General features: G+C 38.1%; 8 protein-coding genes across 19 annotated transcripts in view; 2 read left to right on the top strand and 6 right to left on the bottom strand.

Moving 5' to 3' along the window:
• Positions 1-3,821, top strand: part of LOC110441424 (NCK-interacting protein with SH3 domain-like) — a gene marked incomplete at its 5' end in the record, with an annotated part of 9,865 nt that extends 6,044 nt beyond the window's left edge. The window contains one exon of the mRNA XM_021484555.1: positions 550-3,821. Coding sequence (XP_021340230.1) covers positions 550-729 — 180 coding nt within the window. The remainder of the gene's footprint in view (positions 1-549) is intronic.
• Positions 3,822-8,458: 4,637 nt separating this feature from the next.
• LOC110441417 lies at positions 8,459-28,511 on the bottom strand. 3 transcript variants are annotated; one of them, XM_021484539.1, is made up of 2 exons: positions 11,210-12,769; positions 8,459-9,572 (listed from the first exon to the last, which is right to left on the bottom strand). In XM_021484539.1, exons 1-2 carry the CDS (start codon positions 12,721-12,723, stop codon positions 9,506-9,508), a joined length of 1,581 nt encoding a protein of 526 aa, XP_021340214.1. In that variant the 5' UTR covers positions 12,724-12,769; the 3' UTR covers positions 8,459-9,505. The 3 variants fall into 3 exon arrangements, 2 of the variants coding, with proteins under 2 accessions (XP_021340214.1, XP_021340215.1); XM_021484540.1 differs by having other exon boundaries at positions 9,488-9,572; positions 11,194-12,769; XR_002461867.1 differs by lacking the exon at positions 11,210-12,769 and adding an exon at positions 28,386-28,511 and having other exon boundaries at positions 9,516-9,572.
• Positions 18,271-22,734, bottom strand: LOC110441418. Its single transcript, XM_021484541.1, has 2 exons — positions 21,037-22,734; positions 18,271-19,524 (listed from the first exon to the last, which is right to left on the bottom strand). Exon 1 carries the CDS (start codon positions 22,589-22,591, stop codon positions 21,038-21,040), a length of 1,554 nt encoding a protein of 517 aa, XP_021340216.1. The 5' UTR covers positions 22,592-22,734; the 3' UTR covers positions 18,271-19,524; position 21,037.
• A 10,836-nt stretch (positions 28,512-39,347) lies between the features above and the next one.
• Positions 39,348-40,034, bottom strand: LOC110441423 (E3 ubiquitin-protein ligase Midline-1-like). Its single transcript, XM_021484554.1, has one exon. It carries the CDS (start codon positions 40,032-40,034, stop codon positions 39,348-39,350), a length of 687 nt encoding a protein of 228 aa, XP_021340229.1.
• Positions 40,035-57,441: 17,407 nt separating this feature from the next.
• Positions 57,442-61,133, bottom strand: LOC110441419. 2 transcript variants are annotated; one of them, XM_021484542.1, is made up of 2 exons: positions 59,219-61,133; positions 57,442-58,675 (listed from the first exon to the last, which is right to left on the bottom strand). In XM_021484542.1, exon 1 carries the CDS (start codon positions 60,321-60,323, stop codon positions 59,253-59,255), a length of 1,071 nt encoding a protein of 356 aa, XP_021340217.1. In that variant the 5' UTR covers positions 60,324-61,133; the 3' UTR covers positions 57,442-58,675; positions 59,219-59,252. The 2 variants fall into 2 exon arrangements, with proteins under 2 accessions (XP_021340217.1, XP_021340218.1); XM_021484543.1 differs by having other exon boundaries at positions 59,233-61,133.
• Positions 61,134-62,473: 1,340 nt separating this feature from the next.
• On the bottom strand, positions 62,474-65,800 carry LOC110441420. The gene is made up of 2 exons (XM_021484544.1): positions 64,225-65,800; positions 62,474-63,793 (listed from the first exon to the last, which is right to left on the bottom strand). The coding sequence occupies exon 1, from the start codon at positions 65,702-65,704 to the stop codon at positions 64,226-64,228; it is 1,479 nt and encodes a 492-aa protein (XP_021340219.1). The 5' UTR covers positions 65,705-65,800; the 3' UTR covers positions 62,474-63,793; position 64,225.
• Positions 65,801-65,883: 83 nt separating this feature from the next.
• On the top strand, positions 65,884-67,158 carry LOC110441421 (putative nuclease HARBI1). 2 transcript variants are annotated; one of them, XR_002461868.1, is made up of 2 exons: positions 65,884-66,048; positions 66,760-66,845. XR_002461868.1 is itself a non-coding variant. In XM_021484545.1 (2 exons), exons 1-2 carry the CDS (start codon positions 66,073-66,075, stop codon positions 67,137-67,139), a joined length of 978 nt encoding a protein of 325 aa, XP_021340220.1. In that variant the 5' UTR covers positions 66,059-66,072; the 3' UTR covers positions 67,140-67,158. The 2 variants fall into 2 exon arrangements, 1 of the variants encoding a protein (XP_021340220.1); XM_021484545.1 differs by lacking the exon at positions 65,884-66,048 and adding an exon at positions 66,059-66,670 and having other exon boundaries at positions 66,760-67,158.
• Positions 67,159-67,894: 736 nt separating this feature from the next.
• Positions 67,895-71,250, bottom strand: LOC110441422. Of its 8 annotated transcripts, XM_021484549.1 has the most exons (5): positions 71,113-71,248; positions 70,146-70,249; positions 69,687-69,758; positions 69,076-69,638; positions 67,895-68,527 (listed from the first exon to the last, which is right to left on the bottom strand). In XM_021484549.1, exons 4-5 carry the CDS (start codon positions 69,393-69,395, stop codon positions 67,909-67,911), a joined length of 939 nt encoding a protein of 312 aa, XP_021340224.1. In that variant the 5' UTR covers positions 69,396-69,638; positions 69,687-69,758; positions 70,146-70,249; positions 71,113-71,248; the 3' UTR covers positions 67,895-67,908. The 8 variants fall into 8 exon arrangements, with proteins under 8 accessions (XP_021340224.1, XP_021340222.1, XP_021340221.1 ...); XM_021484547.1 differs by having other exon boundaries at positions 69,076-69,758; positions 71,095-71,148; XM_021484546.1 differs by lacking the exon at positions 71,113-71,248 and adding an exon at positions 70,551-70,643 and having other exon boundaries at positions 69,076-69,758.
• Between the last annotated feature and the right edge of the window lie 839 nt (positions 71,251-72,089).

Raw genomic sequence — 72,089 nt, 5'->3', positions numbered from 1 at the left:
AACCAGATAAAGCTAAAAAAACATTTTTTAGTTTTAGTCCTCTGGATACCCAGAAAAACATTACGATTTGCTAATAAAGTATAATTGCCAGTCAGGCAACAACAGTTGCAGACGTTAAATGAGATTGGATTCATTGGAAAGATCTGTTAATTTATATGATAAACAATGTACTCTGTTTACCGTAAACCTCTGGGTCCTCATATATTTGATCAGTTTGCAGAATTCTAGATTGTCATTTTCATTATTGAAACCAATTATTTTGGCTATTTGAGACAAAAATTTGGATTACACAGGGTGTACCATAGATATAAGGGCATTATTTAATAAAGTTAACATCTTATTAAGTCCTATTGAACCGTGTAGAGAAAACCAACCAGTTTTTGTTTGATGGCTCACCTTTAATTTGTTGATAATTCAGTCATTATCATGCAATCAGCAATGTCTTAAATATGAGATATATTCAAGTGCCAAACTGAAGCTTTATGTTAGCCCAAAGGTGTGGGATATATTTGGTGGTTGATTGAAGTTATGTTGTTTTTCTGTCCCCAGGTGCGGTCATCCATGTTGACTTTAGTGGAGTTGGTGGTGACAAATTCTGAGTATAGAGACCATAAGCACCGCCAGGGGGAGCTGCTGAAGTGTCTAGTCCACATAGAGGCAGAGGAGGCGGACACAGACATGGACAAGGGCGTGGCTAAACAAGTCATTCAGTTGTTAGAGGACATGTGATTTGCTGAACTTGTTGTTTGTGAGGAGGTGGAACCTCGTCTGGGTGCAACAACAAACATATAAGGCCTCTTTTTCATGGCATAACAGGTCCTGTGATTGTAAGAATGTAAAGGTCCTGTGATTGGTTGAACATACAGGATCTGTGATTGGTGGAATGTTTTGATCCTATGAGTAGTGGATTATACTTTAAATCACTTATTTTTTGAGTAATTAATTTTTCACGTTCATTTGTGAGAACTCATTTGTAAGCTTAAATATTCCACAATTATTAATTCCATGGAAATTTATCGTCAGTATTGAAATTGCTTCCTTTTTATTTGCAAATTCAAGTACTTGTAAATAAAAGCTAAGGGCATAGTTCAGGAAACAAAAGTACACACAAAAAAAGGTAATTTATAGAAATAGCCATCAGGATGTATGAAATTTAACCATCTATCATTGTCCACACTAGTTGGGAGTATAAGTTACTTTGATTGCACCCCATATTGCCTTTTGGATTGAGACTTGGGACTTTGTCAATGCCATAGTATCAGAAAGTTACTAGTGTAGGGAAAGCTGATTTCTTTTCACCCTAAATTACTGTTATAATGAAGAAAATATTGATAGCATTTTAACTATAAACCATCCTGATGATACATTTCTCACCATAAAGCACTATAGTAAGTTTTATTTTACAAGATCAGTCTTTTATACCTAAATACTTCTGTCCCGATACTTGTATCCTTTTTCAAAAGTATCACATCTACAAAATTACGAATGTTAAAAATATCAGCAGAAAAGAATTAGCTTTGAAAGGTTCAAAAAGGTACATGTAGTTATGGCATCTGGTTTTGGCCATATCCATAATGTATGCCGGGAATTTTTTTCGCTGCAGTTTATTTTTTGCCTTTTTCTTTTAGGCCCACATTATGAGGGTGAATTTATCATTACAGCAAACATTTGTGAACAATATGATATACATAGTAATTAAATGTGAAGGGGAATTTAATATTGGGTAAAAATGGATTTTACTGTTGAAGGGTGAAAATTTGATTGGGATGAAAATTTACCTAAGTGCTTTATAATGACATATTAATGACATATGATAAAATGGTAATGTGTTTATAGAAATATGGAAATAATGGTCGTATCTGACACTTAGAACTATCTGATTCTTTGGGGTTGATGTACATTTCTATCTCAACTAGCTGGAGGCTAAACAAGGTAATGCCATGGCTCAGCATTTATCGTCTCTTTGGATGACGTTATCATTTTGCTGTAAATGTTTCATTAGAAAGGATTTCTAAGCATTGGTGAACATTATTTGATGTGACACATCCCAAGTGGTAAACTATTTCCATTGGGTATACCTTTTCTTTTTTAATTTCATACTGAAAAAGGTGAGCAATAATGTCTTCCTTAACCATGGTGTTCTTATATATGTTACTGCGAGTCATCTGCTACTATCATTTCACCTACTAGTATCAGCCTTTTCCAATAATCTCCTCCACAACAGGCTGGCAACAGGTGTGTAAACAGTTAATGTTTAATTAATATTAAGTCCAGCTGCTGCTTAGCCATTTAATTTAGTGAGTAGTGGAAAATGTCATTAAAAATTCATTTGAATTTTAAATTTAGAAATTAGTGAAGATCAGACGATTTTAATGCCATTTCATCACAAACATTATTTCTTGCTTGGTATGCTCGAAAGTCATTGTTGTTAGTCAAGAAAATTAATTAACCAAGCAATATCTGTCATGGATTGTCGACACAACCCAGGTCTTCATCGTGTAATTGTTCATTATGTATGATGTTATTACTCAAGAGGTATGAAGGATGTATTTATAGGTGATGCGATTGAATAGGGGCATGACAAGTGTATTTTAAGGTGTTGATTATTAGTCAGGGTTATGACTGATGTAGTTACAGGTTATTTGATTGGTTGAAGGTATGACAAGTCTTGTTACAGAATATGTGATTGGTTGGAGGTATGATAGGACTTGCTACAGGAGATATGATTGGTTGCAGGTAGAAGAAGTCATGTAACAGGAGATGTGATTGGTTAAGGTATGACAAGTCTTGTTACAGGAGTTGTTTGATTGGACGTATGATAGGTCTAGTTACAGGAGATGTGATTGGTTGGACGTATGATATGTCTAGTTACAGGAGATGTGATTGGTTGAAAGTATTATGGTCTAGTTACAGGAGGTATGATTAATCAAGGGTATGACAGATAGTTTCAAGAGATATTATTGGTTTGCAGGTATATCACATGTGACACACTTGTAATAGTATCATATTCCTAATAAATATAATATTTCAACTTTCTAAAAATCTAACACTTTTCCTTGCTATCAACATGTAAGATATTAGCAAGATATTTGGAATTTATAATTAAGAATCAAATGGTATAGAAAGTTTTTAAAGGGAGTTTTTACAAGTTCAGACTAGTATTTATATATCTTATGTCGCTTTGTTTGTTAGTACCTGATTCATAAAGTAATATACAACTGTTTTATCTTTTACAAAATTGTATCATGTATAAATGAATACCTTCAATCCAAAGGTACAATTATATGAATTTTTACCGCTTTTTTTCTGTCAAATTGACTTTAAAGAAAAGCATTTGTTTCAGAAATAAAAGTTTGTACATGTACTAGATATTGATTATCTATGATATAGGAAAGGATTGTAATCAATGTTTTTTTTTATTTCACTCCAGTATGATGTCAATCAGACTGCATATACCGACCCGTCAGACTGTGTATTTATGTCATATTTCAGTCAGATTGTGTATTTATGTCATATTTTACACCCAGGATGATATAATGGACTTTTATGATAACCCACATGATGCATTTCCTTAGATATGTTTCAGAGAACAACAATAACACCTATATCAAACTCTACAAAGAAAGATAACTCTTCTATTACAAGAAAATAAATCTTGGATAGGAATTTTTTAGTTTACATATATTTCAGAAATTCAATTGGTATGAATTTATTCTTTATTTTAGTGTTAAGAGCAATTATCAAATAAACACAAAATATTTATACAGAGAATTGTTTATGTATTCATGGTATCATTCAGAACAAAATAAAAATTAATTTCAAGCACACATGCTCATTTTTGTTTTCTTTCAATGCATATCCAATTATAATTAATTGTCTTAAGTATCAGATCTGACACAAATGTGTTTTGACAATAAGTATTATACTTACACCATTTGACTAAAATATTTTGGCATTCAATAAGAAACCATGTACAAAATTGGATCTTGAAATACTTAAGCAGTGAGGTAGCTAATGAAACTAGTGACATTACAAGGTTTTACCTATCCATCTAAGGATGATGCTATCTTTATGACCCTGAAGAAAGTTTTTACCAGAGTGTTATTACATCCATCCGTAGACACCATGGTATTAAAAACTAAATTAATCTACCGTAAATTTGCGCGTATAGTGCACACTTTTTTAGGTAAATACTGTCATGTCAAAAAGGGAGTGCGCACTATACGCAGGAACAAGTCATTCTTGGGTTATCGTTCTCGAGTTTCTGGTCCGCCATATTGGATTACCTCCCTTCAAATAGTTTTATTTGGAGTCGTCGGTCATATATGATAAGATTGAAGATTAAAAAATAACAAATAATGAAATTCTTTGGCGGCACAATTTTTACCTTCTCTTAAATGATTAAAATCGGTTATTTTATAAGATTTTCTCTTATCCACGATCATTAAGTACCACATGTATTATGGAGACTGGCATTTAAATTCCCAGCCAAAAGAGAAGCTATACAATATGTCATGAAATTGTACATAAATGTGGCTTTATGTACAGTGATATAGCCAGTCATATAGTTCTACAATGTGATTATACAGGAGAGTTAAGAGATAATTTATGGTGTGATATTATAAATATAAAAGACATAATGTTTAGTGTGTACTTACATTCCATGTCTGATTATGATATGTTTCATATCCTCATTGGAGAAAATGTAGAGCATGAGTTGAAGTTAGAGGACTTTCGCATAAAATCTGTAACTTGTATATTCAGAATGTGCAAACTTTACTACAAATGATGTCTTAACCTAATCTTTATAATGTGTCAATTGTAACATTTTTCCTTTTTCTGTATTTCGTATGATGGTCATCTCTCTTAAGTAACTTAAGTAAGTTAAGGAGCGTAGTGACTCAAAGGGGAGATAACTCCAGCGTAACCCTTACTTTACAATACAATTTATCTTTTGAATTTTGTCATATGACATGTACGTTACTTTGTCAATCTTCAATGAATGCATATATGTATTGTTCTGTTTGTGAATCTTCGATTCGGAGGAAATAAAGAGAATAATAATGACTGCTGATTTGGCACAGGTAACATTTTTACAGGTAAGTTTTCCGGAGGGCATAACCAATGTCTGACCCTGGACAATAGGCTAGGTAGGATCGCCATGCTTCAACGAAAATTATTGACACTTCTCAACACCACAGTTGATACAAATTACAATGCAGTAATTAGCTAACACTCTATCAGTGATTACCGATTAACAATAACTCTACTGCAATTTAATTGAAATTATTTGCAGTCGCGATCGAGGGACCGTGTTGTTTTCACTCGTCAACACCTGGCGTGAAGCCCTACTACACTGTTAGAACTACAGACTGATTTGACCATAAAGGGATTAAAAAAAATAAGTGTGGACATTCAACACATCCCTTTCAAATCTACTTGAAGGGAAAAAATAAAAGCAGAATACACTATTTTTATGATGCTTCATAATATTGAAATAACCGGCGAGGTTATCGATGACGTCAACATGAAAGTGGGCCGGGAAAAAACATGCACACAAGGCTTAGCGATTTGGCAAAAAAACCCACCCAGAACTAACATGGAACGGAGCCTATAATTAAAACACTCCATATTCGTAACTATGAGAAAAACACTGAGATGTCGAAACATAAGTTGATAGATGGTTCTCTGACCCCAAAAACGTACCTACACACTATACCCGCAAATTTACGGTCATTACATTTTGACATGTTCAATATTGCATCCACAACCAAAACTAAGATTTTCCTTCATTAGTCCAATTAGCCTCCAACCGTGAAATATTTTGAAAGATGATGGTTGTTGGGACTCGATGCAACTTCTTATTATGGGCCCCAAGTCTGAAGCTATTTCATCGATCAAATCTTTGTGAACCTTTTGTTTTGGAATATATATTTAGAATTTTCTTTCATTGGTAGTATACAATTATCAAGTGTCTGTCTTATATTGGTAACGGATTTTTTTTTATAGCTTTGGAATGGAGTGTTTGATAAGGGCATGCATGAGAAAATCTTGTCCGATGTGTTTTAGAGTTTGAAGATTTTTTATTAGACTGAAACTGTGTTGTGTGTAATTTCAATCATTGGGAGATGTGCATTGCTATGCCTGTCAGAAAGACTGCACCAGCCAAGGTCTAGTAGCATGTTACCAACACTCCTTAGGGACGGAATCTGCGGAGTTGCGACGTCAGTGGGGGTCAGTCCAGCTGTAATAACTTTTTCTGTTTAGATTGGTCATTAATAATAACCTAATGATAACACTATATATTTCTCATCAGATACACAATAGGTCTTTTGATTTATAACACCAACATAATTTCTTTACGCCAAGTGTTTTCAGTATTGTATCGACAGGTTAAATAAGCATCCAATTTTTGGGTTTCAAGTTGCATGAAAAAGGAATGAATATTGAAAGTGACATAATGAACTTGTCAGGGGAAATAACTCTTTGACAGAGGAAATAACTCTTAAGTCAGAAAAAAATCATTTTGGTTGCGTCATTTGCTATATAGAAGGGACCTTTAATAAACACCTTTAAGATCATTTTGTCGTATGAGTCAAATGTAGTGCACAGTTTATTGATATTCATGTCCGAGTAAATTCACGGTTCAAAACCTATTTATATTGGTTAATGAAGTTTCATGTTTGTTGCCATTTCATTTGCTTGATACTTTTAAATTTGACCACGTTTATCATCCATTCAAACAAAGTTTTATGTTTCAATAGCAATTATGGATTTTTCAATAACATAAATTCCAGATATTCAAATGTTTTCTAGTTTATGACCCCAACATTAAAATTCTGCCGCTTATCATCTTTTTAATGATATTTCTTGTTTTAAGCATTTGTCTTGGAAGATATTACCTCTTTTCTGAAATAAAAATATAACAAGATATAGAAAAAGGTTTTTAATTCATGGCCAAAATGACACCACAATTTTTTAACAGACCAATACAACAAGGACCCTTGGCATAAGATAGATATCCAAATATGTAATCACTTAATAGTCAATGATTCTATAAAAAACATATCATATGCAGTCATCAACAGCTTTTATCATGTTACAAAAAAATAAAGTATGAATGCCAAAACAAGGTATAGACTTTAGCAACATCACCATCAGGTGGTGTTTGGTTAGGAAAAATACCAATTCTCTCCCACTCTACATATATCTCATTCTCGACCTAACCATAGGGGAATGATGGCACACAGACTTGAGCAGTGAGAATATGACAACAGGGAAGCAAGACAACACAAAAAGAGTGAGAACATAAAAGGTGAAAACATTGTGGGATAGAGAACAGTGGTGTAGGAATGAACGCAATGTGGTAATGGAGGGAGTACAGGTTAGTGAGGGAGAAAGTACAGGGTGTTGGGGGAGTGAGTACAAGTTGGTGTGGGGAGTGATCACAGAGTGTGAGGGAGTAAGTACAGGTTAGTGTGGGGAGTGATCACAGAGTGTGAGGGAGTAAGTACAGGGCGTTGGGGGAGTGAGTACATGGTGATTGGAAAGAGAGTACAGGGTTGTGAGGGAGTGAGTACAGGATGGTGAGGGAGAGAGTACAGGGTTATGAGGGAGTGAGTAAAGGATGGTGGGGGAGTTAGTACAGGGTGGTGGGGGAGTGATCACAGAGTGTGAGGGAGTAAGTACAGGGCATTGGGGGAGCGAGTACATGGTGGTTGGGAAGAGAGTACAGGGTGGTTGGGAAAAGAGTACAGGGTTGTGAGGGAGTGAGTACAGGATGGTGAGGAAGTGAGTACATGGTGGTGAGGGAGCGAGTACAGGATGGTAAGGGAGTGATCACAGAGTGTGAGGGAGTAAGTACAGGGTGTTTGGGGAGTGAGTAAAGGGTATTTGGGGGAGTGAGTACAGGGTGGTTGGGGGAGTGAGTACAGGGTGGTTGGGGGAGTGAGTACAGGGTGGTTGGGAAGAGAGTACAGGATTGTGAGGGAGTGAGTACAGGATGGTAAGGGGGTGATCACAGAGTGTGAGGGAGTAAGTACAGGGCATTGGGGGAGTGAGTAAAGGGTGTTTGGGGGAGTGAGTACCCTTTCAAATTCAACCCTTTTTGGCCCCACCCTTCAGCCCCTGGGGGTCAGTCAGGGTTCATATGTGCATACTATCAAACTGCTACCTAATACTGATAATGCTAACCTAAATTGAATTACTTCCAATGGAAATTAAACAAATGTTGGTTTATTTGATTCTACCATATCTGGTTCTTGAGAAGAAGATTTTTGACATTTTAGTCAATTTGACCCTTTTTGGCCCCACCCCTCAGGCCCCTGGGGGCTGGGGACCAAACCGGCCACTATTTTTGTTGACCTTTGGCCATGGAAGGCTTCTGCAAAATTTCATTGAAATTGGTTCAGGGGTTTTGGAGAAGAAGTCGATAATGTAAATTGTTTACGGACGCCGCCGGACAAAAGGCGATCGCAATAGGTCACTTGAGACTTTGTCTCAGGTGACCTATAAATCTAACACAATAATGAACCAATGATTATTGTTATGACTTGTCCTGGGAATTGCTACTGAAAACTCATTCTAAACTTAAGGTAAACACGAATCACATATACCACCTGGTACATTAGTAAAACATTATAAACACTGAAGCCTACAAGTATTTTTTCCATTATTTCAACATATCAAATTTAGTCAGGTTTTACTTCACATTATATATCATCACTCTTGATGTTGGCCTTGTCCAACACCACCAAATATTGCTTTACTCTTCCTCACACACATGGGTATCTAGCCACCTTTGAAATACTCAAATTACTTCCCCAATCATCTGTCAAATTATCGCTACAAAGAGCGTACTAACAAGGGGATGGAACTCCAATACACAAAAATGCTAATACTCTGATTTAAGGTAGTCCTTCTTGGCACAAAATGATGTATTGATCTCCCAGCCAAATACTGTCATGATGTCATCGTACTTTCCTACATGCCCAAAGATCTAATCTTGGCCTTTCCCACATGACTGAACATCGGACTATTTCCCTTTCCCACAGACTAAAACAACTGACCTCTCTTTCCCACAAACCCAAAAACTTGGTCGTCCTTTTCAACATACTCAATTGTAACTCAATTTAAGTCTGTCCTTTTTCACATTCAAATATATGTAGATTACTAAAATATGATAATAACTGGTATCAAAACAACAAGTAACCAGTTTGTTCTCTCACTACCCTCTCCTCACACCCAAATATCGATACGCTCTAAATAGCCTCCAATGCATCTAAATATCTCCACACTCGATTATATATATAATTATCTGGCTGCGCTTTGACTATTTCCGTCACACCAAAAAGTGTGATTGTCTTTCTACAAACCAAAATGTCTGATCGACCTTCCACAAACAGCTGTACCCAAACATCTAGATGATCCCCTAAGCACACTAGTACATGTACTTATATACTACCATCAGTATCATGATTACAAGTAACAGGTACCCTGTCTGGTGTCAGTCCTCTATCATCTGTCCTCTGAACAGGGGACAAAGATTGCCATCAGTGTCATCACACAAAACTCTACAAAGAAACATGAGAAAATTTAACAATTTGCATTGTCAATGATCGGTTATAGGGAGTTATTCATGTGATATTCTGAGCTAAATTAATGTTTAGATTAATGTCAAAAAAGGAAAATTGTGTGTTTCAGGTACCTCGACGAATCCTAGTTTTTACCTCTGACCCCAACAGCTTATCTCACTTGAACACTCTCCATATGCATCCAGTGTTCGGACAACTTGTCCACCAGATGCAAGCAAATTGATTGACAAACAACAACTGTATTTGATATACATGTATACATATATATGGGTCAAAGAAGTAATATAGACGGTAAAATCCCATATAACACTGGATCCTAATGGAGGTATGTCCGTAGGATACGAATTACTTAAAATATTATATGAGGCAAAGAAGTAATTCCAACATATATATATATATGTACCCCCTCTACTTCATAGACAGATATCTTAAATATTAAAGTATATATTATCTTAAAATATAGCTCAAAAACAAAATAAAATAAAATAAAAATGAAAATAAATTCCGACAGACACCTTTTTCTTTCTTCACTCTTGTTACCCGACACCTACATTTTTTTTCTTTTTACCTAATCAAAACACAATTTTAACTAGGTTGACTATGGACACTTGTATAGAAAATGGGTCAAAGTCACAACTCCATTTTCAATAATGCGTGAACATCTGTTGGGTCATTCTGAGTCATTGGATTGGTGGTTGATCGCTGGTGACCAGGTAGCTGCGATAACATAGCTTCCTGACGACGAGAGATTTTTTTATATATTGCGTCGTCAGAAAAGGAGGCCGGGTATTAATATTAGTACTAGCGACCAGGTAACTCAATTGGTTAGAGCGTGATATCCGTCTATAGTTCAGAGCTCCCTGGTTTTGGATTTCTGGTCTGGCCTTCATGTTTTCGCTATCCTGATACTGTGACATACTTCTCAATAGTTGGACTACACTATCAAATATTGTCATCAGATTCAGAAATATGCACAAAAATGTTGTCTAAGGTCACTGTCACCTACTTTTCCAAACCTCAGCTTAGTCAGCTACATTATTAAGATCTGTAACCGGATCAGCAATTAACATAGAACTGTTGTTTTTGACCAGAATAGGTCAATTTGACCTACTTTTTAAAATTGACCTACATTGTTAAAAATTGTCATTGGGGTCAAATATCAATTTACTAAATTGTGTCACTATCACCTGCTTTCAAGATCAACCCTACATTACTAAAAATTCTTGTCAGGTTCTGAAGTTGGTCTAGTAAAGTTGTTTTTCTGAATTAAAGATCACTGCGACCCTTTTTTCCAAAATTTGACCCTATGTTATCTAAATAATCTAATTATATCAAACCTTAATATATCTTAGTGAATAATGCATATATTTCCACATGGTTTACTTTTTCATGGGCTTCATTTCCATTGAGTAAATAAAAATGCTTTTTATTTAGCTCCCTTGTCTGAAAACTGACTCAAGTTTTACTTTCAATTGGGATCAATTTAAACCTTACACCCGTGACCAGGTCGCTCAATTGGCTTAAATGTCTGTCTAGTATAGACTTTATAGGTCCTGGGTTCGAATTCCAGTTTGGCCTTTGAATTTTTACCTTTCCTTACCTTTTAGTAAGAATACCTGAAGATCTGTACTTTTCCTTTCTCGTCTCCAATCCAAACCTCATTTCCCTGTATAGTCATGGCCCATGGTGTAGTGTTCATGGTGAGCAGGACTTTCAATGGCTCGCAAGATGGACTTAGTAACTGCACAGTTTTGCTATAACATTCAGCAACCAAAATATTGTCTCTGGTATCAAATACCACACCATAGAGACTATACCCTGCCAGGGAGTCCCCAGTCAACACCCTGGGTCCTGTATAGATTAACACAGGCGATAGGTCTTCGTCGAGAACAACTAGTTCTCTGCGTCTGTCACTTACACGGTTAATGACCGCTACTCGGGTGCCCGTGTTGTTCACACAGACATCCTCAGGTACAACAAAGAGGCTTCCTCCATATCCATCAGCCTGACAACGAGCCGCCTCTTCCCCCCACCGGTCGTACCGGACCAACACACGGGTACTGTCATCTGTTACTTCATAGTCATCTTCGTCGCATAGTGTTACATATATGTCCCCAGATGGATCTGTACATATACGGTTTGGTGTGAGAGGACAAGTGCTGAGCTTCTCTGTAATCTCACCATTTGGAAGAGCGATCTCCTTGATACATTTCTGTAGTGTACAACAGAACAGAAGCTTATTATCTGCACTTACAGTAAATCCATCCGACCTAGTTCCCAGGTTTATAGCTTGTTTAATTTCTCCAGACCTGTTGGAAAGTTTAACACTGTTTTTATCCTGGCATTTTAGCCAGCAAACTTTTGATTTAGGACAAAACATATTATCTACACCAACATGTTTTGAAAGTTTAAATGATGTAACTGGCGTTACTTTGATTTTTGATTTCCTTTCGATCAAACCAAAAAAGTCAGATGACTTGTCCCTTTTATTCTCATTGTTATTGGCATGATCAGATGCCCCTTTAATACTCCCAAACATTCGTTCAAGTTCTCCGTCCCTGACAGCCCCGGGGAGGAACACCAGGGCATGTATGTCCAGCCTGGGGATGCGTCTGCTGCTTTGTGGGACCTCCACATTTCTGCCTGTTACGATCATGTCTACATAATCGTTCATGTTTTTAAGCTGAACCACCTTCCTCTGGAATGTGGCAATCTGGGAAAACTGTTGCTTCAGAGCTTGTTCTGTTTTGTCGATGGCTTCCATGTTCTTACCAAGCTCCATTTGATGTTTATAATGCACTTCGTTTTTCACAGTGTCGACTTCACTTTTCATAATATTTTGACGTTTCACCATTTGATTTTCCACGAGATGTGCTCCCTGTTGCAGATTCTCTCTGATTTTGGCGAGATTGTCCAGATCAGACTTGATTTCCTCAAACACATGTAAATTGTTTGACTGTGCCTGCTCCAACTCTTGTCGGATTGACTGTGCGGCAGATCTCAATGAAGCGAGTCTGTGTTCAGCATGATCTTCCTCCACACAAATAGCACACACAAATGGATACTTGTCACAGTGAGTACATACCATTATGACAGTCTCATCTTTGTGGTAAACGCACTCCATTTTCATTAGACTTCTAAACAGCACGTGCCTGGTTCGTTTTCCGGTGTCACACAAATTACCGTGCCAAGGAAATACAGTGACGCGAATGCGCGCCGCCGTGTGCGCATGGGCGTAGTTGAAGTTTACTCGCGGGCACCGTTTGTTTGCGATTTTAAGTCTTGGAGGGAAACCGAGAGGTCATAATAACGTATTTTAACTTTGGTCGAAGCCATATATGTAGGTCTGCCAGAAACTTAAATAGGTCACAACACTAACGCCACAGTACCCAAATCGGGACACTTCAGGAAAAAGTCACAAGAAATGTGCATGCTGTGCAAAGAAGGATTTTAAAATTGAAAATATTGATTTAAAGATGCTTATATACCAATAAACAGTTATATGAACTTTATTTACTGCCACTTACGGTTACAATCACAGTTTTAGTTTGTAAATAATGACGAAAATGTAACGTTCTAAATTGATGCGCCATATATATGCGACGTTATTGATTTTCATTTTTTTAATGTTACTTTTCACAATCCTACTATTTCACAGTGGTAGTTTGGAAAAGAAATTCATTCAGAACGACTCTTGGCTCTTAAATATTCCAAAGATATGCCATGTTCTGCTAAATACTTTTTTCATCTCCAAATATAAGCCAAAACTGGTAGGGGTGTCCCGATTTGGGTACAGCTTCACCTGTTTCGCGATTACGCAACCATGACTATATTTCCGGTTCTATTTATAGAACCACGTGCCGGAAATATTAACTTGTTATCAAAATGAAAAGATAATGATATCTATATAGGAAAAGGGAACACAAATCACTGGGATCGGTACTATGGTATGAAATACATCATTATTTCACTTAAAAGTGTCCCGATTTGGGTACTGTTAACATTATCCTTAATAGCTATAGTAGGCCTACCGGTGGTGGTGGGTTAATCAAGTCACCCGAGTCCGGGATTTTACCATTTTCTAAAAGTAAAATTGCCAAAATCCGTGACCGACTGGATTAACCCACTAGCTATAGGATTTTTAGTAGGCCTATAGTCTATTCTTGCAACCTGAATTCTGTGATAACACCAACTACGAAAAGTCCATGCTATGAAATAGTCAGTTTGTTTTATTTATCACAGGGACCTGAGAATTTGTTACAGTTATATTTGGACCTAAACTAAGGTGTTCAGAGTAATTTTACATGTTTAAGGTATTTTGATCGACTTTCGGTAAAAATGACACGCCAATGATTATACGATCATTAGGTGTGTCATTTTTACCGAAAGTCGATCTACATATCCTTAAAACATGTCAAATTACTCTGAACACCTTAGTTTAGGTCAAAATGTGCTCTGTAACAAATTCTCAGGTCCCTGTGTTATTTACGACATAGGCCTAAATATTAATTATTCAGTCGATTTGACAAAACAAAAGAAATGCAAACTAACTAGGTAACTAAAGGGGGGGGGGGGGGGGGGGCAACTTACTCCGGGGCCGGGGTATCGAAAGTAATTTTGAAAACGGCATAGTGCGACAACGGCTTCTTTTTGGTACACATCGCAGCTAGTTTCACTTTCATTTTGATGGCGATTTACACCTAAATATTAATATAAATTTCGATTTTGTTTCCACTACTTAGACTATTTGATACTAGCTATCGGCAAGCAATGAACTTCACCACGTGATATGATACTCAGACGTTTAACTTATCAGCACGTAACCTAAACAATCAACTAAGCCTTACGTGACACACTGTAGATAAGTCGCTCTGTCACCGTCGTGTTTTCACTCTGTCACCGTCGTGTTCTCACGCTGTCACCGTCGCGTTCTCACTCTGTCACCGTCGTGTTCTCACCCTGTCACCGTCGCGTCGTGTTCTCACTCTGCCACCGTCTTATTCTCACTCTTTCACCGTCTTGTCATGTTCTCACTCTGTCATCGTCGCGTCGTGTTTTCACTCTGTCACCGTCGTGTTCTCACGCTGTCACCGTCGCGTTCTCACCCGTCGTGCTCTCACTCTGTCACCGTCGTGTCTGACTCTTGTCACCGTCGTGTTCTCACTCTTGTTACTGTGATGCTCTCACTCCGCCGTTGTCGTGGTCTTACTCCCTTATCGTTGTACTCTCACTCTGTCACCGTTGTACTCTCACTCTGTCGACGTCGTGTCTTACTCTTGTCACCATTGTGTTCTCACTCTTGTCACTGTGATGTTCTCACTCCGCCATTGTCATAGTCTTACTCAGTCGTCGTCGTGTTCTCGCTCTGTCACCGGCTAGTTCTTATCCTGCCACTGTGGTGTTCTCACTCTTGTCACTGTGATGTTCTCACTCTGTCACTGTGGTGTTCTCACTCCGCCGTGGTCGTGGTCTTACTCCGTCATCGTCTTGCTCTCACTCTGTCATCGTCGTGTCTCACTCTGTCACCGTCGTGTCTCACTCTTGTCACCATCGTGTTCTCACTCTTGTCACTGTGGTGTTTTCACCCCGCCATTGTCGTGGTCTTACTCCGTCATCGTCATGTTCTCGCTCTGTCACCGTCGTGTTCTCACCCTGTCACCGTCGCGTTGTGTTCTCACTTTGTCGCTGTGGTGTTCTCACTCTGTCAATGTGGTGTTCCCACTCAGCTATTGTCGTGGTCTTACTCCGTCACCGTCGTGTTCTCATCCTGTCACTGTGGTGTTCTCACTCTGTCACCGTCGTGTTCTCACTCTGTCACCGTAGTGTTCTCACCCTGTCATCGTCGTGTTCTCACTATGTCACCGTCGTGTTCTAATCCTATAACCGTCGTGTTTTCATCCTGTAACTGTCGTGTTCTCACTCTGTCAATCTAGTGTCCTCACTCTGTCACTGTCGTGTTCACTCTTTTGTTGTCGTGTTATTACCCTGTCACCGTCGTGATCTCCCCCTGTCACTGTGGTGTTCTCATCCTGTCACTGTGGTAATCTCATCCTATCATCGTCGTATTCTCACCCTTTCACTGTGGTGTTCTCATCCTGTCAATGTGGTGTTCTCACTCTGTCATTGTGGTGTTCTCATTATGTCACTGCGGTGTTCTCACCCTATCACCGTCGTGTTCTCAACCTGTCACTATGGTGTTCTCACCCTGTCACCGTCGTATTCTCACCCTGTCACTATGGTGTTCTCACTCTGTCACTGTGGCGTTCTCATCATGTCACCGCGATGTTCTCACCCTATCACCGTGGTGTTCTCAACCTGTCACTATGGTGTTCTCTCCCTGTCACCGTCGTGTTCTCACTCTGTCACCGTCGTGTTCTCACCCTGTCACTGTTGTGTTCTCATCCCGTCACTGGTGTTCTAATCCCTGTCACCATCGTGTTCTCACTCTGTCACTGTGGCGTTCTCATCATGTCACTGCGATGTTCTCACCCTATCACCGTTGTGTTCTCAACCTGTCACTATGGTGTTCTCACCCTGTCACCGTCGTATTCTCACCCTGTCATTATGGTGTTCTCACCCTGTCACCGTCGTGTTCTCACCCTGTCATCGTCGTGTTCTCACCCTGTCACTGTGGTGGTCTCACCCTGTTATCGTCGTGCTCTCACTCTGTCACCGTCGTGTTCTCACCCTGTCACTGTTGTGTTCTCACCCTGTCACCGTCGTGTTCTCACCCTGTCACTGTTGTGTTCTCAACCTGTCACTATAGTGTTCTCACCCTGTCACCGTCGTGTTCTCAGTCTGTCACCGTCGTGTTCTCACCCTGTCACCGTCGTGTTCTCAGTCTGTCACTGTCGTGTTCTCACCCTGTCACTATGGTGTTCTCACTCTGTCACTGTGGTGCTCTCACTCTGTCACTGTAGTAATCACATCCTGTCACTGTGGTGTTCTCATCCTGTCACTGTGGTGGTTTCACCCTGTCACCGTCGTGTTCTCACTCTGTCACCGTGGTGTTCTCATCCTGTCACTGTGGTGGGCTCACCCTGTCACCGTCCTGTTCTCACCCTGTCACTGTGGTGTTCTCACCCTGTCATTGTGGTGGTCTCATCATGTCACCGTCGTTTTCTCACTCTGTCACTGTTGTGTTCTCACTCTGTCACTGTGGTGTTCTCACCCTGTCACTGTGGTGTGGTCATCCTGTCACTGTGGTGGTCTCACTCTGTCACCGTCGTGTTCTAATCCTATAACCGTCGTGTTTTCATCCTGTAACTGTCGTGTTCTCACTCTGTCAATCTAGTGTCCTCACTCTGTCACTGTCGTATTCACTCTTTTGTTGTTGTGTTATTACCCTGTCACCGTCGTGATCTCACCCTGTCACTGTGGTGTTCTCATCCTGTCACTGTGGTAATCTCATCCTATCACCGTCGTATTCTCACCCTTTCACTGTGGTGGTCTCATCCTGTCAATGTGGTGTTCTCACTCTGTCACTGTGGTGTTCTCACCCTGTCACCATCGTGTTCTCAACCTGTCACTATGGTGTTCTCACCCTGTCACCGTCGTGTTCTCACCCTGTCATTATGGTGTTCTCACCCTGTCACCGTCGTGCTCTCACCCTGTAACCGTCGTGTGGTCACCCAGTCACTGTGGTGGTCTCACCCTGTTACCGTCATGCTCTCACCCTGTCACCGTCGTGTTCTCACCCTGTCACTGTTGTGTTCTCATCCTGTCACTGGTGTTCTAATCCCTGTCACCATCGTGTTCTCACTCTGTCACTGTGGTGTTCTCATCATATCACTGCGATGTTCTCACCGTATCACCGTTGTGTTCTCAACCTGTCACTATGGTGTTCTCACCCTGTCACCGTCGTGTTCTCACCCTGTCATTATGGTGTTCTCACTCTGTCACCGTCGTGCTCTCACTCTGTCACTGTTGTGTTCTCACTCTGTCATCTGGTGTTCTCACCCTATCACTGTGGTGTGGTCATCCTGTCACCGTGGTGTTCTCACCATGTCACCGTCGTGTTCTCACTCTGTCACCGTCGTGTTCTCACCATGTCACCGTCGTGCTCTCACTCTGTCACTGATGTGTTCTCGCCCTGTCACTGTGGTGTTCTCACCATGTCACCGTCGTGCTCTCACTCTGTCACTGTTGTGTTCTCACTCTGTCACTCTGGTGTTCTCACCCTGTCACTGTGGTGTGGTCATCCTGTCACTGTGGTGGTCTCACCCTGTCACCGTCGTGTTCTCACTCTGTCACCGTCGTGCTCTCACTCCGTCACTGTGGTGATCTCATCCTGTCACTGTGGTGTTCACACCCTGTCATTGTGGTGTTCACACCTGTCACCGTCGTGTTCACACCCTGTCATCGTCGTGTTCACACCTTGTCACCGTCGTGTTCACACCTTGTCACCGTCGTGTTCACACCTTGTCACCGTCGTGTTCACACCCTGTCATCGTCGTGTTCTCACCCTGTCACCGTTGTGTTCTGACTATGTCCCTGCTGTTTTCGCTTTGGCGCTGTGTTCTTTTCGCCTGTAGATTGTATCATCTTTTGTCACACATTGTGTTTACACTAAATTATCACGATAAATGCCCACAACGCGTACTGCTTAAAATGGAAACACTGAAATGTTCACATGAAAAAAAGACTACTTTTAGATATTGAAAGCATTTTATTTGGAATATACATTATAAAATGGATCAGACCTATATTTTACCAGCATTATAATACCCTAATACTTTTTAGCAGTGACTACACAATAGCTGAAGCAGTTCATCTTATCACTGAGGAAGGAAGGTAAGTTAATTCACATTCTAGATTAAACTAAAAATCAAATTTGGTAACCTTGCTATGAATAATTCATTTATCCCAATATCTTGACAGGTTGTTTAAAAAAAACAAATGTGCAGGTTATGTAGACATTGATACTGTCTGTTCATTATATTATCTTCCTTTGTGGCCAAATGTTGATCAAATTGACAATATTTATTGCAAAAGTCAGATGTAAGGCTATTGTTTGCAATGAGCCTATTTAATGAAACCAGTTAAACTTTCATTCAAAATACTATGTCATACTACACTGCCTCGTTATACAATGCCATATAGATATCTCAATTGTGTTAAGAACATACAATAAGCCTCATTCAAGGTTTCCAGATCATGTCATTATTTAGCAGAGTTTGTCTTTCATATGTGCAGGATTTTCTTATCTGATTTTTTAGAATTGTTAATGAATTCTGGTAAAAATCGATCGATAAATCAACTATTAAATGGCTAGCCATCGTTATTCAGGGCCATGTGAACTTCTGCGGGCTCTCATTCAGAACTTAAAAAGTTCGTCAGTTCCATATCAGTGCTTAATTATGTACTAAAAAAATCAGCCAAAATATTCTAAATCTCCCACATTTCACACACTGTATATGTTGACATTCTCAAAACAGTCTTAATTTTGCGGTCATCCTCGACTGCATATTATATTCAATAACCCTCCCCAACACTCCCCATATACATGTTGCTGGCCCGGAGGGTAGCGTGCAGAGGGTCGTGGTGAGGAAGAAGCCGGAAACCCCACGTGATCGGGCAGGTTACCCTTTTACTTTTCACGTCGGATGAGCGAATCGAACACTTGCCATCTCGATAAACCAAGTGATCTGTCCACTGGATATATGATCTCATGTTGTCTTCTTCTGCATACCATTTCTCACACACTAAATAATCTGGATACCCTCCGCGGGCACCCAATTACTATATTTTTTTGTATCTGGCCTCTCTTTTCCAATTCACCAAATATCTCTTATCTCCTTTCCATACACCTAAGCACCTGTATGACCATATTTCAATTTTATATTTGGTATGGCTTTTTCCGATCGCTGTCGTCAGTCCATAATAATCAATAATGGGACGGAGATTCCCATGGAAGTCATCGAGGAATTATCTACAAAGAAACGTGAATTTTCATTTGCATTGTTGTTAATGGCAAGATGTTAATATTTTATTATGTCTTCTAATTGGTTTTGGATATGTCTTAATTCCGTACATTGTTTTGACTTAATGTTAACTACTATTATCAGATTAGCCTATGATGTTGATCAGTGACATAAATCAGTTTCTCACTGACGATAATATATTGATGACGTAAGTGTGCAGCTTTGTACATTTCTCGAAAAACTGTTGCTGTAGTTAATATGTTAAAATATGGTAGCAAATATTGGTTTACTTTGTTGGAAATGTTTTATAGTGGAGCTGTTTTATATAGTTAATAGCACAAATCTTAACCTGACCAATGACGTCATCATCAATGGGATTCCGTTAATATAGCTTAAAAATAGAAATAGTTGATAGTTGTGATTTATTTTTCTATTTTCAAATATCTCATCATCTGTCTGGTAGATCCGAATGAACTATTTCTCTTATGGTGTATTCTTTTTCCTTATATCTTCGATTGTGACATTGACAGAGTGGTGAACCATATTTTTATTTCAAATCAATTTTATTGTATTCAAAAAACACAATTGGATTAGGCACAGGCATTGCCTACAAAAGCCCTTTCCAGAGAAAATACTCACATTTCATATATACATCTATATAGAGAGAGAGTATTATAGAGAAGATGAAGTATATGTTCAAATGAATAGGAGAATACTAGAACCATTTAATACATGTTCACAGAAAATAATAACTAGAATATCATAGATTTTAGCATTTCAATTACTATAGTCTATTTACTTCAATTATTAATAGCCTAGTGTTTGGTTGGAGGCACTTCAAAGACACTGTCACTATACACAGTGCCATCCTTCCACATTACACCAGAGTTATTGTTATAAGATAGCAAATACAAACACATTGTAAGATAATTTTTAGTATAGTTTAAGTTAAAATCTTCTAGATTTTTCAATAAACTCCAGAACACATGAGAGAATACATTTATTTGATTCACTGCTAACGTTCATATCACCCTTAGCTAAAGTAACAGTATTAAGATGATGTTATCAATTTCGTTAAAATTAGATAACGCATTGAATAAAACTTGTCTTTCATCTATATATTTGGGGCAATTGAGGAAGAAGTGATTTGCATCTTCAATAATATAACCACAGTCACAAATAGGGTTATCTGTAAGATGATCATTATATAAATCTGATTTTAATTGGCTGACTTTATTTAGTATTTGACATCATGTTATATTCAACTTCCTGGAGCTACCGTATTTAAAATATCTGTACAGTTAGATGGTTGCAAAACGTGTGTGCTTTCCTTAAGTAATTCCAGTTTTAACTGGCTCAAGTGAGTTTTGGAAAAATACAGTCTGGCCTATTCCATAGAGACATCATTCTAGGAAAAAAGCTATTTTTAAGGTGAACCATATCAAAGATATATTTACATCGTCAATTATGACTATACAATTTGGTAATATATTTTCGATCAAGCTGTAGCGTTTACATACCTTAGTAAGAATACCTGAAGATCTGTACTTTTCCCTCGCCATCCCCGACCCAAACCTCATCCCGGTGCATGGACAAGGACCATGGTGAAGTTTCCATGGTCAACAGGACCTGAAGTGGCTCGCCGGTTGGACTCAGTAACTGCACAGTTTTGCTGTAACATTCAGCTACCCAAATATTGTCTCTTGTGTCAAATACAACACCATAGAGAATATACCCTGCTAGGGCGTCCCCGGTCAACACGCTGGGTCCTGTATAAATCAATATAGGAGATAGGTACTTGTCAAGTACAACTAGTTCACTGCGTCTTTCATTTACGTGGTTAATAACCGCTATTTGGGTGCCACTTCTGTTCACACAGACTTTACATGGTACAACAAAGATGTTTCTACCATTACCATCAACCTGACACTGGGTTTTGTTGCGCCCCTGACTGTCGTACCGGACCAACACACGGGTACTGTCGTCTGTTACGTCATAATCATGCTCGTCGTACATTGTCACATATATGTCCCCAGACGGACCTGTACATATATAGCTAGGTGTCAGTGGACTAGTGCTGAACGTCTCTGTAATATCGCCATTAGGCCGCTCCATCTCCTTGATACATTGCTGACTTGTACAACAGAATAGTAGCCTGTTATCTGAAGTGACAGTAAATCCTTCAGTCTTAGTTCCTAGATTGATAGCTGCTTTAATATTTCCGGATCTGTTGCAAAGTTTGACACTGTTTTTACCCTCAAATTTAAACAAGCCAGTTCCTGATCCAGGACAAAACATAGCATCTATACCATCATGTTTAGAGTGATTAAAAGATGCAATTGGTGTTACTTTGATGAATGCTTCTCTTTTAATTGAGCCAACAAAGTCAGACATGTTGGTTTTATCGTCATTCCTCTCTGCCCTATCATCACCTGTGACCGTAGTAGCGTCATTGTTACCGTTATCAAATGCCCCTTTAATATCTGCATACAATCGTTTCAGTTCTCCCTCCCTGATACCCCCGGGAATGCATGTTCGGACTTGTATGTCCGGTCTGGGGACGCGGTTGGTATCCGGCACCTCCACATCCCTTCCCAACTTAATAACGTCTACGTAGTCGTTCATCTTTTGTAGCTGAGCTACCTTCGTCTTGAACGTGCCTATTTGGGACAACTGTTGTTTCAGAGTTTCCTCCGTTCTGTCAATGGACTCCGCGTTCTTACCGACTTCCGTTTTGTGTTTCTGTATTACTTCCGTGTTGACTTCGTCGATTTTGCTTCTGATAATATCAGCACGTTTCGCTATCTCATCATCTATGTTAGAAGCATCCTGTTTCAGATCCTCTCTGATTTCGGTGAGACCATCTAGATCCGATTTGATCTCTTTAAACACCTGACCATTCTCGGTTTCTACCTGTTCCAGATTCTGCCGGATAGACTGAGCGGCGTTCCTCAATGTCTGTAGTTTGTGCTCTGCATGCTCCTCTTCAATGCAAACTCCACAGACAAAGGGGATCCTGTCACATGATTTGCACACCATGAAGACTTTCTCACCTGTATGTGTGGCACACTCCATGGTATTAAAGCTGTTTATTACGTTTATCGTTTACAGTATTCCATGTATACGCGCCAGGCTGTATTGAATTACGTCGCTAACCACGCTATTGATAGGTTGCTATAAATATATGTCCTCAGCTCAAAATGATGTTTTTGTTGAGATATGTTCCTATCGGTATACTTTTGTTACGTCATCAGTCACGTTATTGATAAGAAATAACTGATAAGAAAGTAAGTGTTATTTACTAGAACAGTGGTTTTGGTTTTATAAACACACTTCAAGTATGTGTAGCCTATATTTCACACACAGTTTATATATGATTTGCATGAATCACTGTTCTCACCTGTATGTGTCGACACTCCATGGTATCGAAGTTGTTTACTCAAAATAAGCCTACGCTTATCGTTTAAAATACGCGTGTATACGCGTCAGGCTGTATTTTATTACACCGCTTACCATGCTATTGATAGGTTGCTATAAATAGAGTTTTAACACAATTAAAACTTGTTTTTGCTATATCCAATGTATTCCTTTTACAATAGTCAATGGACGTTTAAAATTGTAAACCACTGTATAATTAGTCAAGTTCCACAGAACATTGAATCTTTTGTTATGTATGGTTTTACACATGAAGTTAGTTTTACAAAAAACCCATATAACAAGACTCCATTAGTTTGAAGTTGAACACTAAATTGACCACACATGGAAAATCCTTGTTAGAGTTTGAGCATGTTTTATTTGCAATATCGTACAAAATGCATTGGATGCAAGTTACACCAACTCAAGAATCCCATTCATTTAATATTTTCTATTTCATACAAATGATCACGGTGAAGATATATTCATTGCTTGGAAATAATCGGTAGAAAGAAGTACAGGAAAAAAAGGAAATTTTGAATTCATATATATATTGAAGATTGAAATATTATACATTGTAGTTATTGCTGAGCAATACAAATCCAACCGGTTAGTGTCTTAGTCAAATGATGACATGGTTTTATTCTTGATAAGGAGGTATTAGCAACACTGACCTTAAATTTGACCTTCGAGTCTGAAATCTCAATCATAAATACGTATTTCTATTAAGGAAGCAGTGTATGAAGTTTAACTCTTAACGGCTTATTTAAGCTATATGTACATGAAAAAACTAATATTTTACTCACCGTAATAATGACTTCGACACTGACATTCATATCTAGAAAACAATACAAAGCAAGCATGTGTGGTGTTGAGTAGTGAAGGAAGTTTGAGTGTTACAGTCCATCAGGAACCTGAGTGATTGTGTGGAAATCTATATTATGTTTAAAGTACTATTGGCAATGACCTTTATAAGATTTAGATCTGAAAAGCAATCCCATGCATGCACTTTCCATCAGAAATAAATGTATGTCCTTCGAGTGATATGGACCAATGAGATATCGAGTCATTCGTAATCTTTACCTTTGAACTTGGAACTTACAAAACCTTTACCAATCAAGCCCATTTAGTAGAGAAGAACTGTATCATGTTCAGTTGTGGGGGCACTTAGGAACTCGGGTTTCTGTGCAGAAAGTAATATTCGATATATATAATAACAACGATCTTGACCTTTGACATTCAGAACAGAAAAGCAATCCAACAAAGTGCTTTCCTCAAGGACACTATGTATGAAGTTTTAGTTTCTTCGTTTCAAGTTCTTGAAAAGAACGAAATTCTGTTTATGGTTACATTAACCATGTCATTTGACCTTCCGACCTGAAAGGCGATACCGAACAAATACAGTACGGAAGCAGCATTTGTGTTTTATGTTTTATAGGCCAATAGAAACTTGTGAAAGTTTTTTTCTAATTTTTGAAACAACAATCCCGACATTTGACCTGAAAAGTAGCAGTGAGTTAGCATTTTCTGAAAGAAATTAAGAAGTTAATCATGTTTGCGTTTAATAGGTGCATGGAAACTCGATACATTTAGAAAGAATTACCTTGACTATGATATTTGACCTGAAAAGTAATCCTAAATTCACTCTTAATAAGGAAGCACTGTATGATGGTTAAGTTTGACTTAAGGAAGCCCAGGAGTTAATATTGATAACGGTATTTTGACAACGATATCTTCATTGTTAACGGAGAGTACAGTATGCAAAAGTTAACACAGGTTAACACTGATCTTGATGATGGATGGCCATTGAAGCGGATGGCAGTGTTTACAACATATTGATATGCATGGTGTCTTAACAACCACCCGATCAGGTAGGGTTTATCAATATCAGATGTTGCTGTGCATCAGGCATATTGATCTGATAAAAAGAGTTATTTCCCTTGGTGGATTTTGATCTTGGCTGAAAAACTAGTTCCTATATTTCAACCTGATGATGTGACCCTTGATCTTGACCAAGCACCAAAGTGACATTGCATAACTGGAACCAAAGGGAAGCCTGTGTATAAACTTCGAGAAAGGCTGCCTGGTGGCAAAATTGGTTTTCCTATTCACAAACAAATGTGATGTTGCTAAACTATAGGACCCTAGGGAAGAATGTGTACTGCATTTAAAAAAAGACACGTGTTCAATACTTTCTGAGAATTAGCAGCAACAAACTTTGACACCGTAATCAATGATTGGAGCCTTGCAGCAATAGTTTCCTTCATACCTGCAAGTTAAGTTACTGTTAAACTACTAGGACCCATGGGACCCTTTGTATAAAATATGAGAAAGATCCTGGCCTGTACTTCTTTGACCATGAAATCAAAGATGGCAGCCCGGTGGTTCTATTGTTCTACATATTAACAAACGTGATGTTGCATTACTACGATAAAAGGAAAACGTATACAAAAAAACTAGGCCCAATGGAAAACCTGTACAAAATCTGAGAAATTTCGGTGTGTATAAAATCCGAGAAGTAACTGTACAATACATTTTGAGGAATAATGTTGATTAGACCATGGTCAAGATGCGAAAAAAAGCAAACCGTCTTAAGATGGTTGGCTAAAAAAAGCAAGGGTTGACATATGATATACCCGTGTATTGTTCTTGATGCACATGCCTTAATATATCATTATCCTTTTTGTAATTCAGAAAAATCCTTTTGATCATTTTACTACCTGTTAATATCTTAGCCCTCACATATTAGAGTCCCTATGACTCATGCTATACCTTGGGATCTCCCTACATTTTGAAAACCCATAACAAGTATATCTTTTAGCTATTGGGCTTATCACTATACATGTATTGAAATTTAGAATAATTTGTTAAAATATTTAAACACATTTGACCACTGTGACCTTGAAATTAGGATCAAGGTAATTCATTTGAGCAAATTTAATAGCCTTTCGTTCCAGCATTAAACATGCCAAGCATCATTAGCAAAGGCCACTTACTAGTAGTTAATCACTAGACATTGTGTAAATGTTGATACTGGGACCTTATATATTATTAGTCCTTCACAATATAGCCATACACTAAATGTTTATATAATCCTAAATCTCCTTAGTTGAGAGATGCTCCATCCTAAATCTCTTCGAACCTGTTTTGGTTTTGTAAACTAGTTGCCTTTAAAATGCAAATATGACAGAAGGATAACGAAAACTGCACCACTGCATAAGCTTACTTGCCCTCTGGGTAGGTGACTTAAATATGTCTATTTAACAGTGTGTAGAAGTTAATCACTAATACTCTGATTTAAGGTGGTCCTTCTTCATACACAATGATGTCACACAATGATGTATTGATCTCCCAGCCAAAGATAATCATACTTTCCCACATGACCAATGATCTGATCTTTTCCTTTCCCACATGACTGAACATTGGACCATTTACCTTTCCCAAAGACTAAAATAACTAACCTCTCTTTCCCACAAACCCAAAAACTTGGTCGTCCTTTTCAACATACTCAATTCAAGTCCAATTTAAGTCTGTCCTTTTTCACATTCAAATAGATAACTTGTCCACCAGATGCAAACAAATTGATGGACAAACAACAACTGTATTTTATATATACATATATATATATGTACTCCCTCTACTTCATAGGCATATATATATCAAAACCCAATTCAATTACCAAATTATTATTTAAAATACTTAAAAGATATGTTTGGTGAATTTTGTTATTCCTTAAAATATAGCTAAAACAAATCCGACAGACCTCATTTTTTTCTTCACTCTTGTTTCCCGACACCTACATTTTTTCTTTCTTTACCTAATCAAAACACAATTAACACTATTTTAACTAGGTTGACAATGGAAATTTGTATAGAAAATGGGTCAAAGTCACAACTCCATTTCCCACTTACAATAATGCATTAATATATCACTGCGCAGTTACTGTACTTTTTGAGGGGATGACAATGTGTCACTATTTAAAACCAAAATACAACATGTGTAGTTGACATCCTGACGAAAATTGGTTTCTGGAAGCTGTCAGAGAATTATTATTCAGTCTAGAGCCAGCTGTGTGAATCTGTAAAAATTACATGGCCATGAAAAACATCATCATCAATGAAAGGACAGTTATATAAATTCAAGCTCCATACAAGAATAAATTTTGAAAAGTAAGAAATATTTCATTATATCACTTCTTTGAAAAAATAATGCATTAAGATCTGTTGGGTCATTGGATTGGTGGTTGATCGCTGGCGATCAGGTAGCTGCGATAACATAGCTTCCTGACGACGAGAGATTTATTTTATATATTGCGTCGTCAGAAGAGGAGGCCGGGTATTAATATTAGTACTAGCGAACAGGTAGCACAATTGGTTAGAGCGTGATATCCCGGGTATTAATATTAGTACTAGCTACCAGGTAACTCAATTGGTTAGAGCGTGATATCCCGGGTATTAATATTAGTACTAGCGACCATTTAGCTCAATTGGTTAGAGCGTGATATCCCGGGTATTAATATTAGTACGAGCGACCAGGTAGCTCAATTGGTTAGAGCGTGATGTCCCGGGTATTAATATTAGTACTAGCGACCAGGTAGCTCAATTGGTTAATACTGTCACTGTCACCTACTTTTCCAAACCTCAGCTTAGTCAGCTACATTATTAAGATTTGTAACCGAATCAGCAATTAACATAGAACTGTTGTTTTTGACCAGAATAGGTCAATTTAACCTACTTATTAAAATTGACCTACATTGTTAAAAATTGTCATTAGGGTCAAAACTCAGTTCACCAAATTGTGTCAAGTGCTATGACCTGCTTTCAATATTTACCCTGCAGTTTTCTGAATTAAAGATCACTGTGACCTATTTTCCAAAATTTGATCTATGTTATCGATCATCATTTATGATAATGTTAATGCTGGCCAAGCTTTAAAACTTAGGTGACAGTGACCTTATTTTGTCAAACAACAATTCAATGTTAAAATTTCTGATCCTGATTACCATTTTTGATATTAAATGTATGTCAAAATTTGAAAAAGTAGGTCATTTTAATGTTATTTTATCTGAGTTTAACTGCTGAACTCAAGGACAACTTGTTTTTGAAAAGGTCAAATTTGGAGAAATAAGGTCATGTGGCTTCATTAAATGACAATGGTATATAATGCATATTTCCATATGGTTCACTTTTGGATTGGCTTCATTTTCATTGAGTTAATAAAAAAAAGCTTTTTATTTAGATTGAACCGTTCCTTTTTCCATAGCTCCTTAATTCATTTTTTAACACTGAAAACTGACTAAGTTTCACTTTCAATTTAACTGGGGTCAATTTAAACATTACACCGGTGACCACGTAGCTCAATTGGCTTAAGTGTCTGTCTAGAGTAGACTTTATAGGTCCTTGGTTCGAATTCCAGTCTGGCCTTTGTATTTTTACCTTTCCTAACGTTAACTTACCTTTTAGTAAGAATACCTGAAGATCTGTACTTTTCCTTTCTCATCTCCAATCCAAACCTCATTTCCCTGTATAGTCATGGCCCATGGTGTAGTGTTAATGGTGAGCAGGACTTTCAATGGCTCGCAAGATGGACTCAGTAACTGCACAGTTTTGCTTTAACATTCAGCAACCAAAATATTGTCTCTCGTATCATATACCGCACCATAGAGACTATACCCTGCCAGGGAGTCCCCAGTCAACACCCTGGGTCCTGTATAGATTAACACAGGCGATAGGTCTTCGTCGAGAACAACTAGTTCTCGGCGTATGTCACTTTTACGGTTAATGACCACTACTCGGGCACACAGACGTCCTCTGGTACAACAAAGAGGCTTCCTCTATATCCATCAGCCTGACAACGAGCCGCCTCTTCCCCCCACCGGTCGAATCGGACCAACATACGGGTACTGTCGTCTGTAACTTCATAGTCATCTTCGTCGCATAGTTTTACATATATGTCCCCAGATGGATCTGTACATATACGGTTTGGTGTGAGAGGACAAGTGCTGAACTTCTCTGTAATCTCACCATTTGGTAGAGCAATCTCCTTGATACATTTATGAAGTTTACAACAGAACAGAAGCTTATTATCTGCATGCACTTACAGTAAATCCATCCTACCTAGTTCCCAGGTTAATGGCTTGTTTAATTTCTCCAGACCTGATGGAAAGTTTAACACTGTTTTTATCCTGGCATTTAGCCAGCGAACTTTTGATTTAGGACAAAACATATTATCTACACCAACATGTTTTGAAAGTTTAAATGATGTAACTGGCGTAACTTTGATTTTTGATTTCCTTTCGATCAAACCAAAAAAGTCGGATGACTTGTCCCTTTTATTCTCATTGTTATTGGCACGATCAGATGCCCCTTTAATACTCCCAAACATTATTTCAAGTTCTCCGTCCCTGACAGCCCCGGGGAGGAATACCAGGGCGTGTATGTCCAGCCTGGGGATGCGTCTGCTTCGTGGGACCTCCACATTTCTGCCTGTTACGATCATGTCTACATACTCGTTCATGTTTTTAAGCTGAACCACCTTCCTCTGGAATGTGGCAATCTGGGAAAACTGTTGCTTCAGAGCTTGTTCTGCTCTTACCAAGCTCCATTTTATGTTTATAATGCACTTCATTTTTCACAGTGTCGACTTCACTTTTCATAATATTGTGACGTTTCACCATTTGATTTTCCACGAGATGTTCTCCCTGTTGTAGATTCTCTCTGATTTTGGCGAGATTGTCCAGGTCCAGACTTGATTTCCTCAAACACATGTAAATTGTTTGACTGTGCCTGCTCCAAATGCAAATCTTGTCGGATTGACTGCGCGGCAGATCTCAATGACGCAAGTCTGCGTCTGCATGATCTTCCTCCACACAAATAGCACACACAAATGGATATTTGTCACAGTGAGTACATACCATTATGACAGTCTCATCTTTGTGGTAAACACACTCCATTTTTATTAGACTTCTAAACAGCACGTGTCTGGTTCGTTTTCCGGTGTCATACAAAATACCGTGCCCAAGAAATACAGTGACTCGACCTGTCGACTGAGCATTTATTTATCACAGGGACCTGAGAATTTGTCTTTTTACCGAAAGTCGATCTAAACAATGTAAAATTTCTCTGAACATCTTAGTTTAGGCCCAAATATACCTGTAAAAAAAATCAGGTCCCTGTGTTATTTATGACATAGGACTAAATAATAATTTGATTTACCAAAACAAAAGAAATGCAAAACTAACAGTAAGGTAGAAGTGAGGTCATACTTTTCTTTCCAAGCTACCCCCCCCCCCCCCCCCCAACAGCAACTTTCCCCCCTTTTAGTATTTATTTTAGCAACGGCTACTTTTTAGCAGACTCTACACATCGCAGCTAGTTTAATTTTCAATTTGATGGCGATTTACACCTAACAATAAAGATTTCGATTTTGTTTCCACTAGTTAGCCTATTTGATACTAGCTATCGGCAAGCAATGCACTTCACCACGTGATATAATACTTAGACATTCAACTTATCAGCACGTTACCTCAGCCACACAATAAACTAAGCCTTACGTGACACACTGTACATAGGAATTGTTTTTCGAAAATGAACATATATTTGTTCATAGTTGCACAGGTAAGATCAAACTTCGCGTGCGTGTGTACCATCACACTCTGTCACTGTCTTGTAAAATGGCTTACCAAAGCCATTTTACAAGACAGTGACAGAGTATGAACAAATATGTATTTGTTTTAAAAAAAAAAACATCTTGTGAAACTGCTACCGTCGTGTTCTCTCCATGTTACCGTCGTGTTCTCTCCCTGTTACCGTCGTGTTCTCACTCATGACACTTTCGTGTTATCACTCTGTCCCCGCCATATTTTCGCTTTGGCGCTGTGTTTTTTTTCGCCTGTAGACTGTATTACTTTTTTTGTTACACATTGTGTTGCTTTGAGTGAGCAAAGGGAGAGACTTGATATTTGGCCGGAAATGTACGATAAATGCCCACAACGCGTATTGCTCAAAGTGGAAACACTGAAATGTTCACACATATAAAAAACACTTTTAGAGTTTAAAAGCATATTATTTGGAATATATTCATTATAAAACGGATCGGACATACATTATACCAACACTATAAACCCCTATACTTGTAATAACACTTTTTACCAAGAATTCATAATAGCTGAAGCAATTATCTTATTGAGGAAGGAAGGTGAGTAATTCAAATTCTTGATTAGAATAAAAATCTAATTTGACTAACCGTCTTATGAATTTTATATGTCTTGACTGTTTCTTTTTAAAAAAACTTACAGGCTATGACGGCATCTTAACTGTCTGTTCATTACATTAGCTAATCCCCTGTAGTCAATTGTCTCTCCTTTAAAAAAACATATGTTGGGGCGGATATAAATGCGCTGTAATCCGTTTCCACAAACAAAAACAATGTACTAACCTTCCACCAAAATACTTATATTTGGTACCAAGATCTTGAATAACATATTTGCTCTAATGTAAATTGATTAAACGTTTTTATTGATTCACCTGCCCAAAGGACAAATGAGCCTATGCCGTGGCGCGGCGTCCGTCGTCCGTCCGGCGTCAATATTTTACTTTAAACAACTTCTTCTCAATAACCAAAAGGCCGAGGATAATGATATTTGACAAGTAGCATGCTGGGATGAGAGCTACCAAGTTGTTCAAACAAATGACCTTGACATATGTTCAAGGTCACAGGAGTAAAATATGTTGAAAACCTTTAAACGACTTTTTTCTCAATAACCAAAAGGCATAGGATGATAATATTTGGCGAGTAACATGTTGGGATGAAGGTCTACCATGTTTGTTCAAATGAATTGACCTAAACCCATTTTCAAGATCACAGGGGTCAAATTTGTTTTAAATCTTTAAATGACTTGTTCTCAATAACAAAAAGGCATTAATTATATTGGCCAGAGACATGCTGGAATGAAGAGCTACCAAGTTTGTTCAAACGAATGACCTTGACATATGTTCAAGGTCACAGGGGTTAAATATGTTTTAAACCTTTAAACAACTTCTGTAAAACCAAGAGGACTAGTGTAACGGGGCCGCCTGGTCACTTCACTCAATATTGGACCCGTCTAGTTCTTGCTGGACTAAGTTGTTTGCTGGTAGCGCAAAACAGCGGTCTTACACAATATTTACAGTCTGCTGGTAATGCTCGACTCGCAAAAGCCAGCTGGTAACGCTCGACATGAAACAGCACCGGTAGCGTACTTTGTAGAACTAACATAATGTATTAACTAAACTCAGGTTTGTGTACCACATAGACTAATTTTATTAAATGACATATAGTATGATATACTCAATATTTATCACACAAATATTTATATAGGCCTAGTCATCAAACAACACACTTACCTGATCCTAGGCGTCAACACTGACGTCTCCGGTAACGTAATTCCGGTAATGTAATCCACGCAAGTACAATAAAATACAGATGAAATATAGATGAAATGGCCAAAGTAACCAATAATATTTTGATAAAGCTTTTTTAATGAAAGTAAAGAAATTATGAGACTGGGTAATTAATGGTAATTGAGGTTCCACAGGCCGAAAAAGTATAAACGATGTCCGAGTAAATCCTTTGTCTAATGCTTTAAGTCTTAATCTGAGTCTAACGAAAACACAAACGCTCGCTCTTTTAGACTCTCTCTCAAGCACAACAACAACAAATCAAATCATCGTATTTTGGTCCTAGAATTAACAACCAATCGAATAACTGTAAATAAACATCGGGTTTATTTATCGAACTCGAACATTGAAACTCTAAAACCGGAAATACGTAACAACTGTCACTCGTCGTACAACAATGGCAGCCTTCATCACACTACAGAACTCTCACCAAGACTCGTCGATATGACGGTAACTAGTACTACAGCTATAATACACACAATTTTCAACGTTTATATGAACGATACAACTAAATATATCATCCAAGCGACACAGCGCACTTACTTTGTTCCAAAATAGCAATTTACAATTACCACTCAACATTCCCCGTGGTATAATACCTAAACACTCGTAAATCTGACCTATCATATCTAACTCTACTCACACTATCAATACTAAATGTAAGCATACAATATATACAAAAACGATTTGTTATTATTTCACTGACTTAAGTAAAGTGCCATAGTGTTACATAAATATGTATAACATAAAACATTATGAGAAAATATGAGTGTCAACTTCGTTGCACTAGGATATCGATATATAGCCAATAACATGCTGGGATGAAGGGCTACCAAGTTTGTTCAAATGAATGACCTTTGCTTGTAATCAAGGTCACAGGGGTCAAATATGTTTCTTCTAAATAAAAAAAGGCCTAGGATGATGATATTTTGCCAGTAGCATGTTTGGATGAAGCCCTACCAAGTTTATGTAAACAAATGACCTTTGCCCATTTTCAAGGTCACAGGGGCCAAATATATTTAAAACCTTCAAATAACTTCTTCTCAATAACCATGAGGCCTAGGGTTATGATATTTGGCATGCTGGGATGAAGGGCTACCAAGTATTTTCAAACGAATGACCTTGACATATATTAAAGGTCACAGAGGTCAAATATGTTTAAAACCTTTAAATATCTTCTCAATATTCAAAAAACCTAGGATGATGATATTTGGCCAGAAGCATGCAGGAATAAAAGGCAACCAAGTGTGTTCAAATGAATGGCCTTCGCCAATATTCAATGTCACAGGGATCAAATATTTTAAAATCTTTAAATCACTTGTTCTGAATTGCCAAAAGGTCCAGGGTAATGATATTTGGCCAGAAGCATGCTGGGATGGAAGGCTATAAACTCTGTTCAACTTAATGTCATTGTTCAACTTTCAAGGTCAAATGCGTCATATGTTTAAATCTTTAAATAGCTTCTTATGAATCAAACACTGATATTTTTCCTTTAGCTGTATTTTAGTCCACTTTTTAAGATTGTTCACAGTATTTTAGAAACAAGTGCTGTCAGCTTATATTAATAACTCTTGTTGGCTCTGATGGAAGCGTGATGGAAATGCAGAAATAAAACTGCGCTACCCGACCTCCTGTTTCCTTTTTTCATGAACTCAAGTATTCATGAGCCGTTACCAGTCCGTAACCATCCAAAAAGGAACAAAGATTCTCATCGAAGTCATCAAGCAAACTTCTACAATGAAAAATAAATTTTAATTTGCATCTTCGATATTTGGTAGAAACGAGGCATTAAAATAATTAAAATAACCTTGTGATATGGAACAATACCAAAATATATTTCTCATTGACGATAACGTATTGCTAACGCAATTGTGCAGCTGTGTACATATCCTTGAAATATTTGTTGCTTACTAAAACGTAGTAAATATCGTTGCGAATATCTAGGTTTTGTTTGTTTTTGTAAACCGATTGCTGTTTTTTTAGTTCGCAGCGCGAATCTTTACATGACCAATGAAGTCAACAGCCATAGCTTCGCACTCAGATATTCATTTGGGGAAATTAGGAATAGTTGGAGTTTATGGTTTTGTTTATCGGTCTGGGCATTCGTAGTTAATATGTGACAATGAGGAATATGTGACAATGAGAAAGAGTTGAACTTGTTCTCACCATAAACTAAATTTGATTCATCTCCTTCTATTTTTATTCTCAATTTAACACATGGAAAAGCCACATCAATAACACTATTCCGTTATCAGACTAAACATGTCCATTTAACATTGTATGTTGTTCTAGCTGTAGCGTTAACATACCTTAGTAAGAATACCGGAAGACCTGTACTTTTCCCTCGCCATCCCCGACCCAAATCACTTCCCCGATCATGGCCAAGGTCCATGGCGGTGTGTCCATAGTCAGGAGGACCTTAAGTGGCTCGCAGGATGGACTAAGTAACTGGACATTTTTTTTGTATCCTTCCATTACCAAAATATTATCCATCGCATCAAACATTGCATCATTGGGCTTATATTCTATTGAGTTGCCAGTCAGGACGCATGGCCCCCTGTACATCGATATAGGAGATAGGTCTTCGTCCAGAATAACTAGCTCTCCTCTTCTTATAGCAATGTCGTTAATAACCGCTAAACGTGTGCCACTGCTGTTTACACAGACTTTTTCCGGTATAACAAAGATGCTTTGGCTTGATTGCGCTTTGAATTCTACTCCCCTAATGCACCGGCACAGCCCGAGGTAACTGTTCTTTTGTACGTCGTAATCTTTCTTGTCGTACATCGTCAAATATATCTCCCCAGCGGGACCTGTGCATATACTGTCTGGTATCCGTGGGATGCTGATTATCTCTGTGATCTCTCCGTCTGACAGATCCACCTCATTGATACATTTCTGAGTTGTACAACAGAACAGGAACTTGTTATCTGAAGTGACAGTAAATCCTTTTGTCTGAGTTCCTAGGTTGACAGCTTCAATGATTTGTCCCAATATGTTTGAAAGTTTAACACTGTTTTTATTCTGGCATTTGAACCAGCGAAGTCCTGGCTAAGAACAAAACACGGTTTCTATGCCATCATCTTTAGGAAGTTTGAAGGATGTTACTGGTGTTACTTTGATATTTGATTCTCTTTCGATCGAACCAACAAAGTCAGACGACATCGTCGTTGTAACGCCATTGTTTGAACTATCAAATGTTTTAATACCCCCAAACATTCGTTTGAGTTCTCCGTCCCTGACAGTCCCGGGGATGAATACAAGGGCGTGCATGTCCGGCCTGGGTATGCGGCTGATATCCGGCACCTCCATGTCCCTTCCCAACTTAATCACGTCCACGTAGTCGTTCACCTTCTGCAGTTGAGCCACCTTCATCTTGAACGTGTCTATTTGGGACACCTGCTGTTTCAGAGCTTTCTCCGTTCTGTCTATGGCCTGCGTGTTCATACCGACTTCCGTTTTGTGTTTCTGTATTACTTCCGTGTTGACTTCGTCGATTTTTCTTCTGATAATATCAGCACGTTTAGCGATCTCATCATCTACGTTATAAGCATCCTGTTGCAGATCATCTCTGATTTTGGTGAGACGATCTCGATCCGATTTGATTGAACATTCTCGGTTTCTAACTGTTCCAGGTTCTGACGGATAGACCGAGCGGCGTTCCTCAATGTCTGCAATCTGTGCTCTGCATGTTCCTCTTCAATACAAACTCCACAGACAAAGGGGAACTTATCACATGATTTACACACCATGAACACTTGCTCACCTGTATGTATGGCACACTCCATTGTCTCACGGTAATATCCGTAGCTCAAAATGAAGTTTTCTGTTGAGACGTGCTTCTATCGGTATACTTTTGTTACGTCATCGGTCACCGTTATTGATTATAAATAGCATACTAGAAAAGGAACGTGGTTATAATCTTATCAACACACTACAAGTCTGTGTAGCCTGTATTTCACACTCACCTTATCTACGACTTGTATGTATCACCGTTTTTGGAAGATAGCTGAGTAGTTTGAAAATATATCCGATTGTATTTTTTTTTTGTATGTTTGTAGGCGCTTAACCGACCTTTCTGTCTCCAGGCAACCTTTAACAAAAGAATCACAAACAGAACATAACACAAAGCACCCCACCCCGACCACCACCTGATATAATTGTGTTAATCTTATATCAACCTAGTGTTACGATTGCCAAACTGAATTATTAATTCATTGCCGATGGCGTTAAAATAAGTTATAATAAAAAGATTTAATAAAATGTTAGGATGTGTAGCTAGAGCTATATTTGATTGTGTTCTATATGTAGTCTAGCATTATCAATGAATTGATGCTAGTTAAATTATTAGTGCTCGAGTATTACGGGTAAAGTACATATGTAAAAGGAAAAGAGAAGCTTGACATAATTTTTCACCAAGGAACGAAGCAGCGACCCCACACTTCTAAACCTATCATAAGTTAAAGAGAAATATGGCACTTTAATGAACAAATAAAATCAACCATTGAAAAAGCATGTGTTTGGAGAGAAAATGGAGATCATGCCTGGTTATTCCCTCATTTTCGCGTTCTTCCTGTCGTGACCTCGCGCTCTCGTATTCTATTCTTGTAACACATGGTGTTGTTTAGAGTGATCAATCGGCACACAACCTAAATAGTTTGAAGTGAAACTACTAAAATGTCCACACACGAAATATTGTTTGAACATGTTTTAATTACTAAAATCTTATAAAACATATTAAACATACATTTTACCAACTTGTTGTCTTTTTCTTGTGATAATTCGTAAGAGTATACAACAGTATCAGCGATATCAGCAAGGAGGAAAGAAAGGAAAATGAATTAATTACCACACTTGATTAAGATAGAATAGGAAATTTGAGTAACTGATCTGATAAACTATTCATAATCACGATAATTAAATACTCTAGAGTCTGTTCTTCGGATTGATGGTTTTCCTGTATCCTATTGTCAATTAGACTTGTCTTTTAACATTGTAAATGTGCAGAGAACGTTGTTCATCCAAATTTTAATTTCAGAAAAATAAGGACAGAAAAATCAAGCTTCAAAGACATTTGGGGTCATTACGAATAAATTGTGGTAAATATCCCAGGATAGTTCCAATGGTCAAAGGCTGAACATCGTTACTGGTTGTTCTGGGTATTACCACTGAACTCCACTTCAAAACCCAAAATACAACGATCTAATAGAGGTACATATATATTAGATATTAACAAAAATAATCTGTACAATATTCAAACACCCCCGATATCTGCTTACACTTCATCACACATTAAATCGGGCTACTCACCAATATTACCATCATATCTACTATCTACACATCCATCTATATCTTTCTTCGACCTCTGCCATAGACAATATCTAGTTGCAGTTCTATTAACAATACATATCGCTGTGAAACAAGCGTATACTTATTGAATTAGTGACTCTTCCGGATGTCCGGATGATAGCACGCAGGTGGTCTGTGGATGGGTGGAAACCGGAAAAAACACGAGAAAAATCCAGGTGGTCGGGCAGGTGACCTTTTATCCACGTCTGATCAGGGAATCAAACCCCGGCTGTAAGCTGTGTGCGTTATACACTGCGCAACCCTCCTATGGTCCTTGTCTACATAGGCAAATACTTTGACACCCCCGCAAGCACTCGTGCCGGTATTTCTGGATAGCTCCGCACACATCCATTTATCTGGCTGCTCCTTCGCATTTCTTTCATCGGCCTTCCATACATCTAAACCTCTGGATGACAATTATAAGTAGCATGTGCCCGATTACCAGTATCAATCTGTAACCACTATGTTAAGACAGAGATTCCCGCGGACGTCATCCAGTAAAATCTCTACAAAAAAACGCAAGTTTTCAATTAGCATCGTTGGTAATAAAATATTATATATAATATTCTGTCCTATAATCGCCTTTGAAAATATCTTAATTCGGTACATATTGTTTTAACAATGTTAACTAAAAGCCCACTATTATCAGAATGGCCTTGTGCATTATTATGGACTATAATTCTCCTTATATTTTTATTATGAGATTGACTCGGATGTAAGTCGTATCAAAGATATAATAACTTTATCAATTATGACTACATTTCATTTCACATTATCTTCTTGGTCAAGCTGTAGTGTTAACATACCTTAGTAAGAATACCTGAAGACTTGTACTCTCCCTTTGTCACATCCGACACAAACCTCATTCCCGTGCAAGGACAAGGACCATGGTTTAGTTTCCATGGTCAGCAGGACCTGCAGTGGCTCACAGAATGGACTCAGTAGCTGGATAGTTTGACTTTTCTCTTCAGCAACCAAAATATTGTCTCTTGTATCAAACGTAGCACCATTAAGAAGAAACCATGAAAGTGATTTGCCCGTCAGCACGCTGGGTCCTGTATAGACAAAGATAGGAGATAGGTCCTGGTCAAGAACAACTAGCTCCCTGCGATTGTCATTTATATAGTTAATTACCACAACTCGGGTGCCAGTGTTGTTCACACAGACTTCCCCTGGTACAACAAAAAGACGTTCGCCAAAAACATGTGTCTGACACCGAACCTTCTCTAGTCCCCTACTGTTGTATTGAACCAACACACGGGTACTGTCTTCTTCTAAGTTGTAATCATCCTCGTCAAACAGCGATACATATATGTCACCAGACGGACCTGTACATATGTAATTGGGTGCCAGTGGACTAGTGCTGAATTTCTCTGTGATATCTCCGTTTGGAAGCTCCATTTCCTTGACGCATTGCTGAGTTGTACAACAGAACAGTAACCTGTTATCGGACGTGACAGTAAATCCTTTTGTCTGAGTTCCTAGGTTGACAGCTTGAATGATTTGTCCCGATATGTTTGAAAGTTTAACACTGTTTTTATCCTGGCATTTTAACCAGCAAAGTTCTGATTCAGAACAAAACACAGTATATATACCAACATTTTTAAGAAGTTTAATGGATGTTACTGGTGTTACTTTGATATTTGATTCTCTTTCGATCGAACCAACAAAGTCAGACGACATCGTCGTTGTAACGCCATTGTTTGAACTATCAAACGTTTTAATACCCCAAACATTCGTTTGAGTTCTCCGTCCCTGACAGTCCCGGGGATGAATACAAGGGCGTGTATGTCCGGCCTGGGGATGCGGCTGATATCCGGCACCTCCAAGTTCCTTCCCAATTTAATCACGTCCACGCAGTCGTTCATCTTCTGCAGTTGAGCCACCTTCATCTTGAACGTGTTTATTTGGGACACCTGCTGTTTCAGAGCTTCCTCCGTTCTGTCTATGGCCTGCGTGTTCTTACCAACTTCCGTTTTGTGTTTCTGTATTACTTCCGTGTTGACTTCGTCGATTTTGCTTCTGATAATATCAGCACGTTTCGCGATCTCATCATCTACGTTAGAAGCATCCTGTTGCAGATCATCTCTGATTTTGGTGAGACGATCTCGATCCGATTTGATCTCTTTAAACACCTGAACATTCTCGGTTTCTACCTGTTCCAGATTCTGACGGATAGACTGAGCGGCGTTCCTTAATGTCTGAACTTTGTGCTCTGCATGTTCCTCTTCAATACAAACTCCACAGACAAAGGGGAACTTGTCACATGATTTACACACCATGAACACTTTCTCACCTGTATGTATGGCACACTTCATTGTCTCACGGTAATATCCGTAGCTCAAAATGAAGTTTTCTGTTGTTACGTGCTTCTATCGGTATACTTTTGTTACGTCATCGGTCACCGTTATTGATTATAAATAGCTGACAAGAAATGAAGTGTCACATACTAGAAAAGGAACGTGGTTATAATCTTATCAACACACTACAAGTCTGTGTAGCCTGTATTTCACACTCACTTTATCCACGACTTGAATGTATCACTGTTCTTGGAAGTTCAGGATATGGGTAGTTTGAAAATATATCGGAGTGTTGTTTTTTTGTATGTTTGTGTGTGTTTTAGCTAAGACTATTTTTTTTAACAAAAGAACCACAAACAGAACATAATACAAAGCACCCCAACCCGACCACCACCTGATATTATTGTGTTAATCTTAGATCAACCTAGTATTACGATTGCCAAACTGAATTATTAATTCGTTGCCGATGGCGTTAAAATAAGTTATAATAAAAAGATTTAATAAAAAGTTAGGATGTTTAGCTAGAACTATATTTGATTGTGTTCTATATGTAGTCTAGCATTATCAATGAATTGATGCTAGTTAAATTATTAGTGCTCGAGTATTACGGGTAAAGTCAATATCTTTAGGCATGGCGTTTTCTAAAATCATCTTCATTTTTGTTTAGCGTTATACACTTGTTGACATCACAACTAGTTTCACTTCCGATTTGATTGCAGACAGCTGGATTACAGAGTATAAGTATTTTAAAGTTGTGGGTCGATTTCGATGTATTTACTCCATTCAATAGGTTCAGTTAAAAATGTTAATTACGAAATAAACAATGTGATATAATATTCAGACATCTAACTTAAATGCATGTTGCAAATAAAGAAAATAAATACTACTTAAGACAAAACATAGTAAAGCACATAGTTTTCTTTCTAGTTTGATATGTAAGATGATGATACGTGTTCAGCTGTATATGAATACATATTTTATACAGAAGTACATATGTAAAAGGAAAAGAGAAGCTTGACATAATTTTCCACCAAGGAACGAAGCAGCGACCCCACACTTCTAAACCTATCATAAGTTAAAGAGAAATATGGCACTTTAATGAACAAATAAAATCAACCATTGAAAAAGCATGTGTTTGGAGAGAAAATGGAGATCATGCCTGGTTATTCCCTCATTTTCGCGTTCTTCATGTCGTGACCTCGCGCTCTCGTATTCTATTTTTGTAACACATGGTGTTGTTTAGAGTGATCAATGGGCACACAACCTAAATAGTTTGAAGTGAAACTACTAAAATGTCCACAGACGATATATAGTTTGAACATGTTTAAATTACTAAATCTTATAAAACATCTTAAACATACATTTTACCAACATATTGTCTTTTTCTTGTAATAATTCATAGAGAATACAACATTATCAGCGATATAAGCAAGGAGGAAAAAAAGGAAAACGAATTAATTACCACACTGGATTAAGATAGACCAGGAAATTTGAGTTACTGAACTGATAAACTATTCATAATCCCGATAATTAAATACTCTAGAGTCTGTTCTTCGGATTGATGGTTTTCCTGTATCCTATTGTCAATTAGACTTGTCTTTTAACATTGTAAATGTGCAGAGAACGTTGTTCATCCAAATTTTAATTTCAGAAAAATAAGAACAGAAAAATCAAGCTTCAAAACATGAGGGAGTCAAAGGCTGAACATCGTTACTAATTGTCCCGGGTATTACCGGGTATTACCGGGTATTACCACCGAACTCCCTTGTAAGGATGTAAAAACAGTAATCCTCAGATACACCACCATTTTCATATTCATATACAGTTATAAAACAAATTGCCGTTTTGATTGTTAAAGATATTTTCCTTTTCATCACATACTAAGCTCATCTTGCCCGAACGTGAATTTTAATAAATAGAAGGTACATGCAATTAACTGGTATTTGAATATGTTTTAATCCGGCGTTTCAAATGTGTAAGGGGACTAGTGCTGGACTTTACTGTGATCTCGCCATTTGGCAGCTTCATCTCCTTGATACATTGCTGACTTGTACAAAAGAATAGTAGCCTGTTATCTGAAGTGACAGTAAATCCATCCGACCTAGTTCCCAGGTTAATAGCTTGTTTAATTTCTTCAGACCTTTTGGAAAGTTTAACACTGTTCTTTTTATCCTGTCATTTTAGCCAGCAAACTCCTGATTTATAATCTACACCAGTCCAACATGTTTTGAAGTTTGAATGATAAAGGCTGGCTGGTGATGATATCTGACTCTGTGATCGAATCGGAGACGATCTGTCTTTTATTATCGTCTCCACATGAACACGTAACTGTGCCATTATTTGCATCATTAACAAAAACTTGGTCGAATGGTCGGCACACCTCAAGATCGAATTTATAATTTGTGTTTTGGAGGGGATCGTGATGAACACCATTAAATACTAACCAACCCAGCTGGCAGACATTCGTCGGGCCAACGTCAGCTTAGGTTGTGTTGGTCGCAGGTACGTTTGCAATGTCTAACCAACGTCGGGCCGACGTCGTAACACAACCTTTCAGATTTCTCTTAAAGCAAATTGGAGCACAACGTTAGTGCAACGTCGAACCAACGTTTCAAAAAACCTTTGAGATGGCGATTTTGATAGTTGGGTTTACAACGTTAGTGAGACGTCGAACCAACGTTTCAAAATAACCTTTTGATAATGATTTTGATAAATGGGTTACAACTTTAGTTCAACGTCGAACCAACGTTTCCAGATTACCTTTGAGATGACTATTTTGATGGTTGGGTATACAACGTTAGTACAACGTCGAACCAACGTTCAACATGACACTTCAGGTTGCTATATTTATTGATTTGTATTTCAACGTTAGTACAACGAGCAATATAACTCCTCAATGCGTACGTATTACATATAAACAATGTATGTGATGCATTGATGCATAAGTACTGTAACTGTAGGTTCGTAGGTCCGACATCTTTAGAAAGCTTGCAGCTTGATTTGATGCCTCTTCGTGTTTATAATATATATAATTTTTTTTTAGTGCGGAATTTAATCAAAAATTACCACAAGATGCACTTACTGTTGAAAATACTATAAATACATCATATATATATATAAGAGAATGATGATACCCCTTTTTATTAATTCAGTTTATTAAATCCAGACATGAGGAACCGTCTGAAGATGGAATACGTCAGCTACTGTCCTCCATTAATACTCTCTTAACTAAGCATACATATTCAAGTTTTATCATAATTAATATTCCTGTGCAACTCTGTTCTGCATGAAGGATTTGAATAAAAATATGTATCTAACCTTCGCACATAACAAAACCTTTATGTTGTAAATGACCAGTTTATGATTAATTTAGAATTAGGTTCACAAATATAACTTGCATAAAATACGCCTAGAAAAATAAATATACAAGAAAATGACTGGAATTAATTGAAACGGGGATTGGGGGATAGTTTGTTTAAAAAGTAGAAGTTTATCCAGAAAAAGAGGGACAGGGATAAGAGAGACATAAGAGTAATTTATCAGCAAATGAAAAAGAAAATCAGAGAAAAAAAATACTTGCAAAAAGAGGAGAGGAAAAAAATAGATTTACTTAGTTTTTATCCTTAATGACAATATAGATGCTTGGTATATGTCTGTATCTGCATGTATATATCTAATTATCTAAAAGAAACTATATGAAAGGCGCTGAAATCTTTGATAAAAGATGCTTCCCTGTCATATTTGTTTGCTATGTATCTTTCGATAGTGTATGCTGTTTTCAGTTTACTGATAAGAGTAGGTAGGTAAAGCTCTTGGCAAAAAACTCTTTTGACAATAATGTAGTGTTTCATACTCAGAATTATGACATTTTCTGCCCTGTTATTCAGATTTTGATTTTGTGTTATTTTCCCAAAAATAAAATCTTTTTTACATATATTAAAAGTCACATAACAAGAAGTTTGGATCCAAATTTGGAAAGCAAGAATACAATTTTGGACTTAATTACATTCCCATAGTACATGCTGAATAGTTTATTTTTCTGTGAAGCAAAAAATACACATATCAGACTGAACCAAATTAATCTTTTTCAAAAAGGTGTTGGTAACTAAAATGTGATGATTAATGTTTACAATAACTTGGTTGTTTGGAGGTGTTGGCATGCGCGAGGTTATTTACATATATATCGTATATACATTATTTGATAAAAAACGTGATATACACATTTTAAAATACGGGTGCTTAGTGATCTGTTTAACTCTTTAACAGTGTCCATCGAGTTGTACCAGAGTTATTATTATGAAATATTTCTGTTCATATACATAGTATGTGTCCCAGTAAATATGTACTATTGTGAAATACTATGCTTTTCTGTATTATGTAAAAATCAAAACGTGAAATAAAAATACCCATGATACACAATCATAAAATATAACGTTGTAATTGTGTTTGATAATTTGCTAATTCGACGAACAATTAGAGACATTCTTATTTTTGTTTAAAACCCAACTACTGTTTTTCCTCTTTATTTTCAGAACCATCGAAAAGAAACCAAAGAAACCCATGCCCAAGACAGTGAGAGTGACTAAACAGTCACTTTCGAAATACAAAAACGTGAACATAACAACGTTTCCGGGTTATTTCTATGCACTTTTAAAATTACAAAGATCATGGAGGATACGTCTAAGTAGAAGGAAATCCACTCAGGGCAGCTACATATAAAAAATGAAAATATGATACATGCTGATCTGAAATAGAACAATCGTCAAGACAAATTCAGTATTTATCATACATGAAATTATGTTTTATATATTGCAGGGAACCATGCTACCGACGGAATTGACGTAGATAGGCACTGTTAAACACATGTTCACAAATACTGACATGGCGACTTAAACGTGATACGGTTAAAGTTTGATGCTGCGATGACATTGCAGCAACAGATAAATTAACTAATTAGTTTGACCGTAATCTACGAACGTGCGACTGAAGTCAATTTTTCCGCTCATGCGGTAACTTGACGTTTATCCAACGTTGTATCGACATGTATGCTCATACGTAACTTGACGTTTATTCAACGTTTGACCGACGTGTATACTCTTACATTAACTTGACGTTTATCCAACGTTAGATCGACGTTAGGCCACGTGTAACTTTACGTTAACTTGATGTTTATCCAACGTTGGATTGACGTATACACTCATACGTTTATCCGACATTACCAAACGTCGGGCTGACGTCTATGCACAAACGTTGACGCAACAACGGATAAACGTCGGATTAACGTTGAGAGCTGACGTTTCTACAACGTTAAGCCGATGGACAAATTGGCGTCGCCCTGGCGTTGTCAACATACGTTGATTCCCCACTTCTATTGTAGTATTCTAATATTACAAGTATTAAAGATTTATTTCAGTATGTAATATCCGTGTTTTGTCACATGTATGAAGATTCTCATAAAATCTCGGGATAAATTCAAATACGTTAATTCCTTGAATTAATCCTCGCACATCTTGCTGAATTGTATTTCGCCGTGTTAATGTTTGATGTGCATATACATGCAGATCCTTGTTAAACACTAATGTATGTCTGAGTGAAAATATAATCTAACAAATATTCTATCATTGACGGTCGCCTCTGTAAGGGTAACAATTAACTAGTACCTAGAATACCCAGTGGCGGGTCTAGAGGGGTTTTGGGGGCTTCAGGAGGACCCCCCCCCCTCTTATAATTTTCTTTAAAAATCATGTATTTTCACCATTTTCCTCAAATGTCCCCCACATGGAACACCCCTTGGAAATTTGGATCCTTCAATTTGGATTTTTCATGATCGATAAACATCGATTGCTAAGTTTGCTAACATCATCCAGGTTGCATTTGATCTGTTGTATACCATTTTCGGTCTCTTCCTGCTCAAAAAAAGCTCTGACGGGTAGTCTTATCTGCTTTCTCCAATGTCCGTATTTGGTGCTCCAAATGCTCTTCTTCAATGCAAAATCCAACGTCAACCGGCTTCTTTGTTTACACACCATATTATCATGATAAAGGCTTTCTCGTGGTGAATGAACGGGGTGTTTTTTTAAAATTCCATGCAAGTATGAACGCATTGGAGTTAGCTTTATTCTGAGTGTACCATCATAGTACAAAAATATGTAAATATAAGAATTGATCTTCAGTTTGACTGCGTATACGGTAGTATGAACGCAGTTGGCAACGAACATATTCTTTATGGAGCGCTAACGCGCTCTATAGAATATGTTTATTGCCAACTCCGTTCATACTACCGTATACGCAGTCAAAATGAAGGTCAATCCTGAAATGAAATGCATTTCTGCTTGTCATGTTCATATAGTGGATTGCAGCGCAAATGTAAGTATATCTGTATGTTTGGCACCCTCTTTTGTAGCTAAGTGGTGTTGACGCTGAAGAATATCTCGGCACGAAGTCTCCGTACTACGGTGGGTGCAGATCACAGGGACCTGAGAATTTTTTACAGCTATATTTGGACCTAAACCTAAACAAAGGTGTTCAAAAAGAAGGGGTTTATATATATATATATATTCATTGGGGTGTCATTTTTACCGAAAGTCGATATAAACCCATAAAACATGTAAAATTACCCTGAACACCTTAGTTTAGGTCCAAATATAGCTGTAACAAATGATCAGGTCACAGTGTTGCATATCGATATCGCACATTAGGCTAGTGATGTTTCCTTACAGATCGGTCACATGTTTCAGTAGGTCGGTATGAATAGCATGCTGTACTATCGACCCAAACGTCTCAAAAACGATGAGTTTTACTTAGAATTAAGAAAACACTTTTCAATTCATAGTTACTACAGGCAATAAAACAGTACATGAACAAAAGGCCCAGAGGGCCTGTATCGCTCACCTGAATATGTTTAAAATAATTGGTATGAAGTAAAAATATAGCACTCATTGGTAGGTGGTGTAAGTACATATGAAATTTCAGAAAATATGGACCAAATCTTTTCATTCCGACAGAAGAAGAAGGATTTTAAAGAATAATTTGCTATGTTTCCCCTATTGGGCCCCGCCCCTCAGGCCCCTGGTTTATACAAATTGGTATCCCTTCACCCAAGGATGCTTCAGACTAAATATGGAATAAATCCTGTCATTCCTACAGAAGAAGACGGATTTTTAAGAATTTGCTATATTTCCCATATTGGGCCCCGCCCCTCAGCCCCCAAGGGGGCCAGACCCACCGTTTATACAAAATTGGTTTCCCTTAGATCAAGGATGCTCAACACCAAATATGGACCAAATCCTATCATTCCTACAGAAGTAGAAGGATTTTAAAGAATAATTTGCTATGTTCTCCTATTGGGTCAAGCCCCTCAGGCCCTTGGGGGGCCAAACCCACGGTTTATACAAATTGAGTCCACTTGGCCCAAGGATACTCCAGACTAAATTAGGATGATATCCCTTAATCCCTACGGTAGGAGAAGGATTTTGAAGGTTTTACCTATTTCCCTTATTCGGCCACGCCCATCTGCCCCAAGGGGCGCCACACCCACCATTTATACAAAATTGAGTCCCCTGGCCCAAGGATGCTCCGGACTAAATTAGGATAAAATCCCTTAATCCCTAGAGTAGAAGAAGGATTTTCAAGGATTAACCTCTATTTCCCCTTTTGGGCCCCGCCCCTCTGCCCCCAGGAGGGCCACACCCACCATATATACAAAATTGAGTCCCCTTGACCTAAGAATGCTCCAGACCAAATTTAGTAAAAATCTACTTGGCTGTTCAGGACTAGTAGTTTTTAAAGGAAAAGTTGATGGACGGGCGGACGACGGACGACGGACGCCGGACGCTGCGGTATGGCATAAGCTCACCATGGTCCTTCGGACCAGGTGAGCTAAAAAAAACTTCATTGCCACTTTATATGCCATTTTATCATTTAATAGGAATTGTAAATAATAAGTTTATGATACACAAACGTGGAGGGAGTTACCTCCCCATAACGTTATATATCTATATTTCTCCACTGAAGTGACAACAGGATCACAAGTCGTTTTCATATACCCAGGGTCGGTTCTTCTCCGAGGAAATTTGACAATTATTGAAAACAACTTAAATACGAAATATTTCATTGGAATTGCTTCTGTTAAACGACTGATAAGGTGAAGGAGGCGACCAGTAGCGTAGGTATAACCCGGTGTCTAATCTCCTTGTCATGTATGTACACTGTACATTTATTGGTCTTGTCAATTGCAGAAACCAAACTTGACCTGCTGCTTCCATGGAATCTCTACATTGTATGTCTTTTCTGTGGTGTCAGAAGTTGTCAAAGTAATGTGACCAAGTGAAGTTTATGACGTTTTCAGCGAGATGGCACTTAATTAGCCCTGTCATCTGTGAACAGTGTTAGCTGTTTCGTGGAGTTAAAACCCAGAACAAGCCAACAAAACCCCCAACGGATAACAGAGTGCCTTAAGGAAGCCCAGGATTTATATTGATAAAGGTACTTTGACAATGATATCTTAATTGTTAAAGGAGAGTACAGTATGTGAAAGTTAAAACAGGTTAACACTGATCTTGACGATGGAAGGGCCATTGAAGTGGATGGCAGTGTTTACAACAGATTGATATGGTGTCTTAACAACCACTCGGTCAGATAGGGGTTATCAATATCAGATGTTGCTGTGCATCGGGCATATTGATCTGATAAAAAGAGTTTGTTCCTGATTTTGATAATTATGTATATTTCAACCTGTTGGTCTGTGATCTGACCTTTGAATTTGACAAAGCATCAAGTTGACATTGCATAACTGGAACCCAAGGGTAGCCTGTGTACAAAATTTGAGAAAGGCTGGTGGCAATATTGTTTTTCCTATTCACAAACAAATGTGATGTTGCTTAACTATAGGACCCAGGGAAGAATGTGTACTGCATTTAAAAAAAAGACACGTGTCCAATACTTTCATAGAAATAGCAGCAACAAACTTTGACACTGAAATCAATGATTGGAGCCTTGCAGCAACATTTCCCTTCATACCTGCAAGTTAAGGTACTTTTAAACTACTGGGACCCATGGGACCTTATGTACAAAATCTGAGAAAGATCCTGGCCTGTACTTCTTTGACCATGACATCAAAGATTGCAGCCCGGTGTTTATATTGTTCTACATATCAACAAACGTGATGTTGCATTACTACGATAAAAGGAAAACGTATACAAAAAACTAGGCCCAATGGAAAACCTGTACAAAATCTGAGAAATGTCGGTGTTTATAAAACCGAGAAGTATCTGTACAACACTTTTTGAGAAATATTGTTGGTAAGACCATGGTCAAGTTTCTGAATTAAAGATCACTGCGACCCTTTTTCCAAAATTTGACCTATGCTATCTAAATAATCTAATTATATCAAACATAATATCTTAGTGAATAGTGAATATATTTCCATATGGTTCACTTTTCCATGGGCTTCATTTTTATTGAGTAAATAAAAAAGATTTTTAATTAGCTCCCTAGTTCCATTTATAACACTGAAAACTGACTCAAGTTTTACTTTCAATTGGGGTCAATTTAAACCTTACACCCGTGACCAGGTCGCTCAATTGGCTAAAGTGTCTGTCTAGAGTAGACTTTGTAGGTCCTGGGTTCGAATTCCAGTCTGGCCTTTGAATTTTTACCTTTCCTAACGTTAACTTACATTTTAGTAAGAATACCTGAAGATCAGTACTTTTCCTTTCTCGTCTCCAATCCAAACCTCATTTCCCTGTATAGTCATGGCCCATGGTGTAGTGTTCATGGTGAGCAGGACTTTCAAAGGCTCGCACGATTGACTCAGTAAATGCATATTGTCTCTCGTATCTTGGAAAGTTTAACACAGTTTTGATCCTGGCATTTTAGATTATCTACACCAACATGTTTTGAAAGTTTAAATGATGTAACTGGCGTAACTTTGATTTTTGATTTCCTTTCGATCAAACCAAAAAAGTCGGATGACTTGTCCCTTTTATTCTCATTGTTATTGGCATGATCAGATGCCCCTTTAATACTCCCAAACATTCGTTCAAGTTCTCCATCCCTGACAGCCCCGGGGAGGAACACCAGGACATGTATGTCCAGCCTGGGGATGCGTCTGCTTTGTGGGACCTCCACATTTCTACCTGTTACGATCATGTCTACATAATCGTTCATGTTTTTAAGCTGAACCACCTTCCTCTGGAATGTGGCAATTTGGGAAATTGTTGCTTCAGAGCTTGCTCCGTTTTGCCGATGGCTTCCATGTTCTTACCAAGCTCCATTTTATGTTTATAATGCACTTCACTTTTCACAGTGTCGACTTCACTTTTCATAATATTGTGACGTTTCACCATTTGATTTTCCACAAGATGTGCTCCCTGTTGCAGATTCTCTCTGATTTTGGCGAGATTGTCCAGATCAGACTTGATTTCCTCAAACACATGTAAATTGTTTGACTGTGCCTGCTCCAACTCTTGTCGGATTGACTGTGCGGCAGATCTCAATGACGCGAGTTTGTGTTCAGCATGATCTTCCTCCACACAAATAGCACACACAAATGGATACTTGTCACAGTGAGTACATACCATTATGACAGTATCATCTTTGTGGTAAACACACTCCATTTTCATTAGACTTCTAAACAGCACGTGCCTGGTTCGTATTCCGGTGTCACACAAATTACCGTGCCCAGGAAATACAGTGACGCGACCTGTGGACTGCGCGCCATCGTGTGCGCATGGGTGTAGTTGTAGTTTACTCGCGGGCACCGTTTGTTTGCGATTTTAAGTCTTGGAGGGAAACCGGGAGGTCATAATAACGTATTTTAACTTTGGTCGAAGCCATATTTGTAGGTCTGCCAGAAACTTTAACAGGTCACAACACTATAACGCCACAGTACCCAAATCGGGACACTTCAGGAAAAAGTCACAAGAAATGTGCATGCTGTGCAAAGAAGGACTTTAAGTTGAACATATTGATTTAAAGATACTTATATACCAATAAACCATTATATGAACTTTATTTACTGCCACTTACGGTTACAACCACAGTTTTAGTTTGTAAATAATGACGAAAATGTAACGTTCTAAATTGATGCGCCATATATATGCGACGTTATTGATTTTCAATTTTTGAATGTGACTCTTCACAATCCTACTATTTCACAGTGGTAGTTTGGAAAAGAAATTCATTCAGAACGACTCTTGGCTCTTAAATATTCCAAAAATATGCCATGTTCTGCTAAATACTTTTTTCATCTCCAAATGTTAGCCAAAACTGGTAGGGGTGTCCCGATTTGGGTACAGCTTCACCTGTTTCGCGATTACGTAATCATGACTATATTTCCGGTTCTATTTATAGAACCACGTGCCGGAAATATTAACTTGTTATCAAAATGAAAAGATAATGATATCTATTTAGGAAAAGTGAACAAAAATCACTGGGATCGGTACTACGGTATGAAATACATCATTATTTCACTTAAAAGTGTCCCGATTTGGGTACTGTTAACATTATTCTTAACAGCTATAGTAGGCCTACCGGTGGTGGTGGGTTAATCAAGTCACCCGAGTCCGGGATTTTACCATTTTCTAAAAGTAAAATTGCCAAAATCCGTGACTGACTGGATTAACCCACTAGCTATAGGATTTTTAGTAGTCCTATAGTCTATTCTTGCAATCTGAATTCTGTGATAACACCAACTACGAAAAGTCCATGCTATGAAATAGTCAGTTTGTTTTATTTATCACAGGGACCTGAGAATTTGTTACAGTTATAGTTGGACCTAAACTAAGGTGTTCAGAGTATTTTTACATGTTTAAGGTATTTTGATCGACTTTCGGTAAAATTGACACGCCAATGATCATACGATCAAATGTGCAGGCTATGTAGACATTGATACTGTCTGTTCATTATATTATCTTCCTTTGTGGCCAAATGTTGATCAAATTGACAATACTTATTGCAAAGGTCAGATGTAAGGCTATTGTTTTGCAATGAGCCTATTTAATGAAACCAGTTAAACTTTCATTCACACTACACTGCCTCGTTATACAATGCCATATAGATATCTCAATTGTGTTAACAACATACAATAAGCCTAATTCAAGGTTTCCAGATTATGTCATTTTTTTAGCAAAGTTTGTCTTTCATATGTGCAGGATTTTCTTATCTGATATTTTAGAATTGTTAATGAATTCTGGTAAAAATCGATCGATAAATCAACTAATAAATGGCTAGCCATCGTTATTTAGGGTCATGGGAATTGCTGCGGGCTCCCATTCAGAACTTAAAAAATTCGTCAGTTCCATATCAGTGCTTAATTATGTACTAAAAATCAGCCAAAATATTCTAAATTTCCCACATTTCACACACTGTATATGTTGACATTCTCAAAACAGTCTTAATTTTGCGGTCATCCTCGACTGCATATTAATTCGATAACCCTCCCCAACACTAGTAATGTTTCGTTACATATCGGTCACATATTTCAATAGGTCGGTATGAATAGCATGCTGTTCTATCGACCCAAACGTCTCAAAAACGATGAGTTTTACTTAGAATTAAGAAAACACTTTTTAATTTATAGTTACTACAGGCAATAAAACAGTAGGGCCTGTATCGCTCACCTGAATATGTTAAAAATAATTGGTATGAAGTAAAAATATAGCACTCCATGGTAGGTGCTGTAAGTACATATGAAATTTCAGAAAATATGGACAAAATCTTTTCATTCCTACAGAAGAAGAAGGATTTTAAAGAATAATTTGCTATGTTTCCCCTATTGGGCCCCGCCCCTCAGGCCCCTGGTTTATACAATTGGTACCCCTTCACCCAGGGATGTTTCAGACTAAATATGAAATAAATCCTGTCATTCCTACAGAAGAAGACGGATTTTTAAGAATTTGCTATATTTCCCATATTGAGCCCCGCCCCTCAGCCCCCAAGGGGGCCAGACCCACCGTTTATACAAAATTGGTTTCTCTTAGACCAAGGATGCTCAACACCAAATATGGACCAAATCCTGTCATTCCTACAGAAGTAGAAGGATTTTAAAGAATAATTTGCTATGTTCCCCTATTGGGCCCAGCCCCTCAGGCCCTTGGGGGGCCAAACCCACGGTTTATACAAAATTGAGTCCACTTGGCCCAAGGATACTCCAGACTAAATTAGGATAAAATACCTTAATCCCTACGGTAGGAGAAGGATTTTGAAGGTTTTACCTATTTCCCCTATTCGACCCCGCCCATCTGCCCCATGGGGCGCCACACCCACCATTTATACAAAATTGAGTTCCCTGGCCCGAGATGCTCCAGACTAAATTAGGATAAAATCCCTTAATCCCTAGGGTAGAAGAAGGATTTTGAAGGGTTAACCTCTATTTCCCCTATTGGGCCCCGGCCCTTTTGCCCCCAGGAGGGCCACACCCACCATATATACAAAATTGAGTCCCCTTGGCCTAAGAATGCTCCAGACCAAATTTAGTCAAAGTCTACTCGGCTGTTCAGGACTAGTAGCGTTTTAAAGGAAAAGTTGATGGACGGGCGGACGACGGACGACGGACGCTGCGGTATGGCATAAGCTCACCATGGTCCTTCGGACCAGGTGAGCTAAAAAAAATCATTGCCACTTTATATGCCATTTTATCATTTAATAGGAATTGTTAATAACAAGTTTATAATACACAAACGTGGAGGGAGCTACCTCCCCATAACGTTATATATCTATATTAAAGTCTGAAGTGACAACAGGATCACAAGTCGTTTTCATATACCCAGGGTCGGTTCTTCTCCGAGGAAATTTGACAATTATTGAAAACAACTTAAATACAAAATATTTCATTAGAATTGCTTCTGTTAAACGACTGAGATAAGGTGAAGGAGGCGACCAGTAGCGTAGGTATAACCCGGTGTCTAATCTCATTGTCCTGTATGTACACTGTACATTTATTGGTCTTGTCAATTGCAGAAACCAAACTTGACCTGCTGCTTCCATGGAATCTCTACATTGTATGTCTTTTCTGTGGTGTCAGAAGTTGTCAAAGTAATTTGACCAAGTGAAGTTTAGGACGTTTTCAGCGAGATGGCACTTCATTAGCCCTATCATCTGTGAACAGTGTTAGCTGTTTCGTGGAGGTAAAACCCTGAACAAGCCAACAAAACCCCCAACGGATAACAGAGTGACTTAAGGAAGCCCAGGATTTTTATTGATAGAAGTGCTTTGACAATGATATCTTAATTGTTAACGGAGAGTACAGTATGCGAAGGTTAAAACAGGTTAACACTGATATTGACGATGGAAGGGCCATCGAAGTGGATGGCAGTGTTTACAACAGATTGATATGGTGTCTTAACAACCACTCGGTCAGATAGGGGTTATCAATATCAGATGTTGCTGTGCATCAGGCATATTGATCTGATAAAAAGAGTTTGGTACTGATTTTGATAATTATGTATATTTCAACCTGTTGGTCTGCGATCTGACCTTTGAATTTGGCAAAGTATCAAGTTGGGATTGCATAACTGGAACCCAAGGGTAGCCTGTGTACAAAATTTGAGAAAGGCTGGTGGCAATATTGTTTTTCCTATTCACAAACAAATGTGATGTTGCTTAACTATAGGACCCAGGGAAGAATGTGTACTGCATTTAAAAAAAAGACACGTGTCCAATACTTTCAGAGAAATAGCAGCAACAAACTTTGACACTGAAATCAATGATTGGAGCCTTGCAGCAACATTTCCCTTCATACCTGCAAGTTAAGGTACTGTTAAACTACTGGGACCCATGGGACCCTATGTACAAAATCTGAGAAAGATCCTGGCCTGTACTTCTTTGACCATGACATCAAAGATGGCAGCCCGGTGTTTATATTGTTCTACATATCAACAAACGTGATGTTGCATTACTACGATAAAAGGAAAACGTATACAAAAAAATAGGCCCAATGGAAAACTTCAAAATCTGAGAAATGTCGGTGTTTATAAAACCGAGAAGTATCTGTACAACACTTTTTGAGGAATATTGTTGGTAAGACCATGGTCAAGTTTCTGAATTAAAGATCACTGCGACCCTTTTTCCAAAATTTGACCTATGTTATCTAAATAATCTAATTATATCAAACCTTAATATATCTTAGTGAATAATGCATATATTTCCATATGGTTCACTTTTCCATGGGCTTCATTTTCATTGAGTAAATAAAAAAGATTTTTAATTAGCTCCCTAGTTCCATTTATAACACAAAAAACTGGCTCAAGTTTCACTTTCAACTTTGGTCAATTTAAACCTTGCACCCGTGACCAGGTCGCTCAATTGGCTAAAGTGTCTGTCTAGAGTAGACTTTGTAGGTCCTGGGTTCGAATTCCAGTCTGGCCTTTGAATTTTTACCTTTCCTAACGTTAACTTACCTTTTAGTAAGAATACCTGAAGATCAGTACTTTTCCTTTATCGTCTCCAATCCAAACCTCATTTCCCTGTATAGTCATGGCCCATGGTGTAGTGTTCATGGTGAGCAGGACTTTCAATGGCTCGCACGATTGACTCAGTAACTGCATATTTTCTCTCGTATCAATAACCGCACAATAGAGACTATACCCTGCCAGGAAATTCCCAATCAATATCCTGGGTCCTGTACAGATTAAAACAGGAGATAGGTCTTCGTCAAGAACAACTAGTTCTCTGCGTCTGTCACTTTTAAGGTTAATGACCGCTACTCGGGTGCCCGTGTTGTTCACACAGACGTCATCTGGTACAACAACCTGGCTTCCTCCATATCCATCAGCCTGACAACGAGCCGCCTCTTCCCCCACCGGTCGTATCGGACCAACACACGGGTACTGTCATCTGTTACTTCATAGTCATTTTCGTCGCATAGTGTTACATATATGTCCCCAGATGGATCTGTACATATACGGTTTGGTGTGAGAGGACAGGTGATGAACTTTTCTGTAATCTCACCATTTGGTAGAGCGATCTCCTTGATACATTTCTGTAGTGTACAACAGAACAGAAGCTTATTATCTGCACGTACAGTAAATCCATCCGACCTAGTTCCCAGGTTAATAACTTGTTTAATTTCTCCAGACCTCTTGGACAGTTTAACACAGCTTTTATCCTGGCATTTTAGCCAGCAAACTTTAGATTTAGGACAAAACATATTATCTACATCAACATGTTTTTGAAAGTTTAAATGATGTAACTGGCCTAACTTTGATTTTTGATTTCCTTTCGATCAAACCAAAAAAGTCGGATGACTTGTCCCTTTTATTCTCATTGTTATTGGCATGATCAGATGCCCCTTAAATACTCCCAAACATTCGTTCAAGTTCTCCGTCCCTGACAGCCCCGGGGAGGAACACCAGGGCGTGTATGTCTAGCCTGGGGATGCGTCTGCTGCTTTGTGGGACCTCCACATTTCTGCCTGTTACGATTATGTCTACATAATCGTTCATGTTTTTAAGCTGAACCACCTTCCTCTGGAATGTGGCAATCTGGGAAAACTGTTGCTTCAGAGCTTGTTCTGTTTTGTCTATGGCTTCCATGTTCTTACCAAGCTCCATTTTATGTTTTTAATGCACTTCATTTTTCATTCGTCGTGTCTCACTCTGTCACTGTGGTGTTATCACCCTGTCACCGTAGTGTTTTCACTCTGTCACCATCATGTTCTCACCCTGGCATTGTCGTGTTATTACCTGTCACTGTCGTGTTCTCACTCTGTCACTGTGTTGGTCTCACACTGATATCGTCGTGTTCTCACCCTGTCACTGTCGTGTTCTCACCCTGTCACTGTCTTGTTCTCACTCTGTCACTGTCGTGTTCACTCTTTTGTTGTCGTGTTATTACCCTGTCATCGTCGTGTTCTCACCCTGTCACTGTGGTGTTCCCACCCTGTCACCTTGCTGTTCTTACTCTGTCACTATGGTGTTCTCACCCTGTCACTGTCATGTTCTCACCCTTCCACTTTGCTGTTCTCACTCTGTCACTGTTGTGTTCTCACCCTGTCAGTGTGGTGTTCTCACCATGTCACGTGATGTTTTCATTCTGTCACGTGATGTTTTCTCACCCTCACACTGTGTTGTTATCACCCTGTCACCGCCGTGTTCTCACCTTGTCACTATGGTGTTCTCACCCTGTCACCGTAGTGTTCTCACCTTGTCACCGTTGTGTTCTGACTATGTCCCTGCTGTTTTCGCTTTGACGCTGTGGTTTTTTCGCCTGTAGATTGTATCATCTTTTGTCACACGTTGTGTTGGTTTGAGTGATCAATGGGAAGATTATTGATTTTTGGCCCTTAATGTACACTTAATTATCACGATAAACGCCCACAACGCGTATTACTTAAAGGGGAAACACTGAAATGTTCAAATGGAAAGAAAAGAAAAAAACCGTTTAGATTTTAAAAGCATTTTATTTGGAATATACATTATAAAATGGATAGAACCTACATTTTATACCCTAATAATACCCTAATACTTTTTACCAGTGACTACACAATAGCTGAAGCAGTTCATCTTATCACTGATGAGGAAGGAAGGTAAGTTAATTCACATTCGAGATTAAAATAAAAATCAAATTTGAGTAACCTTACTATGAATAATTCATTAATCCCAAAGTCTTGACTGGTTGTTTAAAAAAACAAATTTGCAGGCTATGTAGACATTGATACTGTCTGTTCATTATATTATCTTTCTTTGTGGCCAAATGTTGATCAAATTGACAATATTTATTGCAAAAGTCAGATGTAAGGCTATTGTTTGCAATGAGCCTATTTAATGAAACCAGTTAAACTTTCATTCAAAGTACGATATCACACTACATTGCCTCGTTATACAATTCCATATAGATATTTACATAGAAAACATATTCCCATCTCTCAATTGTGTTAAAAACATACATTAAGCCTAATTCAATGTTTCCAGATTATGTCATTGTGCAGGATTTTCTTATCTGATATTTTAGAATCGTTAATGAATTCTGGTAAAATTCGATCGATAAATCAACTATTAAATGGCTAGCCATCGTTATTCAGGGCCATGTGAACTTCTGCGGGCTCTCATTCAGAACTTAAAAAGTTCGTCAGTTCCATATCAGTGCTTAATTATGTACTAAAAAAATCAGCAAAAATATTCTAAATCTCCCACATTTCACACACTGTATATGTTGACATTCTCAAAACAGTCTTAATTTTGCGGTCATCCTCGACTGCATATTATATTCAATAACCCTCCCCAACACTCCCCATATACATGTTGCTGGCCCGGAGGATAGCGTGCTGAGGGTCGTGGTGAGGAAGAAGCCGGAAACCCCACGTGATCGGGCAGGTTACCCTTTTACTTTTCACGTCGGTGAGCGAATCGAACACTGGCCATCTCGATAAACCAAGTGATCTGTCCACTGGATATATGATCTCATGTTGTCTTCTTCTGCATACCATTTCTCACGCACTCAATAATCTGGATACCTTCCGCGGGCACCCAATTACTATATGTTTTGTATCTGGCCTCTCTTTTCCAATTCACCAAATATCTCTCATCTCCTTTCCATACACCTAATCACCTGTATGACCATATTTCAATATTGTATTTGGTATCGCTTTTTCCGATACTGTCGTCAGTCCATAATAATCAATATTGGGACGGAGATTCCCACGGAAGTCATCGAGGAATTATCTACAAAGAAACGTGAATTTTCATTTGCATAGTTGGTAATGGCAAGATGTAAATATCTTATTATGACTTCTAATTGGTTTTGGATATGTCTTAATTACGTACATTTTGTTGACTTAATGTTAACTACTTTTATCAGATTAGCCTATGATGTTGATCAGTGACATAAATCAGTTTCTCACTGACGATAATATATTGATGACGTAAATGTGCAGTTTTGTACATTTCTCGAAAAACTGTTGCTGTAGTTAATAATTATGTTAAAATATGGTAGCCAATATTGGTTTACGTTGTTGGAAAATATTGATAGTGGAGCTGTTTTATGTAATCAATAGCGCAAATCTTAACCTGACCAATCACTTAATCATCAATGGGATCACATTCATATAGCTTAAAATCAACTTTTTCTCATATGGTGTATTCTTTTCCTGATATCTTCGATTGTGACATTGACTGAGTGGTGAACCATATCAAAGATATAATTACATCAATTATGACTAAACAATTTGGTAACATATGTTCGATCATACTGTAGCGTTAACATACCTTAGTAAGAATACCTTAAGATCTGTACTTTTCCCTAGCCATCTCCGACCCAAACCTCATCCCCGTGCAAGGACAAGGACCATGGTGAAGTTTCCATGGTCAGCAGAACCTGAAGTGGCTCACAGGTTGGACTCAGTAACTTCACAGTTTTGCTGTAACATTCAGCTATCCAAATATTGTCTCTTGTATCAAATACAACACAAGAGAGAACATACCCTGCTAGGGCGTCCCCGGTCAACACGCTGGGTCCTGTATAAATCAATATAGGAGATAGGTACTTGTCAAGTACAACTAGTTCACTGCGTCTTTCATTTACGTGGTTAATAACCGCTATTTGGGTGCCACTTCTGTTCACACAGACTTTACATGGTACAACAAAGATGTTTCTACCATTACCATCAACCTGACACTGGGTTTTGTTGCGCCCCTGACTGTCGTACCGGACCAACACACGGGTACTGTCGTCTGTTACGTCATAATCATGCTCGTCGTACATTGTCACATATATGTCCCCAGACGGACCTGTACATATATAGCTAGGTGTCAGTGGACTAGTGCTGAACGTCTCTGTAATATCGCCATTAGGCAGCTCCATCTCCTTGATACACTGCTGACTTGTACAACAGAATAGTAGCCTGTTATCTGAAGTGACAGTAAATCCTTCAGTCTTAGTTCCTAGATTGATAGCTGCTTTAATATTTCCGGATCTGTTGCAAAGTTTGACACTGTTTTTACCCTCAAATTTAAACAAGCCAGTTCCTGATCCAGGACAAAACATAGCATGTATACCATCATGTTTAGAGTGATTAAAAGAGGCAATTGGTGTTAGTTTGATGCATGCTTCTCTTTTAATCGAGCCAACAAAGTCAGACATGTTGGTTTTATCGTCATTCCCCTCTGCCCTGTCATCACATGTGACCGTAGTAGCGTCATTGTTACCGTTATCAAATGCCCCTTTAATACCTCCAAACAATCGTTTCAGTTCTCCCTCCCTGATACCCCCGGGAATGAATATTAGGACTTGTATGTCCGGTCTGGGGACGCGGTTGGTATCCGGCACCTCCACATCCCTTCCCAACTTAATAACGTCTACGTAGTCGGTCATCTTTTGTAGCTAAGCTACCTTCATCTTGAACGTGTCTATTTGGGACACCTGTTGTTTCAGAGTTTCCTTCGTTCTGTCAATGGACTCCGCGTTCTTACCGAGTTCCGTTATGTGTTTCTGTATTACTTCCGTGTTGACTTCGTCGATTTTACTTCTGATAATATCAGCACGTTTCGCTATCTCATCATCTATGTTAGAAGCATCCTGTTTCAGATCCTCTCTGATTTCGGTTAGACCATCTAGATCCGATTTGATTTCTTTAAACACCTGACCATTCTCGGTTTCTACCTGTTCCAGATTCTGTCGGATAGACTGAGCGGCGTTCCTCAATGTCTGTAGTTTGTGCTCTGCATGCTCCTCTTCAAGGCAAACTCCACAGACAAAGGGGATCCTGTCACATGATTTACACACCACGAACACTTTCTCACCTGTATGTGTGGCACACTCCATTGTCTCACGATGATGCTCTCAGATAAAAATGATATTTTTGTCGAGATCTTCTCCTATCGGTATACTTTTGTTACACGTCGTCAGTCACGTTATTGATAATATATAGCTGATAAAATATAAGTGTCATAATCTAGCACACTTTGTGCGTAACACACTGTGTTTTACCTGATATGAAGTGAGTGGTTATAATCGTATCAAATACACTACAGCGATACTTGTCTTTGTAGCTTGTATTTCACAAACTCTTTATATACGAAATACATGTTTCACTGTTATCCTTGGGAGTTTGGAATAGTATGGAAGTTAGAAAATATGACCGATTGTATGTTATTTTTGTGCGTGTTTAAGCTAAGGCTATAAGTTGGCGCTTGACCGACCTTGCTGTCTCTAGGCAATCTTTAAACGTAATACACCCCAGCCCACCCCCATCACAAACTGACGTTATTGTAAGTTAAGCCTCAGGTTGCAGCTGTGCCTCGGGACTTCCATGTTTCTGCTAGTTACGATCACGTCAACGTAATTGTTCATATCTTTAAGCTGAGCCACCTGTCTCTGGATTCTGGCAATTTGGGATAACTGTTAATTAGAGCTTGCTTTGGTTTTTATGCGGCATCCATGTTCTTTCCAAGCCCCATTCTAGGTATATGATGTACTCCCTTCTTTACGTTGTAGACTCACTTTCATGTTCAACATTTTTTATTTTACGAAATTTGATCCGAGTTACAGTTTCTCTCTAATTTTTGGTGAGACCGTCAAGGTCGGACTTTCGCCTCAATTTACCAGATCTCTCTCGTTTACTGAAATTTTCCATGGATGATCTAATATCATCGTAACAACAGTAACGATATTCGTCACATTAAATGATATGATAAACTTAAATAGGCAGAAACAACATTTATTGTAAAGTTTACCAACAGAACTCGTGGTTAAATCTGTGATAAAACATGTACTAAGGCTTGGACTTTGTGTTAATTTGATAGGACATTTATATAATAATAATAATAATAATAATAATATACAACATTTATATAGCGCCCTATATAATTTGTAAAATTACTCTACTCTATTTATAGTCTAAATATCCATGAATTTAAGCAATAATGTAATGCAACAGCACTATTGATAGAAAAGAACACATGTTTGGATCAAAGTTGTGTTTATTGTGTAACAATTTTCGTGTAGCTTTGTGCTGTATACTCATGATAATAAAATAGCATTGTGATAAATGAAAACGATCCATTCAAGCGTTATATAGGAATTTATGCTCGATAATCGATTTCCGCGTGTGTATTAATGGTAAAGTCACACTATTTTAGGCTTGGCATATCACAACTAGTTTCACTTTCGTTCTTATAGCAGTTTGCTGGTTTACAGTGTGCATGTATCTTGAAGGTATAAATATCTTTCGACCTATTTCCACTATTTGATAGGTTCAGTTAAAATGTTAAATACGAACTAAGCTATTCAGACATCTAAAAACAATATAACTAATAGGCACGTTACATAGAAATGAAAAACTAAGGTAGACAATACATGTTTCATGTAGCACAAGCGCATATACTTCTATATAGGTAAATATGACAGATAAAGCTACCCTTGATATGGGTACAGCTGTATAGTATAGATATATTATATACAACAGTACACATGTACAAAGAAATGGCATGTGAATTGGGAGGAGATCATGCCTGATTGCTCTCTCATTTTGTAGATATTCATGTTGTGACTTCGCGTCCTTAACGTTGTATTATCTCTCTGTCACACATTGTGTTGTTTAGAGTGATCAACGGGTACACAACGTGAATAGTTTGAAGTGAAAATGCTGAAATTTTCGCAAACCAAAAATCCACGTTTAGGGGTTGAACATAGTTTAATTGCAATATCTTAAAGACGTATTGTACCTTAATTTTACTAACATGTTGTGCCCTTTCCTTGTAAAATTCCAGTTTATACAACAGTATCTATGATATAGCTTACGCACAGGGAAGAGGAAAGACAGGAAAACGGGTTAACTAGCACATTTGATTAAGACAGAAAAAGATATTTGAGTAACTGATCTGATGCATTATTTATAATTACGATAATTAATTACTTGAGGCTATGAGGAACATTTCTTGACTTCTTCGCATTATTGTTTTCCTATTTCCCACTGGCAATTGAACTTGTTTCTTTTCAAATTGTTAATGTGCAGAGAGTATCGTTCAATTAAAGTTTAATCTTCAATGAAATGGACCGAAAATAAACCTTCAAAGACATGTTATGTACTCACGAATGAATTGTGGTAAATATCCCAGGAAAGATCAAATGGCCAAAGGCTTAACAACGTTACTGGTTGTCCTGGGTATTAATTACCATCGAACTCCCCTTCAAAACCCCAAATACATCAATCTCATAGAAGTACATTGATATCAAATATTAGTAACCATAATCTTAATATGTACAATAATTAGACACCATAGATCTAGCCACACTTCATCACACATTAAATCGGACTACTCACCAATATTACCCTTATATCTGCACATTCCATCTGAATCTGTCTTCGGCCTCTGACATATACAATATCTGGTTGCAGTTTTTCTTATAATACATATACAAATGTTATTATGCAACAATCGTTATCAACCTAAATTTATCACACTTATTTGCCTAAATGTTAGTGCGCAGGTGGTCTGAATGTATGCTGAAACCGGAATATCTGGAAAAAACCCACGTGGTGGGGTAGATGACATTTTTTCACGTCAGGCAGTCGAACCCCAGCTATCTTGGTGAAAGCCTTGTGCTCTATACACTGTATTCCTTGTCTACATAGCTCCGCACATAACAAAATACCTGGACATCATGTAAAGCGCCCGTGCCGGCAATTTTGGATAGCTCCGCACACACCCAATTATCTGTCTGCTCTTTCCCTTTTTATTTAATCTGCCTTCCATACAACAAAACATGTCCGATGACCAGCATCAACCCGTTACCACCAAAGCTGGGACAGAGATTCCCAAGGAGTTCATCGAGTAAATTATCTACAAAGAAACATGAGTTTTCAATTTGAAACTGTTGCTGTAGTTAATATGTTAAAATATAGTGACAAATATTGGTTTAGTTTGTTGGAAAATATTGACAGTGGGGCTGTTTTATATAGTCAATAGCGCAAATCTTAACCTGACCAATGACGTCATCATCAATGGGATACCATTAATATAGCTTAAAATCATGAAAAAATTTGGACAACTAGAAATACATATTTGATTTATGTTTTCATTTTCAAATATCCCGTTCATCTGTTTGGTAACTCCAAATAAACTAGTTCTTATCTGGACTTTTCTCCTAATACGTTAATTATGAGATTGACTCGGATGCAAGCTACATGTATATATATCAAAGATATTATTACATTAGAAATTATGACTTCATCTCATATTATCTTTTTGGTCAAGCTGTAGCGTTAACATACCTTAGTAAGAATACCTGAAGACATCTACTTCTCCTTCATCATACCCTACCCAAACCTCATTCCCATGCAAGGACAAGGTCCATGGTGAGGCTTCCATGGCCCTCAGGACCTTAAGGGGCTCACAAGATGGACTCAACAACTGGATAGTTTGACTATTCTCTTCAGCAACCAAAATATTGTCTCTTGTATCAAACGTAGCACCATTAATCTTAAACCCTGACAGTGATCTGCCTGTCAACACGCTGGGTCCTGTATAGACAAAGAGAGGAGATAGGTCCTGGTCAAGAACAACTAACTCGCTGCGATTGACACGAATCTCGTTAATTACTGCCACTCGGGTGCCCTTATTGTTCACAAAGACGTCCATTGGTACAACAAAGAGACATTCGCCAAAGACATCTGTCTGACACCGAGCCTTTTCTAGTCCCCTACTGTTGTATTGGATCAACACACGGGTACTGTCTTTTTTTAATTTGTAATCATTCTTGTCAAACAGCGTCACGTATATGTCCCCAGACGGACCTGTACATATGTAGTTGGGTGTCAGTGGACTAGTGCTGAACTTCTCTGTGATCTCTCCGTTTGGAAGGTTCATTTTCTTGACACATTGCGGAGTTGCACAACAGAACAGTAACCTGTTATTTGAAGTGACAGTAAATCCATTTGTCTGCGTTTCTAGCTTGACAGCTTGCAAAGTTTCTCCAGAGGTGTTTAAAAGTTTAACGGTGTTTTTATCCTTACATTTTAACCAGCAATGTCCTGGCTTAGAACAAAACATAGTATCTATGCCATCATCTTTAGGAAGTTTGAAGGATGTTACTGGTGTTACTTTGATATTTGATTCTCTTTCGATCGAACCAACGAAGTCAGACGACATGGTGTTAATACCTCCAAACATTCGTTTAAGTTCTCCGTCCCTGACAGTCCCGGGGCTAAATGTTAGGGCTTGTATGTCCGGCCTAGGGATGCGGTTGGTATCCGGCACCTTAACCTCCCTTCCCGACTCAATCACGTCCACGTAGTCGTTCATCTTCTGTAGCTGAGCTACCTTCTTTTTGAACGTTTTTATTTGGGCCACCTGTTTTTTCAGAGCTTCCTCCGTTCTGTCAATGGACTCCGCGTTCTTACCGACTTCCGTTTTGTGTTTCTGTATTACTTCCGTGTTGACTTCGTCGATTTTGCTTCTGATAACATCAACACGTTTCGCGATCTCATCATCTACGTTATTAGCATCCTGTTTCAGATCCTCTCTGATTTCGGTGAGACCCTCTAGATCCGACTTGATCTCTTTAAACACCCGCACATTCTCGGTTTCTACCTTTTCCAGATTCTGAAGGATAGAATGAGCGGCGTTCCTCAATGTCTGAACTTCGTGCTTTACATGCTTCTCTTCAAGACAATTTCCACAGGCAAAGGGGAACTTGTCACATGATATACACACCATGAAAACTTTCTCACCTGTATGTGTGTCACACTCCATGGTATTAAAGCTGGTTTATTACGTTTATCGTTTACAGTATTCCATGTATACGCGTCAGGCTGTATTGAATTACGTCGCTAACCACGCTATTGATAGGTTGCTATAAATAGGGGGTGTTCGTGACGGAAACTCGAGGGTTGAATCCAGACATGCGCAGATATAATAATAGTCAAGCGTGTCAAAAACGCAGAGATCACAACAGTCGGGTTCTCAACATGGAGGAAAACACAGCAGTCATTCCGACAATAGTGTGTTGTGAACTGATTATCAACGATTCCGACGACGAGGAGGAATATCTTACACACTGTTTAGCGTACCATAAATTCCCAAATGCTGTTCCGAAGGTAACTGGGTTCGTTGAACTCGTGATGGACAGATTTGATGACAGAGAGTTCAAAAGAGATTTCAGGATAACTCGTAATACGTTTGACATTCTTCTAAACGAAGTTGTTCCTCACATTGAGAGCACTGACCGCCCTTGTGGAAGGGATCCCTTGAAACCTAACCACAAATTGCTGATATTTTTGTGGTACATGGCAAACCAAGATTGTATGAGGGAAATATCACGCCTATTTAATGTATCAAAATCATCTGTTTTTAGTTGTGTGAGAGAAGTTTCATTCGCGTTATGTAACGAAATGCAGAAATACATTCATTGGCCTGATCAGACTGAACAGGATGAAGCAGCAGAAGAAATTAAAAACAGTACAGGAATACCAGGAGTCGTTGGTTTTATCGATGGGACCCACATCCGACTGTCAAGTGTTCCCAATGGGGACTCTGGTTACATAGACAGAAAAGGGTTTCCTTCTCTCCAGCTACAGGTTGTTGTGTCACATAATATGCTGATCATTGACGCATACGTAGGGTGGCCTGGTAGTGTCCACGATGCCAGAGTTTACAAGAACAGTCCTCTTTTTGATGGTCTCCAAACTGGAATGATAGCCCCTGGACATTTTTTAATAGGTACTGTAATGTATTTACACATATTTTTGAGAAAAAGTCTATATGACAATGTTTGAAGTATAAGTAATTTCCTTTTCCTTGCCTTTCAGGAGATGGTGCATATCCCTTATCAGAAGTCATGATAACGCCATTTAGACAAACTGGAAATCTGAGTGCACAACAGAAGCATTTCAACAAGAAGGTGTCATCAGTACGTCAAACAGTAGAACGTTCAATAGGACATATGAAACAACGATTCAGACGCCTAAGAGATCTTAGCTGCCGTGACATGAAAAGTGCCTGTGAAATCATTATGTCCGGTTGTATCCTGCATAATATGTGTATATTACATGAAGATGATCTGTCCGAGTACTTGGACAATTATGACGGAAATCAAGTAGTCAATAACTATCCTCCTGTGTATTTGGATAATGCTCGTGGTGTGCGGAAAAGAAATGAGATTGTACAGCTTCTCAATGCCAACAGATAACTGTGTTCGAAAACCATGCCATGGTTGCATAGACTAGCCACTGCTTTTGAAAACAAGACAATGTGATAAAGTGTAAAATGAATCAAACTTGTTTTATTAAATGGAAAACAAAATAAAAACGTTTGAGTATCTCTCAGGTAACACAGATTTAAATAACTTTTCAATTACATATAAAATAAAAGTCACCAACTGATGATGGAATAAAACCTATTAAACATGATAATACAAACAATAATATTTAGAAAATGTGTGAACAAATAATTATGGGGCACTGTTTTCGTATTTGTCTACAAAGTGTGATTCCATTATTGATATCATTAATATAAATTTATGACATCACTAAATGCCCAGAATTATTGAGATATTATTAATTGAAATTATTGATATCACTTAGTCAAACTAGTGATAGCAACAATTCAGGGCATTTAGTGATATCAATAATATGATATGTGATATTATTAAATGAATTAGTGATCACTAATTCTATCAAGTTAAATCACCAATTTGAATTAGTGATATAATTATTTAATGATATCAATAAATATACATTGATATCATTAATTTGAATTAGTGATGTCACATTTCGTAGATAAATACTAAAACGGTGCCCCATCTGACCTGACTGCTAGTGTAAACTTATTACAACATATTATGGACATATGGAAAACAAAATGACAGCATGTACATGAATTCTTTCATGATTAAGAAAACTGAACAATTACATTTCTTTAATGTAGTTTTTGAGAAGTTGAAACTGATTGTGTTCCTTTCAATAACGACCACTTGGATTTGGGAAACTGTACGCGTATCGTACACATTTCAACATTTGAAGTGGCACTTTGTCTATAATACTGTGACCAAATGTCACCCTTCCCACATTACTGTTCAACAGTTGTGCCAAATTTTCAACGTCCCTTTGACACTTTGTAGTTACTTTTCCACTAACATACCGTAGCCCTTTCTTCCTCTGCATCAACTCTACCAAAAACTCCACAGAGAGTTCTGACCTACTTTCATGTGTAACTAAGGAATGCAAATTTGGCAAAGCAATGATGACATTGTAGAGAGACTGCAAAGAATACCCTACATCTATCAGTTCCAAAATTTCTAACTGAAATAGGGCCCCTGAGTACAGAGCAGAAAGCAGACTGAGCATGGTTGTATTAGCTTTAGCTCTGATCACAAGTTTTGTCAATGAACATATAATGTTCAGGAAGTGGAAGTCTGGAACACTTCTAGGTGTCTGTTTACAAGACACATTTATATTGGTGAAGGTTCCCAGGATATTTCTTCTCATTCCTCTACTTGTTGAAGCTAAACACAGCTGATCAGTAATGTTAAGATGCCTAAGAACTTCCATGAGGATTGTCTGTGGCAGGCTGATGATTCTGAAAAAAAAAATCATTAAACATTCATGTTTAAATGTCTAAAAAATGAAAACATGTTTATAATAAAATTTGGCAAACGTAAAATGTATTCTAAGAAATCTATTTGAATGCATCTTGAGCAACTTTAAATTATTGTTGGTATCTCCTTGTGGACACAAACCGTGATAACAAAACCTGTGTTTAAACAGAAGTTATTTTACTGAACTTTGTACAACTGTCACCATTTAAAGACAAACAGCATTGCAAACAAAAAGGCCAAGTAGTCAAAATCTACTTCGCCATTCCGGCCTATTAGTTCTTTTAGTTGACGGACGACAGGCAGACGCCATGGTACAGAATAAGCTCATATCATATTATAGCAACATTTAATGTTTTTCTTGGAGGAGGGAGTTAAAGACGAACACCACTATATAATATGCTTCATTCACTAGTACTACTCTATACATCTAATGAGACCAAAAATAATCCCCACCTTGGAAAACCCTTTTTCAAGAACTGATATCAGCCTGTCCATAGCTGCCATCTTGTCTTTGTGTCTTTCTACTTGCCTGGTGTCTAAATTTTCAAGCCATTCAGGTCTCTCTTTCCTTTTCCTGTCTCGTCTCGTCTTGCTTGGAGTCTGACTAGTCTGGTTAGTCTCGGTACTATTGCCCTCCATAGTCATGCCTCTGCTGGAGCTAATCGCCACTGATGGTCTTGTGGAGGCGTTCATGCCATACAACTCCTGAAACTCGGAAAAAAAAGGACAAGACTTTTTGTCGTTTCCAGATTTTGAATTGTGATCCACAGTGTTCCTGTATTCTCGTTTCAAACTCTTAAACTTGTTCTCACATTGTGTAGGCGTATATTTGTACCCCTTCTTATTCATGCTTTCACTTATTTTTTTCTTTGTGTGTTCTCATGGAATGAAAGTCGGATTCCATAGTTGATCGCAAGTCAAACAGTAGAGCTGTTTCTCGTCTTCCCCAAAATTTTGGAAGATTTTCTTCAGTGGAGGATGACGCCAATGCACCACCTGTGACGGATGGAGGGTCGTTGTTGGAGGATGACGCCAATGCACCACCTGTGACGGATGGAGGGTCGTTGTTGGAGGATGACGCCAATGCACCACCTGTGACGGATGGAGGGTAGTTGTTGGAGGACGACGCCAATGCACCACCTGTGGCTGAAGAGTTTTTTTTCAATTTTGATGATTCTATATTAGCCCTGATTGTTTCAAGAAGTTGAGTATCTACAAAATAAGCAAAAGAGAAAATGAGATGTTTCAAACATGTTTTTAAAGGGAAGAGTATAGAATAGACAACTAGCAAAACCCATAGATAAATAATTTCCAAGATTCAGATTTCTAAATTGATCTGATTTGCTTTATATATTTAGCACATTTTGTAACTACATTTAGTGCATGTAAATTGTTACAGATATGCATGTGTATAATCTAAATTAATGCACAAAAAAACGTACTTAATATATTCATCATCTCGGTCTTTCATCTTGGATGTCAATAAGGATGTTTAGATTAAACTCATGTAATTCTTGTACTTTCTCCTTCTTAAAATTAATCTCGACATGGTTTAATACTAGAAATGATACCAAATTAAAGTTATTTTGGACTTCCCACCTCCATTCTCTAAACGTTGAATCGTTGGCATGTCCAGTTTGACTAGGTAGGTGGTCCCATCACTATATGTTAGACGAGTTTGTTGCCAATATCCTGGACTTGAACTGCAAAACATCAACCTCGATTGATTTATTTTTTTCTGGTTGCGATATTATTCACATTCACAATGAAACACGTATGTATGTACATTATCAGCATTATCATTATGACCTTACCTTAGTACAAGATCATCAAAGTAGCATACTTCATCAGAACCAGTCCCCGAGCACCATAGGCATCAACACTGCCAAGTTATCATCAGATAATACGTTCTGTATCATTTAAAGTTATTTTTTATAAAATTATTTGATGTTGACTTATTTTTTAAGACGATATTCGAGATTAAATAAAACACATTAACCTCACCTGCTTTCGTCCGCCATGTTTGTGACGTCATAACTCTCGTCGACCCTGTAAAATCGGGGAGTATACTCTTGACCCAGTTTCGGAACTCGCGTGTTCCGCCTTTTGAGTGTTGCCAAAAAGTTCTAAAATGGAGGTTAGGTTCCCATATCCTCCATTTTAGAACTTTTTGGCAACACTCAAAAGGCGGAATTGCAACCATACCCCCCCCCCCCCTTTTTTTTTTTTTGTCCTAGGCTCGGTTATAACCGGAACAAGGACGTAAAGCCCCATCAATCAATCAATCAAATCAAGAACTCGCGTGTTATACTCCCGTCGTTCTTGAATGAAACACGGGTGTCGAGTTGTAACTCGGGTTCTAAACGAACACCCCCATAGATGTCTTCAGCTCAAAATCATGTTTTGGTATACTTTTGTTACGTCATCAGTCAATTTATTGATAATAAATAACTGATAAAAAGTCATATATACTAGCACAGTGGTTATAATTTTATGAGCACACTTCAAGTATGTGTAGCCTATATTGCACAGTTTATATACGACTTACATGCATCACTGTTCTCACCTGTATGTGTGGCAGAGTCCATGGTATCGACAGGGGCCGGATGGGAGAAAATGTGTAAAGACCTTATTTGTAATAACAACTTTAAGACACGAATTTTGATTGGCCGACCAATCATCACCGGTTGTTGGTGAGACTGCGAGGGAATAACAAGATGGCGACAGAGACGATATCTATACAGAGTCAGAATGGAACTTGCTCGATTGAAGACGAATGGTTTGTATTTAACGTTCATGTTGGTGTATGAATAAATTAAAATATTTAACACTAAGCTATTATGAACATGATCACAGCTTGCTGTAGTGTTATTTAACATTTTGCCCCTCCCTACCCAACATCGAACGATAGCAAGATCGTGTAAAAATTCGGTGCACCGGGGTGTTCCTTTTATTTCATTTGACACCTATTAATTTGTTTACTGCACGGAGAACAAAAAAATATGAATTACCACGTATACTGTAGACCCCCACTTTACATTCCCACTTTCTATATGTGTCGGGATACGTGTGTAAGTGTTCGGCTCTCAGCATCGACGTGTTGTAATTTTTGTTATTAGTATAAATATTGTCTTAATAAAGTTAATCAATATGTAAGTACCCTACTATCATTCAGCTATCATGGCCAAAATTGATATATTACAAAACAATATGTAGATAGTTTTATTTACAGTCTGAAAGCGTCATTAGTATTTAGTGATTTTGTAAAAGAATTATTTGCACAAAAAACAAAATCAGGTTTTCACACGTGACTTCTTTGACTTTAGGATTAAGTTGATCAGACCGTCTTTTATCGGAGAATGCTATAACTTGAGATAAAAATCATATTTAACAAATGTTATTTAGATAATAACACAATGAATCCTGGGCCCTTCAAAGACTTTTAAAAGCACTCCTCCGTTGGAATATAATTGTAAAAATCAGCTTGGTCTCTAAAACCCATTCAAGTTTTGCAAACCATTTTAATTGGATAATATTATATAC

The sequence above is a fragment of the Mizuhopecten yessoensis genome, unplaced genomic scaffold (assembly GCF_002113885.1).
Source record: "Mizuhopecten yessoensis strain PY_sf001 unplaced genomic scaffold, ASM211388v2 scaffold715945, whole genome shotgun sequence".
NCBI lineage: Eukaryota > Metazoa > Mollusca > Bivalvia > Pectinida > Pectinidae > Mizuhopecten > Mizuhopecten yessoensis.
This window is presented reverse-complemented; position numbering and strand designations above follow the sequence as displayed.

Excerpts from the sequence above, each read along its gene's own strand:
- LOC110441417 (XM_021484539.1), bottom strand. The coding sequence starts at position 12,723 with ATGAAAATGGAGTGCGTTTACCACAAAGATGAGACTGTCATAATGGTA. Across the intron at positions 9,573-11,209 it reads GGAAAAGTACAGATCTTCAG|AGTTTTGTGTGATGACACTG; the intron begins GTATTCTTACTA and ends GTTTCTTTGTAG.
- LOC110441418 (XM_021484541.1), bottom strand. The coding sequence starts at position 22,591 with ATGGAGTGTGCCACACATACAGGTGAGAAAGTCTTCATGGTGTGCAAA.
- LOC110441423 (XM_021484554.1), bottom strand. The coding sequence starts at position 40,034 with ATGAAGTGTGCCATACATACAGGTGAGAAAGTGTTCATGGTGTGTAAA.
- LOC110441419 (XM_021484542.1), bottom strand. The coding sequence starts at position 60,323 with ATGACCGACTACGTAGACGTTATTAAGTTGGGAAGGGATGTGGAGGTG.
- LOC110441420 (XM_021484544.1), bottom strand. The coding sequence starts at position 65,704 with ATGGAGTGTGACACACATACAGGTGAGAAAGTTTTCATGGTGTGTATA.
- LOC110441421 (XM_021484545.1), top strand. The coding sequence starts at position 66,073 with ATGGACAGATTTGATGACAGAGAGTTCAAAAGAGATTTCAGGATAACT. Across the intron at positions 66,671-66,759 it reads CCCTGGACATTTTTTAATAG|GAGATGGTGCATATCCCTTA; the intron begins GTACTGTAATGT and ends CTTGCCTTTCAG.
- LOC110441422 (XM_021484549.1), bottom strand. The coding sequence starts at position 69,395 with ATGAATAAGAAGGGGTACAAATATACGCCTACACAATGTGAGAACAAG. Across the intron at positions 68,528-69,075 it reads CTTGAAAATTTAGACACCAG|AATCATCAGCCTGCCACAGA; the intron begins GCAAGTAGAAAG and ends TTTTTTTTTCAG.